The 55,103-nt window shown below is 35.4% G+C and overlaps 1 long non-coding RNA gene across 1 annotated transcript; it reads left to right on the top strand.

Moving 5' to 3' along the window:
• Positions 1-11,090: 11,090 nt before the first annotated feature.
• LOC115294039 lies at positions 11,091-30,856 on the top strand. The gene is made up of 3 exons (XR_003909710.1): positions 11,091-11,115; positions 30,567-30,676; positions 30,785-30,856. It is a non-coding gene; the product is annotated as an uncharacterized LOC115294039 (long non-coding RNA).
• Positions 30,857-55,103: the final 24,247 nt, after the last annotated feature.

The raw sequence follows: 55,103 nt of genomic DNA, 5'->3' as shown, positions 1-55,103 counted from the left end.
CATCACTCATCATCAGGGAAACACAAATCAAAGCCACACTGAGATACCATCTCTTGCCAATCAGAGTAGCTAAAATGAATAAATCAAGAGACTATGGATGCTGGCGAGGGTGTGGAGAGACGGGCACACTCCTCCACTGTTGGTGGCAATGTAAACTGGTGCAGCCGCTCTGGAGAACAGTGGGGAGGTTCCTCAAAAAACTATCCATAGAACTCACATATGCCCCAGCAATAGCACTGCTAGGGATTTACCCAAGAGATAGAGAAATGCTGATGCATAGGAGCACATGTACCCCAATGTTCATAGCAGCAATGTCAACAATAGCCAAAACATGAAAAAAGCCTAAATGTCCATCAGCTGATGAGTGGATCAGGAAGATGTGGTATATATACACAATGGAATACTACATGGCAATCTATAGGTTTGAGTCTTTTTATAAAAGAAAAGAAAACAAAAAAATAAATAAAAGCTTTAATTGCATGCTTTCAGCCACTGGTGACCAGACAAATGATTTCCCTTTGTCTAGAAGGCGAAAAGTGGAATGAAGAAAACAGGCACCTCAAGCACCAAAATTTCAATATACTAACCTATGGATTCCAGTCAGAGATCCAGCCTGACCCCAATGTGAACAAGTAGCAGTTGGAGAGAGTGGTATTAATGCCTTAACTCTAAGTGGTGTTTAATACTTTCACTCTCAATATAACTGAGAGTATTGATTAAAAGGAGGTAACTGATAAATTTAAATAATGAGCAGAACATCTGAATAATTTATCTCAATAATTGCTAAACGATTGCTTTTCCACTAGGCCTATACCCATCTGTTCTTTGTGGTGCATAGAAGTTCTTGCAGTTTTAAGTCTGCACTAATGACACATTTTGTCAAATATCTGCCAATCAAACTGTATTATTATTTAGAAGGCCAAATGGGTAAAATGGATTGAAGGTACACCATGAAATATTCAATGGTTGAAGGAATGGTTTAGAGATAAAGCAACATTGGTGTATATCCATAAGATGGTGAATATTGAAAAAATTACAATAAAGAGGTATATGATACAGTGCTACTTTTGCAAACACTACTTTTGCAGAAAATAGTTATGCCAATTTTGCACAAAAAGGCATTCATACAATGCATTAAATACCTCCCTATGTGAGTTCAGAATAGGAGACCGGTATAGAGAAACAGATTCAAAAGTTCTTCCATGTATAATGCTATTAAGCATTAAGTACTGGCATTTTTGTTTTTTACTGCATTCAGACCAGGTCTTTTCCAGTAAAAAGACAACTGAAGCTTTTCACAACAATGACGCTCTCTCCCAAGTTTCCTCTCTCTGCCCACAGATTAATACATTATTTAATGACATTTTGAATTAAAAAGTTTTACATTATGTTCCAGGTGTTATTCTAATGACTTTGAGAATGTTGACTCAATTAATTCTCATCACAACACTTGGGATAGGTTTTGTCATTATCCTGGTTATATAGATGAAGAAATCTACTCACAGAGAGACTGAGTAACTTGCCTGATGTCCTGATATTTTTCATCAGAGGTGCTTAAATAAAAGCCTAAGCAGTCTGGCCACAGAATTTGCATGTTGACCATCATGACCATCTACTTTTCACGTGTCATATTTCTTAGCCATATAAAAAACTATTTCATAATGATTCTATTAAATGTCAGGGAACCAGGATTCAGCAACTCTCTTAAAGAGCCATTGGTACAGTCAAGCACTATTTTCAGGGTATGGTCAGGAAGTAATCTATGAGTCTTATACAACATAGTTACTACAGGTTTGAAGACTCAACTCTGGAAACCCAGGTCAGTTTGAGCATTGATTTGTTTTTGTTTATTTTGGTGGATCATTCTGTAAGCAACTCCAACATCTCATCTACAGTTACTCTCATCCCTCATTAGATGTGTGATGCATCAGGGTGAAGGGACCAGTATTCACCTACTTTCATCTCTGAAAATCCTCCTCCTTACATAGGATTCAAAAGAATAAAGGTCTCATGCAATTCCTCTCCTTCTTTGCCATTTATTCACATAATACAGATTTTGTTCTTCATCAGACCTAGACCATCTTTGCTCTCTGTATGCAGAATATACATCCAAAAGCCCATTTTTTACAAATAGGCATTTTTGTTTTGCTAATGAATGCCTGCTCATTCAGGGCATGGGCTCTTTTAACAATGTTGGTGGCTAACTGCTTCTTTCATCTTTCTGTTGTTTTCTCTATGGTCTAAGCAAAGCAAATCAGTTTAGATCAGTATTTTTGTTTTGTTTTTGCTTATTGCTTTAATTTCCCACCATTTTGAAGGACTCCTGTTACACAGACAAATCCAATAGTTTTTGTGACCTTCAGCTTACAAAATTTGGTGGAGTCATTTAAGATATATAACACAAATACAATTTCAAGATAAGATACAATGTAGATATTTATGTAAATTAAATCATATACATTTATATTTATATAAATGATTGAAAGTTGACAAATAAATAGTTCAAGCCTTCATCAGGCATGATCTATGGGCATTAGTTTTTACTATTGATAATTTAGAAAAGTTTCTTTTAGATTCACAACTTTTTTATTGGCAATGCTATTTCCTTTTTAGATTTGTCAAATATGCTGAAAACTTTATCAGATTTCTTTCATTTTTAAGCTCTATGTTTTAGAGGAATCTACTACAAACCTAATTCTGAAAACTCCACTCATTCAAATATTTCCATTACTAGGCTCCATAGAATCTGTTCAAATTAGAAAATAAGTTTTGCTGGCATTTTCCTCTCAGATGCCCAGTGCATTAAAGGCAGTAGGAATATTCTTGCAAATATTCAAGTTAGCCAGCAGTAAGTCAGCCCTACAAGAAAAATGACTTTGACTCTCATAAATACAAATAGCTAAGACAAATATGGTAATACACTACTGTTACCTATTTGGATTTCACCAGTTTTTCTACTTTTGTTTTTCTTCAGTCCCAAGATCTAATCTAGGATATAGCATTACATATGGCACTACTTGAATTTTATCGGGAAAAATTATAGTAAAGGAGTCAAAATTTTATATTCATGACCATGGTGCCATTTTTTAACTTCTTCATTTATACAGTTTTTTTACATGCTTAACTGCAACACGTGGTTCAGTTTATATGTCATTCGTCTGGCAGTGTTCCCCCTGTTCAGGAACAGTTAGTTAAATTCATATTTGTGTTCTCATGGTAGTGTTTCTGTGCTGTTAGCATATCACTCACTGTCTTGCCCAAACACTTTTACTCATGTTGTACTAATTTTTATACTGAACTCCTTGGATGGGCAAAATACCTCCTTTTTTCAACTTTAATTTCTAAGTGTCTAGTGCAGAGGAAGACAAACTATTTAATAAAATATTTAAATTGATATAAATGGACTTTTTAGAGATACAGCTATTGTTTATATCTGCATATTCAGTTCCAAAACAACAACAAAAAATTCACTATTATTCATAGAAATATACTTTTTGGTTTAGTTGGCTCCCTTTCTCTCCAATCATTATGGCTCATTCCAGCTCATAGATATTTATTTTGCCTGTGTCTATATATAGTTGGGATGGTGAAAAGCACATTTAGATCGGGCATTTCCACCCCTATGTACAGCCAGTAAGTTTTCTTTGAGGTCTGAAAACTGGAGATTCATTACAGTAATACTTACGACATCATAGCACATGTATAACTGCCTTTAGATATGAAGGAGGTATTTGCCATCATATTAGATGATCAATAAACAATAAATTAAGAAAAAAAGAATCCTATCCTTATCAAATAAGCCAACATTTAAAAAATAAGATAAAATGCAAATATTTTGCTCCCAGAATTAGTTTTATGTTAGAAATGTCATGCTTATGTGATTTAACTATTGATGCATATGATACATATTAACTAAGGGAAATTCTTTCTTGTACTCAAAGCTCTGGGTTTAACTAGTTTTATCCATTTAACTGGACATACTCTTCTTATTAATATTTAAGTAATAACAGCATTTTCTGCTTCACAATATTTTGAAAATAAACACAGTTAGGGGTGCCTGCATAGCTCAGTTTGTTGAGCAGTAGACTTCGGCAAAGGGCATGATCTTAGGGTACGTGAGTTCGAGCCCCACGTCGTGTTCTGTGCTCACAGCTCAGAGTCTGGAGCCTCCTTCAAACTCTGTCTCCCTCTCTCTCTGCCCCTTCCCTGCTTATGCTCTGTCTCTCAAAGATAAATAAATGTGAAAAAAAATAAAAGAAACACATCTGATATTTCTATTTCAAAAATCACATTTGAACAGAAAAATCTTAATGATATTGATATAATGCAAAAGAAAATTTAAAGTTGACAAAGAATATCCATTAAGTTAATAAACTTTAAAACTTATCTTTCTTCCTAATTAGTAAGATTCAAAGTTATTTTCCATTTCAGAATTATTAACCAAGCTGGAATCTTCAAGCAAGCTCCAGTATATATGTTTGGGTGTGAGTTATGTTCCTATTTTTGTTTCCAATGTGGTAACTCCTTTACATGGTTATTGATGAGTCTTTGTGAACCTGACTTCGATGTGATGGATCATTGTGATCTATAACGCAAAGTAAATATTTCTCATTGTCATTATTTCCCATTGTCCCAAATTATTCAGGGACTATACATACACTATAGACTGTACTTCTATTTATGAACATTTTAGATAAAATATAGAAATATTTTCACTGAAAATTGGAGAAACATTTGAGATGGTTTGAGAATTTTGTGACACATTAAGACTTGAGCTTTAGAGGGTACCTGGCTGGTTCAGTTGGTAGAGCAATGAGACTCTTGATCTTGGAGTTTTAAGTTTGAGCCCCATGTTGGGTATAGAGATTACTTTAAAAAAATGCAAAGAAAACAAAGATTTGGGCTTCAGATTTGTGGATAATTCTGTAGAATTTTTACTGACTTCATAATGATTACTCTGAGGACAGAAGATTGGTGGTAGACTAAAAATGGAACTTATGGGACACCTGGGTGGCTCAGTTGGTTAAGTGGCCAACTTCAGCTCAGGTCATAATCTCGTGGTTTGTGAGTTCAAGCCCACGTCGGACTCTGTGATGATAACTCAGAGCCTGGAGCCTGCTTTGGATCCTGTGTCTCCTTCTCTTTCTGCCCTTCCCCTCCTCTTGCTCTGCCTGTCCCTCAAAAATAAATAGACACTAAAGAAAAATGGAAAATTGTGAATAGGTAGAGACTATTAGTTAACTGCCTGTGGGGAATAAGTTTAGGAATTCCCTGAACTTGTAAGGATAAGTTAACAATACATAAAGAATTAGAAAGCCATAGGATGAACACACCCAAGATTAAGTAAACAAGATTATATAAACAGGGCAGAGGCCCCCCAGTATGGGATAAAGCTGTAAGAATACGAAATCTCAGGATGAAAATATCCAAGATTAGGTAAACAAGATTAGATACTCAGGGCAGAAGCCCTCACAACTTAGTACAATAGCAGAGAGCTATTCCTTCAGAGAAAGGACCAAAATAAGTAAACAGGTAAACAGGGCTATAGACCATTGCAGGGTGAAGTTGCCCAGAACAGAGCTATTTAGCTAAAGAAAGGTTCCTTGCTGACCCTGAGGTAGCATGCTTTGTCTGTCTTGTCCCCTAGGCAAGTCTAGGTAAACAGAGGTGGCACCTCATGCCTATAATAAACAACCATCCATCTGGTGCAAGGATTTTGTTTTATATTGATCCAAACTCCTAACACTGCATATCTTCAAAACCCCTTTTCCCCCACGCCCTTGATTTAATGTTCATGTTTCATTGTCTCTTTGTGTACATCCATCGCTCTCACAAGCCTTCTGGTCCTAATAAAAATGGAGCAAAGACCCTTACTTGGGACTCTTGTCTCCTCTCAGACATTACATTCTCTTGAATTTCAATCCTGCATCTGCTTTCTTGCTGGACAAGAGAGATCTCCAGACCTAGAGTCTACTTCAACTGCCTACTACATATTTATGATCCCTATGTTTTGGGGACACGTGTCTATGTGTTTATATGTGTGTGTGTGCGCGCATGTGTTTGTGTGTGTTTGCATCCCTGGTGGTCCAAAAACAGGAATCGTTTGTCTACAATCTACCTCTTTGAATCTGGTTTCTCCCATACCTCCATGTCTTCCCATTCTTTGATCTTAATTTTTAAAAAAGAACTAATGATGTTGTTGGGAAAGGTGGATATCCAGTTTGATGTGAAAGCCTTAAAATGAGTCAATGTTTTTTATTTCTATATTTAATAAGATTCACTTTTATAACTTTTTTAAATATTTATTTTTGAGAGAGACAGAGAGACAGAACCTGAGCAGGGGTAGAGCAAAGAAAGAGGGAGACACAGAATCCAGAGTAGTCTCTAGGGTTTGAGCTGTCAGAACAGAGCCTGATGAGGGGGTCGAACTCACAAACTGTGAGATCATGACCTGAGCTGAAGTTGGACTCTTAACTGACTGAGCCACCCAGGCACCCCAATAACATTCACTTTTAAAATAGCTTATCTTGGAATATGTTTTTAAATAGTATAAGAAAACACATTCAATGTAAATTTTCTTGCATGACAATGATTCATTCTCAAATGGGTTTGCATTTCAGTCCAGTTTAATTTTGAAGCTACACAAATCTATGGGGCTTGTGTCAGCCCATAAACCACTTTTAACCTGTCTTCAAAGTACAAAAATTGGGTTGTCCCCCTACAGGTATGGTTAATTGCAGAATGGGTTACCCAATGGAATAGAGAAACATCTAAATATGGGTACAATGGACAAGACATACGGAAGTTGGATTTCATAGTGTGAAAGGAAGAGAGGGTGAGGACTTTTTTTTTTAATGTTTATTTTTGAGAAAGACAGAGAGAAAGAGATAGTGCGATCTGAGGAGGGGCAGAGAGAGAGAGGGAGACCCAGAATATGAAGCAGGCTCTAGGCTCTCTGAGCTGTCAGCACAGAGAGATGCAGACCTTGAACTCATGAACTGTGAGATCATGACCTGAGCCACAGTCAATGCTTAACTGACTGAGCCACCCAGGTACCCCAGGACCATAACAGTTTTATAGGATGCATTATATAGTTAAGTATTCCAAACACCCATAATATTTTTTTTTTCCAAAAGCAAAGGGCTTTATTACGGGCTTAGGCTCACCAAGGCCTAAACTCGGGCTCACAGACTTTACTGGCGTGGTGGATCCATGCCGATAGCCCCAAACAAAGGCGGGGTAGGGCTTTTATGAGTTTGGGAAGGGGGAGTTACAGGAAATTGTGACATAGGTACAGTGATCCAATTATTATTATACAATATTATTGACAGCAGGTTTAACCATTCACATTGCCTAGAGTATTTATTACTTTTGGCGGGACCCAATCACAACATTTCAGAGTGGGCCCAGGACCCTCATGTAGGGAGTGACTAGCCTTCTAGGCCTGCCCTTAGAAATGTTAAAGGTGTTAGCTGGCCTTTCCTGATTAGGCGTTACAAAGGTGGTCCCTCTTGCCTTGGGTGATGTGTGCCCTTCTATTGTCTGATGGAGTCAGTTTCAGACCTGCGTCCTTACATTCCCCCCTCTGTCTTGTAACTGACCCAATCCTGGGTCAGCTGAGTTACCATTGTTCCCCTAAAGCCTGGCATAGTCCTCCTTGGTATAAGGGCAATTTCTTACCCTGTAAAGGGCATAGGGAAGGAGAGTTTATCCAATTTCCACCAGTCTCCATGGTTAATTTGGTAAGGGTCTGTTTTAGGGTTTCTAATATCTGGCACTGCCTGGCCTACCAAAGTAAGAATGACAGCCAATTTGTTCAGGATCCTTGGGCGTGTAAGTGAAATACACCTTTTATGATTCTTTCTACATTACTAACCTTAGCCAAATTGTTGGGCCATCTAGCGGCCACTCATGGACCCCCATGAGTCTGGCAGTAGAGGTGTAGGCTCTCCTTACCTTTTGCCGTGTTGAAATCCCAGATTCAAGGCAATTAAACAAGAGAACATCCTATCCATAAGAGGAAGGTTAGCACAATCAGGAACTTTTGCTGTTTCCCCAGCTTTCTGCGGCAACATCTGCCAGTCAAATGGCAAAGAGACAGGACAGTTTATTTTACTGACCCGATTATTCCTCAGGCTTCTGCCGTGCTAGACCAGCCAGCTTCCAGGGTGTGGCTGGAGCAGGGCTGGAGATCTCTGCAGTCAGTCTTTTTGACTGTCAGTTCAAGCTGATTGACTAGATCTGGATCACCTCACCAAGCTTTCCCTCATTCATTTCCCAAGTTAACAAACACCCATAATCTAACTGAAGACAAACCCTACACATGTTTTGTCAGTCTCACATTTGGAAATAATAGGATTCATATCCATGTCAGTGAATACAGAAAAGGTTATCTATCCACTTCTAGTTGCTGTAGGTGGTCTCTCATACCCTATAATTTTCCCCTTAAACCAGTCCAATAACACTGGGTAAAAATATCAAGATGTATATTGATAAGGCTATATTTTTCCTTCTAGCAAATAGTAGTGATAATGATAATAGCTGATTTTTAAGTAATTTTATTTTCTAGTAGATAGCTAAGCATGATATAACTGAACAAATAGATGAGCTAGATATTATTATTACTGCTATTTTATCTTATTTTTAAGTAACCTTCACACTGAGTGCAGAGACCAGTAGGAGGCTTGAACTCACGACCATGAGGTCAAACCTGAGCTGAGTTCAAGTGTCAGATACTTAACCAGTTGACCCATCCAGGCACCCCATTATTGCTATTTTAAAGGTGAGAAAAATGAGTGTTAAACAAGTTAACTAATTTGCCCAATGTCATAGAGCAACTGTGATGCCAGGATTGGAATAAAGACCTTCTGATTCAGATGTCTATATTCTTTAATGTTTAATTTTGAGAGACAGAGACAAAGAGAGTGCGAGCAGGGAAGAAGCAGAGAGATAGGAGACACAGAATCTGAAGCAGGCTCCAGGCTCTGAATTGTCAGGACAGAGCCAGACACAGGGCTTGAACTCAGGAGCTGTGAGATCATGACCTGAGCCAAAGTCAGACATTTAACCGACTGAGCCACCCTGGCACCTAAAAATGTCTACATTCTTAAACCGTGTTTTTTAACTTCACATATAAACAGATGGCTACTGATATGTTAGATTGAGTCATTTATTAAATTTCTGCTTTATTTCAAATAGAACTAGGAACTCTTGGGTACTTCTTAATTTTTTGGTAAATTGAATATAAGAAACCAATATGCATTATATTTATGCATACTTGATCCATTTTCCAGGAAACATAAGTTGTGTAGTAACTCATGATTTATTTTTCAGCTGACTATGCTTTTATAGATGAGATGGTGACTAACTGGAAGTTAGAATTTTATCATTTTAAAAGGCTTCATCAGTCATTTGACTAATAGACTCTACTGTTATAATTTATTATACTGTTATTTATTATACAATAGGTTAATAAGGTATTTTAAACATCCTATTCAGAAACAAAGAAAAATGGTTGAATTAAACTTGTCTGCTTCCATTATTTTCTTTAAAATTGTAAGAGAATGATCAATGTTTTTTCTATATTAAGTCAAATTTTAAAAGCATTATTTAAAAGCACTCATTTGCAAATTAAAGGTAATTCACTACATTCATTAAAGCTTCACTTACCTAAAATGATTTTCACTTGATTACGAATATTATGATTAAATGAGTCTTAGTATGCAAATATCACTTAAATTCATTTACATGTTAACTTAAATCATCAGCTCTTATAATCATAGTGGAGTTACTCAAAATACAAAGACTTCTACCAAATAAAGGTTAGAAATTACCATACTCCAAACTGTATGGATAAAAGTAATTTTTAAGCAGCTGATTTGTCCTCCTTATTTTAAAATATGAAAGTCTGGGGTGCCCAGGTCACTCATTTGGTTAAGTGTCTGACTCTTGATAAAGGCTTAGGTCATGATCTCACAGTTCACAATGTCAAGGTGGAGCCTGCTTGAGACTTGCTTTCTCCCTCTCCCTCTGCCCCTCCCCCATTCATGAGCTTGTGTACTCTCTCTCTCTCAAAATAAATAAAATCAAAAAATATGAAAATGTAATAATTTATGACAGTTCTTTTCTCAAAAAAGTAGGCATGGCATGTAAAATGTATGTATGTGTGTAATGAAAAATGCATGTGTATCTATGTAATGATAACATTAAAATTTAATACTGTTAATAACCAAAATGATGATATTAATACTAATAACTGTCAAGAGTCATGAGTTCTTCAAATTCAAAGTGGTTATTATAATTTCTTCATGAGATGGTTTATGGGGGCACCTGTGTGGCTCAGTCAGTTGAGCATCTGACTTTGGCTCAGGTCATGATCTGACAGTCTGTGAGTTCAAGCCCTACATCCGACTCTAGGCTGACCGTTCAGAGCTTGGAGCCTGCTTCAGATTCTTTGTCTCCTTCTCTCTCTGCCCCTTCCCTGCTTGTACTCTGTTTCTCTCTCTCTCAAATATTAATAAAAATCAAAAAAAATTTTAATAATAAAAAGAAGTTTTGTGTTAAACATATACCAGGCTTGCTGGAAAGTACCCTACATGAATTATGTCATTATATGGTCACTAAAGCTCTTTGTGTCTAATGCTATTATAGTCCCCCATTAATCAGATTAGCGAACTCTGCTTTGAAAATAAGCAACTTTTACAGGATTACATGATTAGTAAGTGGCTAAGTAGGAGCTAAAGTCTATGGTCATGTGGTACCTGGCTGGCTGAATTGGTAGAGCATGCAACTCTTGATCTCAAGGTTGTAAATTCAATCCCCACACTGGAAGTACAGCTTGCTTAAGAAATATAATAAAGTCTGCACTCATAATTTCTGTGCTTTGTTTCCATAACAGAACAGTAAATGAAAAATTCAGAAATAGACTTCTCTGTGCATGCTTATTTGTTAAAGTTCTTTATGTGAAAATTCTAGAATATGCTTATTCTGATGCCCATTTTGGAACTGCGGGGATTCTGGTAGCTAAGTGTACTTATCAATATGAAAATAAAAATTTTAGTAATAGAATCTCCCTTTTTCGCTTGAGTTCTTTTGCTCAACAGAACACTATTAACAGTGAGTATCACCATACGAGACATCAATTATCTGTTTAATTTTATTAGTGATGTAATCACAACAAAATTTTAACTAATATGTGGCTTTAAGGCTATCTCATACTTACTAGATGTTCTCCAACTATATAAAATAAAGTAACTTTGTGAATGTTCAAATTTACAAAAAAGGCGAAGTTAGGGTTGTGATTATATGGAATAGGAATACTCACTAACGTATCTGTCAGTTTGTTTCCTAAGAAAAGTTTGAAGTATACTGTTATAGAAAATAATCACTTTTCAACCATCTTTGCAAGCATTTATGTATTGGGTAAACCTCATTTCTAAAGAAGAAGAAATGGCACTGTTTCCCAGAAGACCCAACCCTGCCCATCACAGCACTTAACTTCTTAGATGAGCACTAAATGCATTTAAGTGTGTTTGATGCATTCACCACTTATTTTCGAAAACAAGAAAATTGCAAGTTTTGAAATGGTGCTATTTAAACAGTTTTGCAATTGCTTTTCAAGCATTTCCCACTACCTATACCCTCCTCCTATCTATAACAGACGTCTATTTAAAAATGAGATATAACTTTGAAAGTGTCATTTTATAGGTGCAGTGTAAATCTTTGATTTCTTTGGTTCATGCTCTTTTGTGTCTTCTCAAACGAGGAAAGAAAAACCTGTTGTTTTTATATCATCAAAAAATAGAAAAATATTGTTGAACTCCAACTAGACTTAATAGCCACTGAATATTATGTCTTTCAGAAGCAAAGCAAATCCCTCTTGAATTCAATCCTAGGGAAAACAGTTAATGATATTTCTTATACTAAAGAGTCAAAATTTGGAGAATACTTCACCTTGAATATTTGGAGGCCCTTATTATGATTAAGGACAGTAATAATTGTAATGACAGTGAATGCAAAAGAATGGTAACTTTCTTGTGATTTGTCATTCCCTTAACAAGTAGGCTGTGGAAACAAAAGCAAACTTGCATTTAAAAAATAATACTACCTTGCTTGGTATTGTGCAAAGCTTTTACACAAACTCTTTTAAACTTTACCAAATCCCTGTAAATAGATATTGTCGTGCTAACTTAAATAATAAAACTTAGTCTACCAAGAACCCAGCAATCTAGCTCCTTCTTAGAGATGTACTGTTCAACACCTGCAATTATTTGTTCACCTCTATGGCAGTAAGTTCAACAGCAAGAACTCTGTAACAGAGATTTCATTCTAGCTGGGGACACATGCACACACACACACACACACACACACACACACACACACTTTAGCAGATTAAAACTACAAAAAAGCCAGTGAAATTTTAATTTCAGATAAACAAATAGATTTTAATGTAAAAAGGTTCCAGATGTTTCACGGTTAAAGGAAGGTACCATATCCTGTATTTTAATTATATGCATATCCCACATATTGCATATTAAAATGTACCATTAAATGTGAATTTCTAGTAAATAACAAATAATATTTTTATTATAAATATATTCCAGGCAGTATTTAGAAACACTTATAGTTGAAATTTATATTTAATTGAAATCCTGCTTTTTATCTGGTGACTCCAACACTCACACATGTACAGACAAACTATACTGTATAGTGGATCAAGACAAATGTTATAGAGAAAAATATATCGGGGAATCAGAATAGAAACTATCAGAGAAGAGGTAGTTTCAATGTTTAAAAAGTTAAGGACTACTTTACTGTGAAGGTAACATTTGAGCAAAGATCTGAAGAAAATGATGGAGCAAGCCAAAATAGGTCTAGAAAAAAAGAAATTTTTAGGCAGAGGAAATGACGAATGTAAAACACTAAGCCATGACCAGCATTTTACATGAAGAGGAGTGACATAGAAAGCAGCATGGTATCAGGCTACAAGAACAGTAACTACCACTTGGGACTCAAGTGGCTGTTTGCGGATTTCTCAACCCTAACTGTTGGCAGATACATAATGCAAGTCCCTATCCACTTGTTCCATCAAACATTCTAAGAGCTATGTGCAAGCCATGTTGATATCAGGAGGTACAGGTAATGGCTTATGTAGGTAGATAACTGATGAACAATCCATGTGGCTTGCCTATATGCCATCAGGCTTTAGTGTGAGATCTAAGCATACAACTTAATATTCTAAACCTTCATTACAAAGATGAACAGAGAAATAACATCCATAAATCCTCTACTTCCAAAAAAAATTAAAAATTTCCACAGCACCCTTACATTGTATAGTAACTCCTCACCCTACCTTCAAGCATAAATGGGATTATGACACTATGCACTTTTATTAAAGTTTTCCTTTTTCCATTTCAAGAACCTTCTTGTTTCGAGAACCAATCTGCTGTTTTCAGCAACACAGAAAAATAAATCTTTGAGTACACCATAAGCTTGTGTGCCCATTAAAAACAAACAAACCAACAGAAAACAAAAAACTTCTAATTTAGCATAGCAAATGTCTTCATGGGAAAATTAATCCTCTCACTAAACTGTACGGTGTACCACCAGCACAAAAATTTACAAAATGAACTATGAAATTTATAATTATCTGGCAACATGTTATAAAGATCTTCTGAAGTCCAAAATGAAAAACGTAATGGGATATGAATGAAAGGTCTTCCATGACTTCCACAATCCATGGTCAAATAAAAAGCAAGATGTAAAACAGAGAGGAAGAAGATCCTGCTATAGTAGAAGAGGAAGACAGCAATGATTTGTTCATAATAGAAATATACTAATCCTTATAATATTCTATTGAGTAGAAAGCAATCCTGTAATGGCCTCAAAGAACTAGGGGACTGATTTAAGTGACTTATTCTATGCTCTAATTTACCTTTGGTAAAATTTACCTAATTAGTTCATTAAAATTTTGTCTAAGTTTTAGTGATGTTAATGTGTTGATGGATTAGTTTCCCACTACAGTTTTTCATATGGAACTTTCTAAGTAAGAAAATTAGTTTACTTATTACAGACATATATAACTTTGATAAACTATGTAAATTATAGGCAGTCCCTAAAAATATCCTATTGCTTTCATGAATATACAGAGAATAAAAGTTATTTACCATAGATATGAAACTATTTAATGATATCCTGAAATATTTCTCACTTCCTGTATACAGTTTAATATGATTGGACTTATGCCAAGTACCAAACTAGTAATTTCTCATCTTGAGGATACATAGCATGGGAATAGTAGCTCGAGGACAGATTTAGAAATGGCCATTTATCGTGAGTGCCAGACATGAATCTTAAGCATTCAGGTTTGATTAAAATCATAACAATATTATCATCCTGAAAAATGACAAAGAAGGAAAGGGTAAGAGTTGGGAAATTGTGAAGTTTTTATCACAATTTGGTTAATAGAAGTATTTTAAAGGGACATAATGCCTATGACAATTATAAGTCAATGTTGTAAATAAGTAACAAAAATATACACTAATTTATTCATTTTTTGATGTTTATTTTTGAGAGAGAGAGAGAGAGAGAGAGCACATGCACAAACAGGCGAGAGGCAGCCAGAGAAGGAGACAGAGGATCTGAAGTGGGCTCTGTACTGACAGCAGACAGCCTGATGTGAGGCTTGAACCTATGAACCATGAGATCATGGCCTGAGCTGAAATCAAGAGTGCCCAAAATATACACTAATTTAAAATTGTTTTGATGCCCTCTTACCCTCAAAAAATTTCAAATAACTTAGTGAATCCAGTAACCTTTTTATTTTGGGGGCAGAAATATTAACATATTCCAGATAAGTGCAGCAAATGGATATTTGCTAAATATTTGAAGTCGTTTGATTTAAAGTAGTCAACAAGCTCCACCAAAAAATTGCTAGAAGCGATATATGAATTCATCAAAGTTTCAGGATATAAAAGCAGCATACAGAAATCCACTGCATTTATATCTACCGATAGTGGAGTAGCAGAAAGAGAAATCCAGGTATCGATCACATTTACAACTGCATCAAAAGCCAAGATACCTAGGAATAAACCTAACCAAAGATATAAAAGATCTGTACTCTGAAAACTATAGAAAACTTAATGAAAGAAATCAAAGATGACACAAAGAAATGGAAATATATTAAAATATTCCATGCTCATGGACTGGAAGAACAATATTGTTAAAATATCTACACTACCCAAAGCAATCTATACATTTAATGCAATCCCTATCAAAATACCCACCAGCATTTTTCACAGAGCTAGAACAAAGAATTCTAAAATTTGTATGGAAACCAATAAAGACCCTCAACAGCCAAGGCCATCTTGAAAAACAAAAGCAGAGCTAGAGGCATCACTATTCCAGACTTAAAGCTATGTCACAAAGCTGTCGTCATCAAGACTGTGTGGTACTAGCACAAAAACAGTCACATATATCAAAGCAACACAATAGAAAGCCCAGAAATGAACTTGCAACTATATGGTCAACTCATCTTTGACAAAGCAGGAAAGAATATCTAATAGAAAAAGGATAGTCTCTTCAACAAATGGTACTGGGAAAACTGGACAGGCACATGCAGAATGAACCAGAATCACTTCCTTCCAGCATACACAAAATCCAAAATGGATTGAAGACCTAAATGCGAGATAGGAAACCATCAAAATCCTAGAGGACAACGTAGGCATCAACCTCTTTGACCCTGGTCACAGCAACTTCTTACTAGATATGTAGTATACCTTAGAGGGCAAAATGAACTACTGGGAACTATTGGGACTTCATCACGACAAAAAGTTTCTGCACAGTGAAGGAAACAATAACAAAATTAAAAGGTAGCCTATGGAATTAGAAGATATTTGCAAATGACATTTCCATTAAAGGGTTAGTAGCCAAAATCTACTAAGAACTTACCAAACTCACCCCTCCCCCAAAATAATCCAGTTAAGAAATGGGCAGCAGGGGGGTGCCTGGGTGGCTCAATTAGTTAAACTTCCAACTTCAGCTCAGGTCATGATTTCACAACTCATGGCTTTGAACCCATCATCAGGGTTTGTGCTGACAGCTCAAAGCCTGGAGCCTCCTTCCAATTCTGTGTCTCCCTCTCTCTTCTCTCTCTGCCCTTCTCCCATTCACAATCTCTCTCTCTCTCTCTCTCTCTCTCTCTCTCTCTCTCTCTCTCTCTCTCAAAAATATATAAATATCACATCTCCAAAGTCAAGGGAATCCAAAGCAAAAATGAACTACTGGGACCTCATCAAGATAAAAAGCTTCTGCACAGCAAATGAAACAACTAACAAAACTAATAGACAACCGACAGGATGGGAAAAGATATCAGATAAAGGGCTAGTATCCAAAATCTATAAGGAACTCCCCAAACTCCACACCTGAAAAACAAATAATCCAGTGATGAAGTAGGCAGAAGACATAAACAGACACTTCTCCAAAGAGGACATCCAGATGGCCTACAGGCACATGAAATGATGCTCAACATCACTCATCATCAGGGAAATACAAATCAAAACCACACTAAGATACCACCTCACACCGGTCTGAGTGGCTAAAATGAACAAATCAGGAGACTATACATGCTGGTGAGGATGTGGAGAAATGGCCACCCTCCTACACTGTTGGTGGGAATGTAAACTGGTGCAGCCACTCTGGAAAACAGTGTGGAGGTTCTTCAAAAAAATTAACAATAGAACTCCCTTATGACCCAGTAAGGCACTGCTAGGACTTTACCCAAGGGATACAGGAGTGCTGATACATAGGGGCACATATACCCCAATGTACAAAGCAGCACTTTCAACAATAGCCAAATCATGGAAACAGCCTAAATGTCCATCAACGGATGAATGAGTCAAGAAGATGTGGTTTATATATACAATGGAATATTATATGGCAATGAGAAAGAATGAAATCTGGCCATTTGTAGCAAGAAGGATGGAACTCGAGGGTATTTTGCTAAGTGAAATAAGTCAGGCAGAGAAAGACAGATACCATATATTTTCACTCATATGTGGAATAGGAGAATCATATGAGGATCAATAGGGTAAGGGAATAGGAAAATCAAAATGAGGATCATAGGGTAAGGGAAGGGAAAAATAGCTAAGGAAAGGGAAGGGAGGCAAACCATAAGAGACTCATAAATACTAAACAAACTGAAGGTTATGGGGGGTGGGGAAGAGGGGAAGGGGGATGATGGGCATGGAGGAGGGCACTTCTTGGGATAAGCACTCGGTGTTATATGGAAACCAACTTGACAATAAACTATAATAAAAAATAAACATTAAAAATTTTAAAAAAAGAAATGGGCAGAATACATGAATAGACACTTCTCCAAGGAAGACATTCCAACGGCCAACAGACAAGTGAAAAGATGCTTAACATCACTCATCATCAGGGAAATATAAATCAAAACCACAATGAGATACCACCTGACAACTATCAAGATGACTAAAAGTAATAACACAGGAAACAAATATTGGTGAGGATGTAGAGACAGGGAGTCCTCTTACACTGTTGGTGGGAAATCAAAATGGTGCAGTCACTGTGGCAAACAGTATGGAGGTTCGTCAAAAAGGTAAAAATAAAACAACCCTATGACCCAGCAATTGCACCACTATGTATATACCTAAAGGATAAAAAATACTAATTTGAAGGGCCACACGCACTCTAATGTTTATAGCAGCAGCATCAACAATACCCAAACTATGGAAAGAACCCAAATGTCCTTCAACTGATTAATGGATACAGAAAATATATAGACATATATATACACACACACACACACACACACACACACACACACAGTGGAATATTACTCATCAATCAAAAAGAATGAAATCTTCCTATTTGCTATGATGTGAATGGAGCAGGAGAGGGTATTATGCTAAGCAAAACAAGTCAGTCAGAGAAAGACAAATATCAAATTATTTCACTCATGCAGGATTCAAGAAACAAAACAGGTGAGCATAGGGGAAGGGAAACAAAAAAGAGAGGGAAGCAAACCATAAAGACTCTAAACTATAGAGAAGTGGGGGAGGGTGGGCTAGATGGATGAGGGGCGTTACGGGAGGACACATGTTGTGTTGAACACTGGGTATTGTATGTAACTGATGAGTCACTAAATTCTACTCCTGAAACCAATATTATCCTAAAATTGGTTTAACTAAAATTTAAAGAAAATTTTGAAAGAAAAAGTTAGTTCCTAAGCACATAAAATCACAAGAGGTAATAAACATATACATTTTTGAAACACATTGGAATTCAACAGCAGTTTTCTTCTAGGCACTCTAAGTTTGCCCATGTAGTTTTCAGACTGGGGGGAAAAAGGGCTTTCTTTTTCTAATAAGAAGAAATTTACTTTAAAAATATATATATATACAGTATTATGGAAGATGAACAAGAAAAGAACAAACATATAGGGCATTTTTACTCTTTTGACTCCATCAATATGTTCAATTATTAGGAAAATTAAGTAATTAATGAGAGTCTACAACTTTTTTTCTGCAATTGTGGTATTTTTGTCATGGCAATTAGAAGATAGCTTCAATTATACAACACAGTTTCATGGCCCACTACGTATTCTTCCCACAGATACTTGTTGGGTATTTCTATGGAGATAAAAAGAGAAAGAGGAATTTCTAATTTCTTGAAAGTATCCAATTAAACTGATGCCTAACTTTAGACTGATGCTAATATCAGACAAGATATTTGCTCTAAAGCTATGAGAATCCATTAGTATGCCTTTGCATGTAGATGGTATTCCTGGAACAAAGGAGACAAAGAATGCTATGAATTTATTAGAGGGGGGAAAACTGGTATTCTTCAACTTAAACAAGTGCCAAGGATTACTCTCATTTGGCAAGTTTCACTGAAACATGTTGTATGAAATGACAGCTCTGGCAGTCTGGGTCTAATGAAGAAACAAATCACACAGTAGCCTCCCAGGGAAAGTTTCATATAAAGATACATATTCATATATATCAATTATGGTTTAATACAAATGAGACAGTCTGTTAAAGGACAAATTCTAGAGTAAGGTGTTTGAAAATCATGGTTTAGAACAACATTCTGCTGAGATTATTTTCAAGAACTATTTCAAGTGCCCTAGTGCTGCATATTGTGAGAGACAAAGTAAGGATATGAAAATAGTATTCAGAGACAAGTCAAAAGAACCGGATTCAAGCTTTACTTCTGTTATATTTCCTTGAAAGCCTACCAAATCTCTAAATGCCTCACTTTTATTCAACTTTAAAATAAATTCCTCCTCTCATTCTGCAGGGATGTGATAAAGAGCAAATGAAAAATGTGGGTAAAAGTACTTGCAAAGCATAAAATGTTAATACAATTAAGATTTCATTGACAGTGGTGATTGAAGTGGTCACTTAAATACTCCACCAAAATAAGTAAATGCCCCAAATCCTTCTGCTTGTCAATTAACAAGAAGAGGGATACTGAAATTAACAATTTCAAAAGATGTGTTGCCTATGAATCAGGTGAGTGTTCTCCCAGCAGTACTGTACGGCAGTTTCATGGAAGAATGACAGATCCAACCGTGCTCATGGGAATAAAGAATAAATGGCAGCAAACAGAAACTTGTGAAAGGGCTCAATTGTACTTGTCCATCTTGCTCCAGTCTACTGAAGTATGTATGTGAACTTGAACAAACTAGCCTACATACTTTTTATTCTGCTTAAATGGAAAAGAGAAAAATAAATTGTAGTTCCAGGGTACATTAAGTATTGATATAGCATTATATGATTAATTTACTATTTAGATCTGGTAGTGTTCAACTTATGCCAGTAAAAATAAGGACTCATAATCATAATGATTTTTTTCAGTTACTACACAACCTATTAGAAGCACTCGATGGGTCGTCCAAGTCACACATCTAATCAGTCACTTCATTGCAGCAGGTCATGTTCTTCTGACAGGCTAGATTTCCAGGTGGTGTTAAAATTTAATTTTATCAGTTGCTCTTCAGTTTATCATCCCAAGCAAAGCTTTATCTTTATTTTTTTCATATTTGTTATTTTGAAGTATTTGACATTTATCTCTGTGTCTTTGTATTTAGAACTTAAACTTCTTTTGTTAATGTTATCATATTACCTGGGTTTTTGTTACATTAGAATTCAGTTTAATTTATTTTAATTCATTTTAACCAATGTCCATAATTGTTATAGAGAAAAATCAGGCTCAGTTCCTTGGATAAATTGTCAGGATTGTTTACACGTTTTGATGGTTTTAAACTTCAGGAAACTTATCTCCAAAATGATAATTATTAGTTTACCAATGCCATATACTAATGTCATATTTGAAATGTTACTTTAAGAAAAATTAAAATAGAGAATATGTGAGACAGCAAAGTATTATCTGTTAGTATTTTTCAGATACTCTCCAGACTTTAAAGTATAATATACAGAATACTACAGATAAGTGCAAGGTCCTCCTTGAAGTTACTCTCCTCTCTACCATACCACTCTCCTCTTTCTATTTCCCTCCATTCTTTACTCAGAGTTAATTATTACTACAACAAGCCTCATATCACCTAAAACTCCAATGTAGTATGCAACAAGATTATCCACAATTATCTGAAAAATGTATTAAAACACTTTTTCTTCCAACTACAAATCTAACTCAGGCTGGGTTTTCGTTGTGTATTTAAAATTAAGTTATTCAAATTTAAAAATGAATTTAAAGTCTTAGGAGAGTACTGTGTCCTTTAGTAAGCCAGGCAAAATATAAAGGGTACTGTTCTCAAGGTTTTATTTTGTTTTGGAAAAGGTTTTCAATTTTTTAGAAGTGGTTTTTTAAATGTTGACAAATGATGAGTGAATTATATTATTTTAAAAGCCTTAGTATTTGGCAATTCTGATATTAGGATATCTTTTCATGTAGTGAATGACTACTCAATCATCCTGTGCCTTCCTATCATTCCATGGAGGCGGACATTACACATATTTTTTTCTTTTTTATCTCAGCAACTCAAGTTTTCCCTGGACACTTGACTTTCAGATGATAGAAACATTTGATTAAAATAACATTTAGTCTTTAAAGGAGATGTGCCTATTTTACAGGTATTTTATTAGTCTATATACTATTCCTCTGAATATCATTGATAGGAATTTATATTATTTATGACCTACAGACTTTGTTTTTGAAGTTTAATAAAATGAAAAGGCAAACAAAAACAAAGGAAAATTATTGCAAAAAGAATATGTTGTCAGAGGACTAGGGCTCTGAACATAAGAACTCTTATGATTCATTAAGATAAGTAGCCTGCTCTGCTGTCAGCATGGAGCCTGCTTTAGATCCTCTGTCCTTTCTCTCTGCCCCTCCAACCCCACTCTTTTTCTCAAAAATAAACAATCATTTTTTTAAAAATTCTTTAAAAGAAGATTAATAGCCTAATTTAAAAATGTACAAAGGATTTAGCGTTGCCTGGGTGGCTCAGTGGTTGGGCGTCTGACTTCAGCTCAGGCCATGATCTCATGGTTTGTATTTTCCGGCCCCACATCAGGCTTTATGCCGACAGCTCAGAGCCTGAAGCCTGCTTAGGATTCTGTGTCACCCTCTCTCTGCCCCTATCCTGCTCATGATCGATCTCTCTCTCTCTCAAAAATAATAAACTTAAAAAATGTACAAAGGATTTGAACAAATCTAATAAGGTGTACAATTGGCCAATAAGCATATACAAAGGTGCTCATCATCAGTTGTCATCAGGGAAATGAAATTAAAACTGTCTGAAATCACTACAAGCTCCTTAAAATGATTAAAATGTAATAGGCTAAAATATCAAAGTTGGTGATATAATGCAAGTCGAATCCTCAGACCCTGCTAGTTTTAATGTAAATGTTAAACACTTTGAAAACTACGCAGAATTTTGAAAAGAAACATGTACCATACCAGCCATTCCTTTATTAGGTATTTGTAACCAAAGTAGGGACACATTTGAGAAAATGACTCATATACAATTACTGTTAGTGGCTTTGTTCATAATAGCCCCAAAATATAAACAACCAAATGCCCAACAAAAAATACAAAAAGACTATGTGATGTATACCACAGTTGAATACCATTCAACAAAAAAAGAAGAGACTACTGATAGAATATGGATGAGTCTAAAATACATTATGCTCAGTGAAATAATCCAGACAAGAAGAATACATAAAATAGGATTCCATTTATCTAACTTCTAGGAAATAAAATTCACCTATTGTGAGAAAAGTAGATTACGGCTTGGTTGGGGACAGGAGGAGAGGAAATGATTAACTATAACATTGCTTGAGCAAACTCTTATGGTTGCTGGCATTGGTCTTCTCCTGAGCCTGTCAAGGGATCCCTGAGGACGTAGGTCTCCCAAAGCTCCCTCAATTGTAAACGAAAAAGAGTTGTAGTTTCTTGTACATAAATTATACAATACAACTGAAAAAAATAACAAAAAGAGCACTAATGAAAAACCATTTTTTTATATACTAAAGTATATAAATTTTTCTGTTCTTAGTTCTGGCAAATTGTTGTTTTCCAGGAATTTCCCTATTTCATCTAAATTAGCAAATTTATTGGTACCAAGTTAGGATAATATTATTCTATTATTGTTTTCAGACATGTATGATTTGTAGCAAAATCCATTTTATTCATTACTAACGTTAGTAAGTTGTGTTCTCTTTCTTCTTGAGCAGTCCTGCTAGGAGTTTGGCAGTTTTATAAATATTTCCAAAGAATTAACTTTAACCTTTGAGGAGTTTTATCTATTACACATATTTTTTTCATTTTAATAATCTGTTATTATTCTCCTTTGTAAATTGATTTCTTTTTCATTTATATACTTTACTTTCATGCTTATTTTTAGCCTTTCTTCTTTTTTTTATTCAAATTAGTTAACAACAGTGAAGTCTTGGCTTCAGGAGTAGTACCCAGTGATTCACCTCTTACATAGGACACCCAGTGCTCATCCCAACAAGTGCCCTTCTTAGTGCCCATCACCCATTTAACCTATCCCCCACCCATTTCCCCTCTAACAACCCTGTTTGTTCTCTGTATTTAAGAGTTTCTTATGGTCTGCCTTCCTCACTGTTTTATCTTATTTTTCCTACCATTCTCCTATGTTCATCTGTTATGTTTCTCAAATTCCACAAGTGAAGTCACAGTTTATCTGTCAAAGACTGATAGCCTTTCTTCATATCTAATATTTAAAGTCAAATACTTCCTTTATTATTTTAGTTGCATTCCATATGTTTTTTTTTGTCATATATTATCTACCAGTACCATATATTTTCTCATTTCCCTGGAGATTTCCTCCTGGAATCATGTATAGAAGTTACTTTATTACATTAAGGTATTTACATATTCAACTTTTTGTTATTTGATGTTTTTGTCACGGATTCCTATTCATTTATAATTTTAAAATTCTGTTGTTTAGATGAAAATATAGTTACTAATTGTAAAAAATTTTATGTGTGCTTGAAAAATGTATAATGTGCCATTTGCAAATACAGTTTTATGTATGCTGATTACTTCAAATCTCTTACAGCTATTTTCATTATCTTCTATATTCTTATACTGCCTTTTCCTATTTATTATTTTTTGAAAAAGGGCTAAAATCTTCTATTTGTGTACTTTTCCTTTTTCTTCCTTTCAATTCTGTTAAGCTTTGATTTAAATATTTTGAATCAACATTAATTTTAATATAAGATTTTTATTTTCTAACAGTCATCCAATAAACACATTATTGGGATCACTTGTAGGTATGTTTCTAATGTTTATTTCTATTGATTCATTAATGTTTCTATCCTATATTGTTGCTAGTTCAGAGAAAACATAGTAGGGAATCAAATAACATACAAGTCAATTGTAAGTTAAATCTATTTAAAAATCCAATGACCCTAAAGAAAATTTAAAATATGCACATGATTTCTGAGCCCTACCCCCACAAACACTGATGTAACAAACTATAAAAGCTTTATTTCTAGAGGACTTCTCAGTAATTTGAGGACCATTTGTTTGACTTCTCAGTCAAATCTGAGTCAAAATCATACTGTGTGACAAGAAAATTGATAAGGACTATCTAAAAGTCAATAGTGTGGCATAACCTATTATGTTTTAGAATTTCATATGTAAACAATAAAAAATTTCTTCTCAATAATTTGTATCTCAGAATTCTCAATAAAAATACTCAATTATCTCAGTATATCCACAAATTCATTTCAAGAAGAGAACAAAACAAGAATTGTATTTTATATTCAGCTAAAATAACTTTCAAGAAGAGCTGCTATGGAAAACATAGTCTTGAAATAAGGAGAATACTTTTCCTAATCTCCAATTAAGAGAACGATGTAGGATGGACATCCCAAGTCGAAAGACGATGGCACAACCACAGCAAATGGAAGGAAAATACTCCATTTCTTTTCATGAAATACTTCTAGAATGAGAGCAAAGTCTGACAAAAACAAGGCGCCATTGGAATCATTACAGAGATTTTATAATGCCCCATGCCTCACAGGGAAGAACTGAAACAAAACTATGGGTACAATATCTTGTTTATATTGTTATTAGAGCAAAGAAGCAGGAATTCCAAGACAGGAAGTAGGACTACAGAAAAAATCCTAACTACTTCTCTCTACAAACTCCCAATTCAGATGGATGGAATGGAGATCATGAAAGATACCTCACTTGAGTGCCACAAACAACATAAGCTTATCCTCATTATAAAGCTTCCCTGCTGTTTTTGGGTTGAGTTGATAATTTCAACAGGATTTCAAATACATTTTCTTTAATACGACCTTTTACCTTGTGAGTTTACTTCTTTCAGTTTTTCTTCCAAGGTTCAGTAACTCTGATTTAAATCTCTGAACAAAAATAATTTAAAAGAACTGCAGAGGACAAAAATATTATCATTTATTCATGCAACACATATTTATTGACCATCTATTCTGCATGAGATTCTGGATTTGTTTCAATGGGCCAAAAAGACCAAAAGGACTGCTGTCATAAAGCTTATATTCTAGAAGTAGAATACAAATAAAAATATTGGCATAACAAAATCAATAATATGGTAAAAGATTTTTTTAGTCCCGCGCCCAGAGTTTATTTATTTAGAGAGAGAGTTAGAGACAGCACAAGCAGGGAGGAGCCATAAGGAGAGGGAAGGAAAGAATCCCAAGCAGGCTCCACACTATCAGTAATGAGTTCAGTGCAGAGCTCAAGTTCACAAACTGTGAGATCATGACCCAAGTGGAAATGAAGAGCAAAAATGTTTAATCAACTGAGCCACCTGGATGACCAATGGTAAAAGATATTAAGTGCCATGGAAAAGAGGATTGAGAATACAAGCTGGTGAGTTGGAGTTCCAAAATTAATGAGATGAGCATAGATCTCACTCTCAAAATAGTATTTCAGGACTTGAGGTGAAAAAGGTTATTTGGACATATAGATAAAGTTTGTTCTATGCAGAAAAATACAGCTCCAAAAGGACGCTCAGGTAGAAGCATACCCAGTGAATTTAAGCGTGATGTTCAATATGCAAAGAACCAAAGGAGAGAGATGGAGGGTAATATTGTAAAGCAGGGTATTCTTCACTGAACTAATTAAGGACTAGTGTCCAATAGGCCTTCTAGGCTTTTGGTCTCCATTCTGAGAGAAGCAAATAGCCATAAGATGGTTTCAGGTAGAGATATAAAATGACTGAATATTTTAGTAAGATTGCTCTGGCCGCTATATTGAAAATAGATTGTAGGAAGGCAAACATAGAAGTCAAGAGACAAGTTAGAAGGCTATGACAGTAATTCATTTGAAAGGCGATTTTGACTTGACAAGGAAGTAGCATTAGAATTATGATTTCTTAGCCAATACTTTCTATAGTATACAATGTATCTAATCTATCATGCTTACTCATAAATAATTTTAAAGTTGTTGATCAGTTGCTTTTGCAATAATTGAGTGGAGTTTTCTTTTAAAACTAAGTTGCTCATTGATTTTTCTTCTCTTTCTTGTATTGTAGAGCATTTATTATTTTGTTTTAAAGGGCTTATCAGTGTTTGTTCTAGCATATTTTCCTGAGATTTTGTCTTATGCAGTAATTGTTATCTGTTAAATTTATAAAGAAAAAAACCCCTCAATCTTTTCTTAACTTTTCTTTTAGATAGGGCATTCTAATTCTGACTGTCTTGTATCATTTTAAATACTATTACTGATATATACTAGCACTTTAGTTAATACCATCAATATTGGATAGTCAATTCAAATAGTGTATTTATCACAGAAGCCCACCATCAAAGGTAAGGATAAAACATACTTTCCATAGTAGCACAGTATTGCTATAAGTAGCTGATGGTTAATGAAATCATGTTTTTAAAACTGAAAATTTAACATTGAAATGTAACACTTTCTCTTTCAGTATTAAGAATATTATCAAAATTATACATCACTGCTTTTTAGTATTTAACATTGTTTAAGTCACTGTGAGAATCCCATGTGATAAAATTTTCATCCTTGTAATTCATGGTACTTTGGCCTCTCAATTTTCCAGAGTTAACATCTTATTGATATGCTTTATTATTATATTAGCAAATAACCTATACTGTACAAATAATTGTGGAATCAGAAATGGCCATAACTCCACTACAATGTCACCTTTTCACAATAGCCTAATTTTAAGACTTGTAAATGGTAATTCCCTGTATGTGAATGGTTTTTAAACATGTTTAAGGTCTTTTATGTAACTTTAAATATCATCCTGTGTTGGGAAATAGGACATTGGACCTTAGTTCCCAAATAGTGTCCTTGTGTATGAAACATCCGTATCAGACTTCTGCTCCCAGAATGCTGGGAACAAGGGACTTGATGAAGTCCCAGGAGGACGTGCAGGACAGAGCCTTCCTGGTCATCAGCCAAGAGTGACAAGAAGCTACAAAATATATCCACGCACAGTTGCACGCTGCTCCTGCCCTGCCCCTCTGTGACTGTCTCTATTGTTCTAGTTAAACATTTACTGCTGACTAAATGTTAACCGTGCTCTCCAGGCTTGCAAGGAGGGTATAAAATAAGATGCTGTTCCTAATAAGGTTTGCCATTAGCCCTCAGCTCTTGGTCCATCTCCATCGGGGATGTCCATGGGGCCCAGCCTCCCTGGGACCGTCCCTTTTCACAGTGCCCGGTCTTTCTGGGACCGTTCAGCCGTCACGGTGCCCAGCCTCTCTGGGAGTGTTCACCCTTCCATTAAGGAGTGAGGGGCATGGTCATGTTCCCCGGGTTTGGGAACGTCCCTGTTTGCACTAGCTGCTGGCAGCCTCTGGAAATGTCGTTGCATCTCCCTCGTCGTTTCAGGAACCTCCCACAATCCTGACAAGGTTTTTCATTTTTGTTTTCATTTCCTGCTGTCCATTCCCTTTTCAGATTTCCTTAGTTTTTACCTCACATCTTTTTACTGTTCTAGGATCCCATCCAGGACAGCACATTTACCTGTCACATGTCCTTGGGCTCCTCCTGGTTGTGAAACGTCCTCATACTTTTGATTTGGATGTTCTTGAATCCTAAGGAAGAATGCTTATCATGTATTTTGTAGCATGTCCCCCAGTTGGAGTTTGCCTGATGTTTTCCTCATGATTAAACCGTAATTATGGGTTTTTGGAATAACACAAAGGTAAAATGCCATTCTTAGCAAATTTTATCAAGGTTATGCACTAACAACATAATTTACCACTGATGATATTGACCTAGATTCTCTGACTTAATATTTATAAGATTTAAAAGATTTCTCTTTTCCCCATTCCACACTGTATTCTTGGGAAGGAAGTCACTAGGCAGAGTCCATACTCCAAGGATGAGGAGTTCTGCTCTACCCCCTTGAATACAGACTATCTATGTAATTTATTCGGCATTCTTCTGCACCAGGCAATCTGTCTGTTCTCCCTCATTTACTTAAGAATTTCTGTCAGAATGGATTCATACAGCTTAAGTTTTTTTTTTTTAACTGAGTATAAATAAGCTCCTATGGAAACAGTCATTTTCTGGAGAAATTTAGTCCAAATTCTCACTGATCCATAAATTCTATAATTGCTTATCTAGAGTAAATACAACTTGCTATCTTGAGGAACCACATAAATTGAAATTTTAGGTTGACTTTGTCACTGGACCATTTGTCCATAGAATCAAAGATGGCCACAATTGGATCTGCTACCATTCAGAAGCTTATCCTCAGCCTGGGTCTTGATAGATGTCATAAGTGGAATTTTATTCCATTTTCTCAAGGTTTTTAATTCTCCACGACTCAGGAGAAAATCATTTCTCCTGTTTACTGTCATTGACTACTTACTCTAAATGATTTCTAGGGACTTTACTGATAGTATATTGATCACTCTTTTTTCTTTTAATCATCTTTTAATATAAATTCTGGCTACTATATCTAGATGGATTTTATTGCTATTTCTCAGTAATCTCCTCTGCCACTTTGAAAGTTTTTGATTTGATGGTGGCTATTTTTATTCCCTTAATTTTCTAACAGTAATTACAAGGTTTAAATTTTTATCTCTCTGATCCCCTCCAGCAGCTGTTTCAAGATTGACCTTCTTTGACTTTTTTATGCTTATGAGACCTTTGAATTCCTTTTCTTTCTAATTCTTTCTGAATATCATTGAGCTTATGTGTTATAAGTGAACTGCTTATTGTGATAGTCACCTTGATTTCTCCTTTGAACTTCCAAAGCTCTGTATTTCTAGTCTTTTCACTGATAAATTTAGGTGATTTTTTTATTCCTATTACCACATAACTTATTCAAGCATATTAATGTATTTTCTTAGCACAAAAGATGGCTTTTGCTATTACTCTGTTGTCTTCATCAAGATTACAAATCTCCATTGGTCATACTGAATTTATTGCTTTGAGAGTCTATACATCATAGTATGGTATGTGATATATATAGCCATACCTCTATAAGATGTAAAGGTTATATTTTAATCAGAATATATATTTCATATGTTATTTGTGTATATTTATAATGGGGAAAATCCTTTCATATGATTTTAATATATGAAATATTTTAGAAGACCACATTTTCTATGGAGAGATGTACTTTTTTCCGCTTTGCTAACCAGGTATACACTCATTGTGTGACCAATTGTCTTTGCTTTCTGCTCTAATAATCGTTATTTTTTATCCTGCATCTTTTGTATTCAAATATACAGAATAGTGGAAACATTAAATAAAACTGACTGGCCAGGTGTAATTTCCAACACAAAATAGCAATAGTAATATGCATTCTGGATTGTTTCACATTTTAATATTGGAAATTAAATTAATACTTTTGTTTACTTATTGTATTATCTTGTATATATTCATATCATTTTTAACATTTTCATATTATCCTGCAACAATATATGCAACAATTAAAGCAACAAAGAATTCCATTTCATATCTATCTCTCCAGATTATGATCAGTAGTGCTATTTTTTCACGGAGTAGTATGCTTAATAAGCAATATTGTACCATTTTAATGGTACAGAAACTTCAAATATGTCTTTAAAGGCAAAAGATGTTATTTTTGCCTTTCCATCATGTTTTAAAGAATCAAGTTGCTATCTAAGTATCTATTTCCAGATTGCTTTAGGAATTCCCATTAATGTTAACAATCCATTAATGGTCATAGGAATGCTGAGGATAGCCTAAAAATTATTCTATAGCAAAATCATTTTACCTATTAATTGTATAAACATTAAACATGAATTTTTACTTGAAAGATTCTTTATGAGAAAAACATTCCCAAGGATGCTATTGAAATAACTTACAAAGTTTTAACTATAATATTCTTTAAATGATTACTTATTTAACCAAATAATCATCTTTTATTATTTCATTACTAAAGCCCTCATATGTGCAAATCAATCTCCATAGTGCTATAAATGATAAAGATGTATGGGGGCACTGGGGTGGTTCTGACTCTGACTTTGGCTCAGGTCATGATCTAAAGGTTCATGGGTTAGAGCCCTGTTTGGGATCCCCTCTCTCTCTTCTTCCTCTCTCTCTGACCCTCCCCCACTTGATCTCTCTCACTCTCAAATAAACAAAGTTGGGGGAAAAAAGTTAAAAATAGGATATCTGGCTGGCTCAGTTGGTTAAGCAGCTGACTTCTGTTCAGGTCATGATCTCGCCTTTTGTGAGTTCAAGCCCCACATTGGCTCTGTCTGATAGCTCAGAACCTAGAGCCTGCTTCAGACTGTGTCTCCCCCTCTTTTTGCTTCTACCCTGCTCACACTGTTTCTCTTTCAAAAATAAACATTTAAAAAATTTAAGTTAAAAAAGCATATAAGAAGTCTTTTAAAATATTTGCTACTTTCTATGTATTAATGCCATGAGTTCACAAAAACTATAGTATTAAAATAAATTAAGAGCCTTATTATTGCGTGTCAGTAAACCAGGGTAAGTTAACTTACAGAAATCATGAAATTAATGAGAGAAACGAGAAATTTGAATCTATATATGCTATCAAGGAATATATAAATGTATTAACTATTATGTTTTACCTCCTATGTCAGGTATGCCAACTGCCTTGCATATGTCTCTTCATTTGCTACCTTCAAGAAATCTTAAACTTAAGGTCATTATGTCTGTATTATAGATGACACACTCAGGCCTCAAAAATCAGGTAAGTTATGAGATAAATTTGAGTTGAGACTTAAATTCTGATTTACCTGACACCAAACTATGTGCCATCAACTTTCATGATCACTAACTCAAATCTATTACCTTACAGAGTGGAGGAAATCCCATATTGGAGTTAGTTCTGTGCAGTTCAGAGGAGAGGCTTCTCTACTTGGGCTCAATAATAAGTGATATAATAAAGAAAGTATTTTGAAGATGCTAAAAGATAATGATTAAGATACAGAAAATGTAAAGTGGCCTGAACATAATGAAACTCTTCATAAGAGGGGTTACTCAAAGCAATTTCATATTATCAAATTATGAGAGATGATTTACAAACCTTAGATGCTTACCTAGAGAAGTTACCTGAAATTATCCTACTAAATTTCAATAGTGTAGTAGCATAAGGGGAATGGCTATCTTCAGAAAAAAAAAAGTATAATTGTGATTGAAAGTTTTTGGAACCCTCATATGATTTATGCAAGATGTTATGATAGATTGATTTTGTCACTTAATGTCTTATGAGTGCCTAGTTTATTTATTTTTTCAATTAATTTAGTGGATTAGGGAGTCTGACATCATGTTAAGGGCAAGTATGGTCTGAGTGCAATAAGGAAAGCTTTTCATTGGTTTTCATGATTAGATAGCCCATAAATTAGAAAAGTAAAATCTATTGCTATACTTCCTTGAGCCTCAACTTTCTCACCGTTCATATCCTACCTACATTTTCATGGCCACATTCATAAAAATCTCAGGATCAAGGAGTCAGTGCACATTATCTAAGTGTATCATTATTTATAACCCAATTTTTTAAAGATGGCTTGAGGAATTGAGATCTGAGGTAACAGTCTCTTAATTAATAGAGTTGGAGAGAAAGGATTGATAGATTTTAGATATTCCCTTCAGGAAGAATACACATTTTAATTAGGGTTACTATAGCATTCCCAGACTAATGTGGAAGGAAATTTGAAGTCATGTCACAAGACTTTATGAAGTAGGTTATTATGTAATTTAGATAATTTGGCTAATTGGGACAAAGTTCTTGTCAGACTAAAGTGAGATGTCCATCTTTAATGGACAGAAAATAGAACCCAGAAAACAGAGTAAGACCAAGCACTCCCAGGTACTTCAGATCTAAGAAGTCTCTCCAAAGCCAACCCACTGACAACCCAGGCCACAGATGGAGGGCAAAGGAGGCTAGATAACTTGAAGATATTGAAGTGTAGCCAAGATGCAAAACACTTAGATCCAAAAACATGCTAGACTGGCATTGTAGATCACTGGATAACTATGGTGGACTCCAGCTCCTCCTTTGTTATCTTTCACACCCTACCATTTCATCTATGTTTCTCTGCCTCAGAGGAGCTAAACTGGATGGAATGGGCCTTTCTCTTCAAAATTAGGGCTAATGTTAAGGTTTAGACATTTCATCAGAGACACTGAAGCCAGACTTACTGGCTGGCTATGCAGACGGAGCCATCAACAAAACTAATAAGACTCATTAAATAGCTCTCAAATTCTTGGTCCCTAATTTCTTTATTTGTGGTTATAAATTAATAATACCCAAACTTCCTATTTACTCAAATTTGTGGTCAGGCTTGAATTGACTTCTGCAGGTAAACCACTAAAATATAATTGGTATTAAAAATGATTCTATACATTAAAACATTGTGAACAAAGAAGCTCATAGGCATCTAAAAATCATTTCACATTTTGGTCATGGGAGATCAACTCATTCTTTCTTTGTTCAAAGAAAATCATTATTTTGTAAGGACTTTTAAATGTACTAAATTTAAGGTAACATTAGTACTCAATATTGTAGATGAGGTTAATATGGCTTGGGTTGTACAGCTGGTAAAATGGAAGGTATATTAGAAGTTCTACTATCAGGTAGAGACTAAGTTCTGAACAAAGGTGACTTCATCAATGAAAATGAGAAAGGAGGTCAGGGTTGGTTGTGTTGGGAGTGTAGGAATTGTTCTATGTGATAGTCACATAGAACCAAAATCTTTTACAACCATTTATTATACTGCCTTTGTCTAACATGCTGCAATTCAACCTTAGAGCCAGGGGGTTATCTCATCGGTATATGAGAAGTCTATCATTTTGAGGAAATAAATATATCTTGACTCTTTCTGGACTTGCTGTTTTCTCAGTAAACAGGAGGCACAGAGAGTAAGCTAAAATTTCTATAGGTCACAAATGATGGAAAGATAAAGGGATACATGTATAGGACAAATGTACTCTGCTAAATGTCTTCACATAAAGGATACTTTAAAAATCTATTGGAGTTCTAGAATAATGCTGCATGCAACATCGCAAACATGCATTCGAAGTAATATTTTCTTAAAAGAGGACATACAAAGTACTGCTTATTACCAAGTAACTTTTGGAAGAAATTTAGAATCTTCAATGGCAAAGGGAATTTGAAATTTGAAATTTCGTCTAAATAGAGGTTGTGATTTTCTCTGATTATGATTAATTTTAATAGTATTTTTTATGAGTAAATCCTCCTCTCCCCCAAGAAACTTTATCATTTCATTACTGGGAAGAAAAAACACATGGTGAATCTGGATTACAATGGCTGGCTTAGGGACCCAGGCTCAGCGATAGATCATTCAAAAACAAACAATGAGCAACAAAGGTGGTTGTTTAAAAAAAACCCATCCTGTACCTGGTTAGCAGAACCATCTGCTTTGATTTTCTGTCCACTTCAATCTCAAAATAAAGCTGAATTCATCATCTTTAAACAAAGACAATCTGTACCACATCAAATCATGGGGTCTTAAAATGTTTACATATTATACTTCTATATCTACTTTTTTCCTATAGAACTGATTGACCATAAAGCCTTTTATGTTTTTAATCTCTATCTAAAATATCCTTTTTATCTACACAGAAACCATTGTGGTACAGGCCCCATCACTTACATCCTAACCACCACAGCGGTTTCTTTGTTCATCCAAATCCATCCTGCATTTTGCAGCCAGATTAAACCAGAGTAAAACATCACTTCCTTCATGTTGTCGTCCTATACAGTCCCAGCCTCCACCAGGATAACGATGTATTGACAGGAAAGATGGTGTTACTTCACTGAGTAATCAAGAACACTTTGACTTGTTCTCGAATTTTCCAAATTTCATTTTCTGTTTCCTAATATGAACCCTTCAATCATTATACTCAGTATTTTTTTGCCTTTATATATACAAAATTCACCTTTACCTCTTAGGACTCCTCATATACAATGTGGCTCACCTGGCAATGTGATTCCCCTGCTTTCTACTTGCACATATCTTAAACTCATAATTTAGTTTACTGCCATGGCCACGGTCACCTTCCCCCCTCCAAGCCCTCACATCTTCCTTGGCTCTCTTCCTCTGCTCTTTCTGCTATTGTTTCTAAATCGAGTTTCACATATATATTTATTTCCAAGTGTATGCATCGATGTATTATCTTCTTAAGCAGAGTGTATACTCCTTCCCTGAAGAAACAGTATCTTTATTTTGTGCACTCAATTATTTCTACATCTAATACATCCTTCATTGATATTCTGACTGTATATCAAATTAAAAAAACTATATTAATTTAAGGAAGTTCATTTTGAACTACTGATCATGGGAAAAATGTTACCCAATACTCTGAGTATTTAAATTCTTCCAGGATCTTCCATATCTTTTACACATCAGTGTTGTTAAAGGAATCAAATATATGTTTGAATCAAATACCAGCATTCAAATAATGGAAGCTGTCAATCATTACTCAGATATGGCCAATAATTAATAACTCACAAAATTATACTGCTCCAAAAACTCTTGAATTATATATGACATTTAAAGTAACTTATTAAAAGTACCTATGATAGGATTTTTTTGTTATCACGTGAAAAAAAATTACCTTGAAATATGGATATAAATACTTGTACTACAAAAAGTTGCCATATATTATATATTTTAAAGTAACTATGATTGGAAAGAATTTACATATATACCTACTCCATAGAACTTTCTAGGATATGAATTAGACTGGACAAATGATGAGCACATTATTGCTTTAAATCATTACTCTAAATGAGAAGCCAGGTGCGAATGTCAGAGGCTTTTTGTTTAGTCTTAATGACTAAATATATACATTAAAAAATAAGAATAAAGATTGGTAAAACTTTGAAAAGCTCCTTGGTATGCACACTGTATTCTTTTTCCAGCCACATGATCAAAGGTGACTAGACATAGCTTTTCTAGACAAGTTTGCTTCAAGTACCCATTCACACCTAGCCCTTTATCAATGCTCACCTCTGTCAATTCTATTCAAGTTTTTTACACAGATGTCTTAGTGGTGCCACATGATTGTCTCCTCAAACTATGTAAAAGCAATAATCATAGAATATTCATAGAGATTCAAACAATGAGGGCTGTGTTGGAAATAAGGGATAATGTTCCATAGATGCAATATATCTATTTTATGTCCATTGATGCCAGGTTCCTAAAGTCTATTTTTAAGTGTCTTCTTTGTCATTGCCCTCATGCTCAACATACCTATTTCCAAGAAGCAGAAATAGAACAGTCAGTAAACTATGCAGTGGTCTGACCTGTTTTTAGAAAGGATAGTATTTTACTAATAAATAACGCCCACCCTACTGCCTCAACACAAAGCCTTCAAGGGCACCACCATGTAATTGGAAGCCATCTATTGTGACTACTCTCCAGCCACCTGAATCTTATTGCTGTTATTGTTCAAAAGAAAATGGTTCTAAAATGTTAGAACATTCATTAGGGTCACAATTAAATGTTCAGCAGCAATAGTCCAGAGGGTAAATGGTGGTTTAGGATATATAGAATCACTTTTTCAGTGTCTAAAATTTGAAGAATTTTATCATTTGAAATTGAAGTTTTTATTTTTATTTTGCAACACTAGCAGGAAAAAGGAAGTTATTTTGATAATGGTTTGGTGCATTATTTGTTCTGATTTGAGAGTAGACACTGAGAACTGAATTATTTTTAAGAGGTAAGAAGTTGAATTTTGAAAGTTACCAAAGATAATAGAGACCTAAATAAATAAAGACAATTATTTCTATTTAAAGAAATATCCTAGGGATGCCAGGGTGGCTCAGTCAGTTAAGCATCCAACATCAGCTCAGGTCATGATCTCACGGTTTGTGAGTTTGAGCCCTAAATCAGGCTATGTGCTGACAGCTTGGAGCCTGGACTCTGGAACCTGCCTGTCTGTCTCTCTCTTTCTCTTTCTGCCCCTGCTCCTGCCCCTGCCCTTGCCCTCCTTGCCCTCCTTGCCCTCCCTCCCTCTCCCTCCCTCTCCCTCTGTCCTTTCCCTTCTCACACTGTCTCTCTCTCCCAAAAATGATTAAACATTTTTAAAAATTTAAAAATAAATAAGTAAACATTTGAAAATGTTTAAGGAAAGAGCCTAAATCTTTTGTGCTATCCGCATTAAAAAAAAATAGTAGGAGATCTCAGTAATAAGATCTCCCTCTTTGACTTTTAGGATCCATTGAGCTTCATAAAATTGTATCCTTGCTAAATGCTCTTCAAAATGGGAAATGCAACTTGGAATATATAAAAATCACTTGAGATAAAGTATCATTTAATCCTTCAAAAGACATTTTATTCATCATTCATTTCTTAATCTTTGACTTTTTTCTATGATGTCTAAAATGATGTAATTTCATTGAAAGTGGGCTCCCCTTAACAGCAATGGATTTGTTTAGAGCCACATTTTATGAAATGTACTCTTTACCTGATGACTTAATCACAACAATCTTAATATATAAAGTAGAATTCATGCCATCCAAATATTTATGTGTAAAAATAAATAGACCAAGTATATTACATTAGTTAAGATCTGGGTTCAAGGAACCTGGGTCTGAGTCTAGCACTGCAGCTTTCTAACACTGAATTTGGGCCAGTTACTTGGTCTCTCAGAGTTTTAGATTTCTTATCTGTTAAATGGTTGTTGTAAGACTATGCATAGTCTATTTAATATATATTAATATTAATATATAAACTATATATAGCTTATATAGTTATATTATAATCTATATAAAGCATTTTGTTAAAATTACATTTTCTGTAGCCAAATTAGCTAAAATGTGTGAGGTGTTGCAATCCATCCTTCAGAATATGGAATTAGTAATGAATTATTCTTGTTTTGGTCATTCCGTTATTGTTTCTTTCATGGGTGAAGGGATCCTCAATCTTGTTTATCGTAGTATCCATAAGGATCAGGTGCTCAATATTTATGGAATAAATAAGTAAACTAAAAATATACTCCAAATATAAAATCACTATAATAAAATGTCTGTTACATGGAAAAAAATTTTGAGTCCTAATATATAGAGATAAACTTAAAGATGGAGACTTCTCCTTAAACACAATCATATACAATTAAGGGGAAAAATGACCTATAGAATGAATAAACAGTGAGTAACTTCTAAGATATGTTTGCTTTGTAATCTAACACAGAAGTAGAGACAGAAAAAATATAGACTTCCTGCCTTATATCCCTTTAGCCTTCATAATGCAACTAATTAAGTTCCATCAGCCAGTATCTCCTTACTGGGGTGGGAGACCACATTTGAACTTAGGCTGAAACCATCTGAGAAGCCCTAGATTGTCTTATAAAACTTGAAAGGTCACTCCTGATTTGACCATAGCACCCCGTTTTCCCCCATATAAATTACATTTACAGATTTGACTACTGGAGGAATAAGAGAGATGATAGACATATGAGAACAAATAGATCAAGAAGATGGTCTCATGGTAAGAATTTCATTTTAGGGAAAATGGGTCAGTAAGGAAAAAAACAGTATTTTATTCAAGACTGTACACAATACATATAATCAAGGAAGGATGTGTATGTTTTCTTGAAACCTCTCATGACCTCCATTCCATTTCCCATCTTGAGGCTTGCTTCTTATACAAAGAATTGCATTTAGATGATCCTGAAACTCATTATCTATAAGCTGTAAGCAGTCTCTCAACAGCCTGTTCTTTGGATGTGTACCACCTGTGTTAACTTTACTCTGGGATTCGATTTTCCATTTACTGAAGTATAATGAACAGGGTTCTATAGTCTCAGTTGTAAAACAAAATGATTCAATAATTCTATACATTACTTAGTACTTACACCAATAAGTACAGTCATCATCTGTTTATCATTACTGCAAATTTTATGACCAGAAGTTTATATTTCTTAATCCTCTTTATGTCACCCATCCCTCCATACTACCCAAAACAATCTATAGATTGGATGTTTTGGTAGCATTGCATCCTAAGCATATTTCACATAACTGAACAACACTAAATTTTTAATGGAATCACAAAAGACCCCAAAGCCAAAGCAATCTTGAGAAAGAACAAAACGGGAGGTATCAAAATTCTGTATTTTTGATACATTACAAAGCTGTCATAATCAAAACACTGTGGGACTGGTACAAAAACGGGCATTTAGATCAATGGAACAGAAAAGATCACCCAGAAATAAATCCACACTTTTATGGTCAACTGATCTGTACTGAAGAGAAGCAAGAATGGGGAAAACAGTCTCTTTAACAGACAGCACTGGGAGAACCGGACAACTATATGCAAAAGAATGAAGCTGGACTACTATCTTACATCAGACACACACATAAACCAAAATAAAGACTTAGGTGTGATACATGTGATACTTGTGGTCTTGTGATAAAAACCACAAGATATGTTCACATCTAACTTTGGATTTATAATCTGGAGTATCTGCTCTCAGAATAATCAAGTCAGCATCACTTCTGTTGTCAGACATCCACCTTTTATAGATCTTATTAGCGTATTTTGATTTTGCATCCAGAATAAGCTCATTAGGAGAAAAATATTTTTAAAGGATTTAAAAATAAAGACAAATATGTAAGATACAGTTCAAGAAAAAGCTTTTAAAATGTGACCACTAAATTGCATACGGGAGCCCAAATAACTATCATATCAAATATATTAGAAATCAACATCCAATTATTTGAAGTAAGGCAGTATTAGAAGTAGGAAAGCAGAAATCTGACTTTTGTCTCAAATTATCATGTGACTTACATATTTTTTTACTTAAATAATACAGATAACTTACTGTGTCTGAAGTACTGTAGAAATGGGCAAAACCAAATAGAGACTACCCTGCCTTTGAGGGGAGGCTTACCTGTTGCTGCAATCCTTTCTGTGGAAAGAAGGCTCCTTCACTTTGTTTCCAAGACAATACAGTATGGAAATGATTGTTTTTCTTCCTTCTCCATCCTCTCATTTGTCCCTTTCTGTAAAAGAAGCCATAATTTTCTAAGGAGAGAAATGGCTGAGAGCCAGACATCTATTAGACCCTGTTAATCAATAAAAGATGTCTTTTTACATATACGCAACTTCAAAAACCAAATACACACAGAACAACAGGAACTTCTCTGCTAATCTGTTCTTCTAGTTAGGACTGAATTATCTATAAGGCACTGTAGATGCATTGGCCAGGGTTTACAATACTTCTGGAGTCCCACAAAAAAAAATATTTTCATTTCTTTTAAAATCAGAATAAGATTTTAAATTTAAGAAGATGATTTAACCTACAATATACTGATATTGTTATATCCAGAGCCCAAGGAAGTTGGAATGCAGTTCTGATACCAGGTTTGTGAGGCAAGCCAAGATTTTTCACACGGCCACGTGGGTAAACTCCAACAACTGGATACCATAAATTAAACAGAACTTCTAAAAGTTTTGATTTGGGAATAATAGACAATTTTACTTTGCCCTCAAGTTCTAGCCACTACTCCTAACAGAACATTTCAAAATCATCGTAATTGCAAGTTAATAAGCATGGTATGATTGTTAATAAGACCCATACTTTTCTTTGACCCTTGTCTAGCTTGTTGTGGACCTAAGCCTGAAGAGGGACTTGATAAATTATTCAGTTCTGTAGAAAGTGGAGAAGGGTCAGTAATGTATCCTCCAGACTCAGAAGGCATTTTAATAGTTTAATATAAAAAAAAATCCTCAGCAAGCACACACACAAACACACACAACACAAACAAAATATTAAGCCACTTCAGGTTTTACACAGAGATTTAGTCAGGGTAACTTACTAAGAGAGGCTACTATGTTGACAGGCAACCCAAGACAATACACAGCAAAGCAGAAAGCTACGCAAAACTCAGCACCACCCCCAACGTCAATCCACAGCTTTTATAGAGTAAGGGGGCTGGTGGTTTACCACAGGATAGTTATCTAAAGTAAAGCCATCTGTGCGCCAGATGATCTCCACAATTATGTCAAGTGGAGCCTTCTGTGAACCAGTGATCCCTACCAGTTATCTAAAGTGGTACCACCTGTGCACCAGAGGCGAGAACAAGATGGAGGGAGGGTCAAAGATGGAGTCAGTGTGGTCAGCACTCCTGCACTCCAACCACATCTTTATGACTAGTACAATCTTTCCATAGCATTCTTTTGGGATGACTCTAGAGGCAAAGATTGGGAGGTGACTTGCATCTCTATGCCACAGCAGTAATAGAAACATCAATATGAGATTCCCCAAAATACCCCAGTAAAGGGGTCTTTTCCTCAGCTGTAACAGTCGAGCAATTGTGAACTTCACATAAGTGATGGCCCATAATAGGAAGACATTTCCTGATGCAACTGGAACATCAGGAATGGGAGGTGAGGGGTGATAAGACAAATGTTTTGCAGGCAATAGATACGGTAAATCTTACTTTAGCAGCAACACAGTAGCTATTCAGTCCCCATGAATCAAAATATCAGTTCTGGCTTTTTACCATTCCTCATTCTTTTTTTTAATGTTTTATTTATTTTTCAGAGAGAGAGGGAGAGAGAGAGAGAGAGAGAGAGAGAGAGAGAGAGAGAGAGAGAGAGAGAGAGAGAGAGACAGCATGAGCAGTGGAGGGGCAAGGAGAGAGGGAAACACAGACTCTGAAGACAGGCTCCAGGCACTGAGCTAGATGTCAGCACAGAGCTCGACGGGGGGCTTGAACCCATGAACTGTGAGATCATGACCTGAGCTGAAGTCGGACACTTAATTTGCTGAGCCACCCAGGCGCCCCTACCATTCCTTATTCTTGAGAGGAACAACCACGCTACCTACTTCCCAGTGAAAAGGGACACAGATCAAGATTAGGGAAATGAACTTGCCTTCTATCTGATTGCAGGTATTCCCTAGCCCTAGGTTGAACCCCCACCATTCATGGAACTATTATTTTGGAACTTTAGTGTATAGTCTTAGATATCGTCTTATTCCACATTTTTTTAATGAGGTCAATTAATGCAGCTAAACAGTGGTCTCCTGTCAGGAGGTGGTCCTGCAAATGGGCTCTCACAGTCAGGCCTCTAGTATATAATCACTAAAGAGAAAATTAACCAGATATACAAGGAAACTACAAAAATTCAGGATCCAGCCTAGTTTTACAGGTAAACAATAAATATTCAAGGGCAATCAGAACGAGAATCTAACATCTGCATAGGTGTGCTACTGAAACATAATTACTTTTTCCTAAAATCATCCTCATTACCAGCAAAGGTAAACAAATTAAGACTGAGTGGTTTGAACAAGTTCAGTTTTAACAAACTTGGTCTAGTTATTTACCTAAGTATAGCATGGATAGTGAGTGGTCATTTAGTTTCTTTGAAATCTACTTTGCTGGAGCTTCTCTCCCTCTTTTTTTTTTTTTAAAGATTTTAATTTTAAGTAATCTTTACAGGCAACACGAGGCTTGAACTCACAACCCCAATACCAAGAGTCATATGCTCTACTAACTGAGCCAGCCAGGTGTCCTAAGATCTGTGCATTTTTACTGTACCTAAATAATACCTCAATAAATACTATTTTAAAGGAAAACAAATCATAAATGAATATTAACCATGCATCATCACCATCCTTCCAGGTACTTGTGGAAACAGGCCTCAGAAATCATCAGATAAGCCTGTTTTACTGATAACAGAGCTGAGGCCAAAAGTGGTCTACTGATTTCCAAAGCCAATAAGACATTATGGAGTACAGCTGGAATGAGAACCTCAAAGGTCAAAAGCCTGCAGATCATAATGGTCAGCTTTGGTGACCTGGGCCTTGTCTGTACTGAGGAACCCAAACACCCAGGCCCAGTGTAACCCACAGGGCTCTCACAGTGGGGTATCAGACAGATGCAAAACCAGAATTCTAGGCCAGCCCAAGAAACAGCCTGGAAGAGTTGTGTGCTGGAGCTTCTCTTAAGAAATTTCAGATTGTGTCTTTAAAAGTCTTTCAAGGCTAAGAGCCAAGCCAAATACTTTGAATCAGGTTCATAGGTAATACCTACCTATTTGGATTAATTCCTCTTTTCTTGAGGTCCTCAAAATATCTTGAGGTTTCTGAGCCTGCTCAAAGATATCTACTCACATCTGAGCCTATGCATGTTTCTCTCAAATAGGATATTCCAGCCAAAGCCTTGGTAATATAACTGATGTGTCCAATGGTATCACTTTATAAGGAGAACAGATTTTTATTGAATTTATGCAAATAACTATAATTGATTTCACATTGTGTCACTGCCACACCCCCTGTCAAACCCTTCTGGATATCAATTTACATGTAATTCACAACTCATACCTGTACTCTAGAGCCCATACTATCATTTCTATCTCTAAGAAAGCCCCTTATTGATTAGCACCCCTACCCCACTGGCTTCCCTTAACCAAAGTGCATATAGGTCTTAATATCTTTCACTAGATGGAAATAAAAGGTCTCATAGTGCAACAAATAAGCAAAACCTTTAATTCCTTTACTGTTTTAGGACTGGGAAAGTTTGTATTTTATCAATGACTATCTCTGATATTACCCAACCTGATGATACCTTAGAATTTTACTGACTGACCTGGCTTTGGATCTTGTCCATATTTCCCTCCTATTTTGATGACTTTAAGTATGCTTGTAATGACTCAGCTTTTTCTGACAGGGAGGATAAATCATCACAAGTTATGCAGTCTGAATTCACCAGAAAGTGGGGATGATGCCTGCCGATCTGTGGATAGAAACTATAATCTGTCTCCGATAACCATCAGTAGGCTTTACCCAAATTTTGAGGGGTTTCCACAGATGTCTGCATTCAGCTCCAATGTCTGTTGGAGCTAGTAGAGTCTGTTAGTATAAAACCAAGAAATTATTAATTCAACATAGTGCCTTTAGTTGCCCCTTATTATACACACTAGAGGGCAATGTTGGACTAACCTTTACTCTCCAAGGGTTCCTCCATTAGTACAGCTGCACTCCTTTTTTTGAGCCTTCCTTCAAGGGAGTAAACTGGTGTGCCTTAGGCAACGCCTTCCACAGGCTTAGCAAGACTGATTTTGGTTGTTGCTTCCTATTTTCTCTCAGGGTCCCAGACAACATTAAATCTTGCCACAGTTGTTTATGAAAAACCTTAATAGGTCCCTCTTCACTATCAGCAAGGCTGTTTTTCCTTGTTTTTTAACCTATTTCCCTTATGATGGATTCTTTTGGTTTCACTTAAGTCAGCCACCACAGTGGCTACTCTAGCAATGTGTCAATACTAAAGTCCTGTACTATGCCCCCAGAACTGGCTGTATGATGTCTTTCATTCCAGATGAAGGTAAATTTTTGCCAGGGCCTCTAAAATGCTGAACATAAATGGCATGTTTCATTCCTAGTTCATGTATAATTTCTTGTAGTATTCCACCGAGGTCCAGTGTACGACAGGGAAGAGAACATACCCTTTATTAGACCAAGTTACTTCAAAGTTAGCATTTACCCAGTCAATCAGATTAGCAAAGCACCTGCAATTCTAACCCATGCCTATGGTAAATAATCTTTGTCATAAGACAGGTTGAGCAGTGATTGAAGCCATTTTTGTCATCTCAAACCCATTTAATATATTCCGTGTGCCCCAGTATCCCACAGTTATAACACCCAAGCTGCCACCCCTTTTCTTAAAGTGACTCATTAGCTCCACCAATTCCGTGGACAGTTGGCTTTCCCTTGGCATGGTCTCTTTACTCATGCTTCTTTTGTTTTCAGTAACTTGCCAACTACTCCAAGTGTTAGAATGTGGAAGAGAGTCAGTAATGTATCCTCCAGACTGAGAAGGAACTTTAATACTGGAAAACAAAGCAAGCCACTGAAGAGTGTTTACAAAGAGGTTTATTCAGAGTGACTTACTTACAGGAGCAATCAGGCACATCAATGATCCAAGCAGTAGGCAGCCATTCTTGGCATCCATTCCTTGCTTCCTTGGCCAAGACTGGCTCTCCACCCACAGCTTTAATAAAATGAGAGACATGGTGGTAAGGTCACAGGGTAGTTATCTAAAGTGGTGTCATCAATGTGCCAAAGTTGAGAACAAGATGGAGAGCTGAAAATGGAATCAGTGTTGTCAGCATTCCTATACCTCCAGACACTTGTAATTACCATGATTTGGTAACAGTAAATTCCTGAACCAATGCAGCTAGTGATTAAATATATTAATGTTACATTTGAAGTATTATAGTCTTTTCATTTTTGACTAGATCAAGGATTTATAGTCAGCATGGATACATTCTAGATCAAATTTTACTTTCTTCTGGAAACTAAGACAAACCAAGCTAAGTCCATGATAAAACACTTCTCTCTCACATATCACATATGTGATATATAGCTCCTCACATATGTGTACAAACATAATATAGGAATGGAATAGAGAGACAAATCTCAGAAGCAACTAGAAGATACGACTGATGAAAGAGAAACAGAGAGCTACAGGTTAACCCAAAGACAAAGTATTTCTCACAATAGATAAGAAAGTGGCAGGTGTTCAACAAGGTGATGAAGAGAAGCAAAGCCATCTTTAAAATCAAATTGACAAAGGGGCATCTAGGTGGCTCCATCATTTAAGCAACTGACTTCAGCTCAAGTCATGATCGTGGGACTTGCATATTAGAGCCCTGAATTGGACTCTGCTGTCAGCACCAAGCCTGCTTTGGATCCTGTTCCTCTTGCTCTCTGTCCCTCCCCTGCTTGTGCTTTCTGTCTCTCTCTCTCTCTCTCAAAAATACAACTGGCAAAAAAAAAAAATCTAAGAATATGAAGTCTGAATGCATACAGGAATTTAAAAATAATGCTTTAACAAGTAATAATGGTCCTGCCAAAAATAATATTTTTGCTTAAACTTGTACGTAACAAGAACTCAGAACCTAAAGAAAAGACCTGGATGGCACAAGAAGAAAAATCTAGACCAGAGAGATAATATTCTTAACTGTATCTGGATAAATGCCTAGAAATATGAAATTAGAAATTAATGTAAAAACCTCTGAGGAATAAAGTATGTGATATAATTATTACTTATTTTATTATATCAGAAGATTCTTAATTTTATATTAATCATTGTAATATCCTTATAAAGTCCCAAATTAAAAATTTTAGAAGCCAAATTTGATTTTCAGAATGTTTCTGATATATGAGTGCAACTCCACCTTTCACATCTACTCATGGAAGATTTGTAGATTTTTAAGCCCGTAACAATAGCATGTTTTGAGCAAAGAAACTATTTTTCTAATAACAAAATCCATTTGTTTGGGGCAGATCTTCATAATTGGGTGTGTTTGATGTCTTTTAATTTTTTCCCTCAGCATTTTCTCTGTACTGTTTCATCATTTTATACTCTTTGACATATTCTTATTTGTGAACTTTTGATTTCCATTAATAAACTCAAGTTTGAATGTAGAGTCTATTTTACTTTCCTCTGCATTCTCTGAAACCTTGGTGACATGAATTTTAATATTGTAAGAGGAAAAAAGTATTGGATAAACATAAGTGAGTACTTTTGAATTGAAATTTAAATTGATAGAGAAAGCAGTGCATGCTATTAGCTAAGGCCAGACCATTTTCTTAGATCAGATTCATTTCCAAAGCTCTCTCATTATTTCTTTTTTCTAAAGAGCCCTTTGCAAGAGGAGCTAGCAGACTCTCATCAGTGAAAAAGACAAGCTTCACTGTCAAGAAGGATGATACTGCTTATTTACAGGGCAAGCTATGAGAACCAACTGCAGCCAACCCATCACCAATCTGTACACTAGAAATATCTTTGCACATTAACATAGAAGAAGAATTTGGACACTGGTGCCACAGGCACAAGCATCCCCATAATTATGAATTTCCATATCCTAGAAGCTTTTTCAGCAAAGCCTATGGTTTCACATATTTATTTATTTTCAAATTTATTTGGTGTCCAAAGCCTCAATATGTGTCATTGCTCCAACAGTGGCTGGTAGAGGAATTTTTAGATTGGGAATAAATGAGATATTCTGCAGGCATGAAAAAAAATTTGTTTTCATTTCAACAACTATGTATGTTGTGCTTGATTTCAGTCTGTTCAGACCAAAGTGTTTGTAAAGCTGAAGTGGGTTGTGTTCTTTTCAGCCTGACAAACAGCAGTTTGGTGCAGTTGGAACTTCTTATTAAACTGTGGCAGGTTGGAGAGTCCAGAGTGAACAGAATTCTCCTAAATGATTGGCTGGGGCATTGTGTTAGCTTAATTGTACATTTGCCCTTTGACTAAAATTAGAGATTAAGTCCCCTCCCTGGGAACGCATGGAAGTTAGTAAGAAGTTAAACTGCACATTCTAATTAGGTCTTTTCTAGTTTGTACTGCCATGGGGTTTCTACCTTGACAACAATGATCAGTTCCATTATGTTCTCTTTTAGAAAAAAGATGATCTCTTCACACTTTAGGCGAGGCTGTTTCTGTTTATATCAATATTAGCTCACCAATGGTGATGGTACAGTGTGTGAGAGGTCGGTAGAAACTGAGTTGTGGGCATCCTGCCTAGCACCTTTCACTTTCCCTTTTTCATCATGTCAGGTTTAGCACAGCATGGCTTTATCCTAACAAAGACACTTTTCGAGGATCTAGATGCTGGTCAGGTGGCTCATCAGTAAAGTGGCTCAGTGCTTGATCCAGCTCTGGGTAATAGTTCACAATTCTCAGCATCACTTGAGAACATCTTTAATTATAGTATTGATTTTTTTCAAATGCCATTTAAAAAAATTTTTCAACGTTTATTTATTTTTGAGACACAGAGAGACAGCATGAGCAGGGGAAAGGCCAAGACAGGAGACACAGAATCCAAAACAGGCTCAGGCTCTGAGGAGCTGTCAGCACAGATCCCAACATGGGGCTTGAACTCACGAACTGCAAGATTATGACCTGAGCCAAAGTTGGCCACTTAACCATTGAGGCTCCCCTCAAATATCATTTTTGAAACATAAATATTTATTACCACAGAAAAATCTAAGCCAAAAATTTCAAAGTAAAAATGGTTATGGCATTCAAATCCATAGAGAATATCAGCTTCCTCTGTTATACATAGTTTTCTTAGTGAACAATAGACTACTGATTATTGAGGATTATTTGTGGGGACATAACTTATTTCCTCTTTTTTTTTCACCCTCTGCATATTTTTCGTTGATGTTGTTTTTGTTCTTCTGGATCCTCTGTAACCTGCTCCCAGAAGAAAAAGGAGAAAAGCCCTATTGTGCATTGAGTTATGATCTCTGTATTTACTAGCCAGAATATTCTGTAGCTGATGCTTTCCTGTGCTTCATGACTGTACACCGAGAAAATGATGAAATCTTTTGAAGTTAGCCAAGACTCCCTGCATAATGGTTAGGTAGAAAAAGGGAATTACTACATTTTGAAGAAAAGATATCTTAAAAAATTTCTAATGTGGAGCTGAGAAGACTTAAGCTTTAAGATTCCTTCTGAAGCAAATATTCTATGAACCTATGATAATTTCTTTCCATAAAGTGATAATATCTCACTAAGCTTTACTTCTCCTAGGAAACAGGCAGCAGGCTGCAATCATAGAAGAAAATAAAAAGAATATCTACAATCTCTGCTTCTTTATTAATTAAAATGAATGCCTTTTAAAAACTTTTAGATTAGGCATATTTTTAAAAGCATGGATGGGATATATATATCTCACTTGCTTTCCACGGCTTTCTATGTCAGTTTCTCCTGCATGAGGAGGCAGGTTGAAATGCATCAATGCCATAGCACCCTCCAAACTTATTCCCAAATGTAGGGCTTATCTTCTAACCAGGCTATGGCATCATTTCCCTTTTGTATTATAATAATGTATATAGAAACTTTTATCTCTTTGAGTTTTAATAACTTGAGTTTATGACTTATATTCCAGGCTCTAAAACAGGATGCATTTTATGGCTTTCAGGCATAGTTATCATATAGCAAGATGAATAGCAAAATCAAATACTTGTAATACTTTAAAGTCAAACAGAGTTGAAAGTGCTTTCTATACTCAAAACTCATCAGAACTGACATTAGCGCAAAGTGGAAGTTAAAGTAGCATTCCTTTACATTATGTTTTGTCATCTGAGGTAGAGTCTATCTTTCCTGACCCTCCTATCCCTTTCTTATATGAAGTACATTGGAAATATGTTGCTAATAAATTGACGAAGGTCTCAAAAATTCCACCTGGTATAACGCACACGCAAGGTGATGGAGAATTGCAATCTTCTGACACAATTTTCTACAATGCCTTTGCAATCTATTCAAGAAACCCCCATAACAGGGTAACTGTGACTTATAGAATAAAAGTAACCCAACGTATTAAATATCTCCAATAACAGTACCCAATTTCTTTGACATTAGTATTTTTCCTTTTCAATTGTCAAATTAATACATAATCTCCTCCCATCTTTGCTAAATAATCTCAGTCCCAAATAAATAGAGTTATGAAAAGAAAAAAGGGCATTTAAAAATTTTGATTTTAGGGGTGCCTGGTTGGTTCAATCGCTTAAGTGTCCGACTTCAGCTCAGGTCATGATGTCGCAGTTCGTTGGTTTGGCCGGCATCAGGCTCTGTGCTGACAGCTGGCTCAGAGCCTGGAGCCTGTCTTCAGATTCTGTATCTCCCTCTCTCTCTAACCCTCCCCTGCTTGCACTGTCTCTCTGTCTCTCAAAAATAGATAAAAATCATTTAAAAAAAAAGAAATGTATTAAAAATTTGATTTTACTTCAAATGTATTTATAACTACTCAAATAATATATAAACACAATGTTCTAGTAAAAACATTAAGCCTTTTGATAAAGTGAAAGCCCTCTGACAATCATTTCTCCTTCTCAGAAATTACCACTGATAATGCACACTGTATACATGTACCAACTTTATTCTATTCATTTGCAAACACACACACCACATAAACAGTTCTTGTAGTTTTGTGTTTACTTAAGTTTTTATTTTAAATATGGAAGTTAGATCATATGTAATTTTTTGTGAATCACCATTGATGACAATATAATTTGGAAATCTTTTCATGTCAGTAAATTCCCTTCTCTTTTTTTTAAAGTTTATTTACTTATTTTGAGAGAAATAGATGATGTGGAGGGGCAGAGAGAGGGAGAGAGAGAGAATCCCAAGCAGGCTTTGTGCTGTCAGAGCAAAGACAAATGTGGGGCTCAATCTGACAAACTGTAAGATCACAACCTGAACTGAAATCCAGAGTTGGACACTTGACTGACTGAGCCATCCAGGCACCTCTCTTCTGTCTCCTTTCTTCTTAAATAGTAAACAGTATCTTGTATCTTGCAGTACATGTATACTTTGTTCAGCCATCCTCTTTTTGATGGCATTTAGTTTGGCTTCAAGTTTTTTAATTTAAAATGTCTTTTTTATTCTAGGGTTATAAAAAGTATTTCTTTGAAAATGTCATTTTTTCTTGTATTTATGACATTTCTTATTCACATCATTTTTTAAATTTTTGTATAAATGCAAAAATTTATTTTTTAAGTCAGCATATGAAAGATTTGTATCTTTTTTTAAAAAATAAATATTCCCTTTCCTCCACACCATTTGTTGACTAGCCCATTTTTGCTTTTTTTTTTTTTAATGTTTACTTATTTTTGAGAGACAGAGACAGAGCATGAGCATGGGAGGGGGAAAGAGAGGAGACACAGAATCCGCAGCAGGCTCCAGGCTCTGAGCTGTCAGCACAGATCCTGATGCGGGGCTCGAACTCACAGACTGCAAGATCATGACCTGAGCCGAAGTCGGACACCTAACCGACTGAGTCACCCAGGCACCCCAATTAGCCCACTTTTGAATCACAACTTTGAAACTCTACCTTTGTCCAACACTATATCCCAATATACACATGAGCCTGTTGCTGGACTTGCTGTAAATTATTAATTTAGTAACAAAAAGATTTCTGTAGTCCAAATTATCAGTAGCTGCTGTCAAAGCTCCATTAGAATGCTATGCATGGCTCTGTGTCTCATTCGCTGCCTAAAGAATCCACTGTCTCATAAGATGGGCTTTAAATTGATCTCTTTGTGATTCTGCTAACAAGTCTTCCCCTGCTCAATTCCCTCTGATATTTGAATAGAACAGAAGTATCTGAAGGTGGGAATAAGGATAGGGAAATTAGATGTCCAGGGGTCCTTTTCTTCAAAGCCTATACCTTCTCTCTTTTGAGTCCTCTTGATATCTTTTCCTCTCCCAGGATTTCGGTACTCTTACACTGCCCCAGCTATCTGGAAAAATGTGTCACAACTCATGGATACTTATCCGACAGGTACAGTCCTCTTGTTCATGTGTCCTTATTTTAAACATTTGTTATTCTCATTTTATGTCTAAGATATTCCAAAATTATGAATGTTACATGTCATGTTGGTGGTGTATTGCCCCACCGATGAGGAGAGAGCTAGAAGCAGAGGAGGAAGATGAGAAGGGATTGAAGCATTCATGGGGTTAGCAGCATATCTAATCTTTGATTGTTAAGGTCAACTCTGCAAAAGAGCTCAGAAATTTAAATGTCCTTCTAGGAGAAACAAAACAACAACAACATATTTTAGAAGGGAGGGAAAACACATTAATAAAATAAAACCCTCTAAAAATAATGTTCCCTTTTGAGTATTAGAGAGAGCTCCTGTTAATTACTTATTACTAGGAATGGTAGTTGCCCCTTTAAATCTCATGGTCACTATAAAGATGAAATCTAAATGTTAATATGTACCAATTTAGAGGGAGAAGATTGGTTTCATTAAAACCTGTTAGAAAAACTTGTTAATTGATATGCTATAAAATAACTCAGAAGAAGTTTAGTGAGATAAAATCGAGAGTCCCTATCTGTGGGGGCCCTTAAACTCATTCTATTAAAATTTTAAAGGAGTGTACACCCCATGAATATCTTATGATTTTCTATAACTGTTTTTATATATGTTTTTGATTTTTAATGTTTATTTATTTTTGAGAGAGAAAGAGGAATGGGGGAAGAGCCAAGAAAGAGATTAAAACAGAATCCAAAGTGGACTCCAGGCTCCGAGCTATAAGCACAGAGCCCATTGTGCGACTCAAACTCCCTAACTGTGAGATCATGACCTGAGCCGAAGTCTGATGCTTAACCAAACTGAGCCACTCAGGAATCCCTATAACTGTTTTTTAAATTATTATTTTTGCCTTTAAATATTTAGTAAAATTCTTTATGATCACTCCCAATATCTTGCTGACAAGGGGAAAGTGAGATATGAGAAAAAAGTTGGAAAAATGTGGAAAGGCAGAGAAATGAGATTTCAACAATCTGATTCCCTCTGACCGGAGGCATTATCTTTTACAGACACAATTTATGTATGTGTTTCCACATACTGTGTCCTTATGTATACACACACAAACACAAAGTCATTTTGTCTTTTTCATTTTTTCTTGAAGATTTCTGTGCTAGGAGGAATTTAAAGCTCTAAGTTTTGCTAATATTGGAATGGGTACAGAGTTATGCTTTATTTCCCATTTTTACTTGCCCACCTGTATTTGGATTTTTTGTTTTTGTATAGAACTTTGAAAGACTCCTTAATATTTTGATACAAGTTCTTTATAATATACGTGATTTGCAAATATTTTCTTCTAGTCTATAACTTGTTGTCTCAATCTATTCAGGAGAGTATAACAAAATACCATGGGTTGAGTGGCTTATGAGCAACAAAAATTTATTTGTCAGAACTCTTAAGAGCTGAAAAGTCTAAGATCAAGGTGCCAACAGGTTCAGTGACCAATGAGGGCTCACTTCCTTTTTCATAGATAATCCATCTTTCACTATGTCTTCCCATGGTGGAAGAAAGGGAGCTCCCTGGGTCTGTTGTAAACGCACCAGTCCCATTCATGAGGGTTCTTTCCTCATGAGCTAGTCACTTCCCAAGGCTCCACCTCCAATACTATCACACTGGGGACTAGATTTCAAGAAGTGAGTTCTGGGAGGACATAAACATTTAGTCTTTGGCACTTATGTCTTTTTTTTTTTTTTTCTCAACAGTGCCTTTGACAAGAATTCTTCACTTTGCTGAAATCCAGTGAATCAATTTTTCTTCTATTCAATACATTTGATTTGTACTATAGACATGTATTCAATTTAAGTCAATTATGGAATTGAGCTAACGATGTCTTATCTAAGGTGTCTATACAAAGCTGAAGGTCACAAATTTTTCCCTACATTTTATTCTAAAAGTTGTGGATATTTCATTTTTGTATTTAAGTATGTAATGCATTTTGAATTAATTTGTGTGTATGTTGCAATTTTGGGGACCTACTTAATTTTTTATTGTACATATCCTATTGTCTGGCAACAAATTTTTTAACTATCTTTATTCAACTAAATTGCATTTGCCACTTAGTCAAAAATCAACTGATATGGCTGTAGCTATTCACAGACATTCTATTTTGTTCCTTTGACTTATTTGTTCAACTAAACACCAATACCATCCTCTTTTTTTTGAGTAGCTTTACAATAAGTAGTGAATTGAGTAGTATACTTCCCTCAAGTTTGTTTTCCTTTTCAAAATTGCTCTATTTGATTTCCTGTTAATTTCCACATAAATTTTTAGATCAGATTTAATTTTTCAAATACATGGCAAAATGTGATTAGAATTCCATTTAATTTATGAATTAATTTGGGGATAATTGATATCTAAATAATATGTACTCATCCAATCTTTATACAGGTATGTATTCATATATATGTCTTATTATTTTTCTTTCAATTTCTCTATGCAATGTTTTGTGGTTTTTAGTGTACAGATCTTCTGTCAGATTTGTTTCTTAATATATTGGGTTTTGATGGCTGCTATTGTCAATAATAGTTATGTATTGAAATTTCAATTTCCAGTTGTTCATTACTAGTATATAGAAATATACTTGATTTTCATATGATACATGTATTTAAATTCATAATAGATCAGGATTATACTTTAAACAATTAATTATTTTGAGAGTTTATATAATATGAAAAACATCTTTATATTCACCAATGTAGTTTTAATTTCTGGTGCTTTTTATTCTTTTCTATAGATATAAAACTCTATCTGGCATCACTTTCATCTGTCTGGATCCCTTTGACAATTCTGGTAGCACAGATGTGCCTAATGAATTCTTTCAGCTTTTGTATATCTGAGAAAGCCTTTATTTTGCCTTAAATTTCAAAATGTACTTTTGTTGGACATATAATGACCTAGTTGACCTGCTTTTTTTCTTCAGTAGTTTAAAGATGTTAGTCCATTTTGTCCAACAAGAAACCTGTTGTTGTTGTTGTTGTTGTTGTTATTTTAGCTGCTAATTTTTTAATCATCATTTTAGGAAATTTATTTTTGAGGTACCTAGACATGGGTTTTTTTTTCATATTTCTTGTGTTTCAGGTATTTTGAGTTTCTTGGAAATGTGAGTTTGTAGTTTTTGCCAAATTAAAAAAAAAACCTGCCATTCTTTATTTGAAATCTCTTCAAAATCTAATTTCACATATATTTGGTTACATGAAGTTGACTACAGCTCACTGATGCTCTTTATATTTTCAGTCTTTTTTCTCTGTAATTTGAATTTGATAGTTTCAGCTGCTATGTATAAAAAGTCACTAATATTTTCTTCTATCAGTATATATTCTATATGGAATCTTATGTTGTGTGTTCTAAATTTTATCCATTCTTTTAGCCACTTCTAGACTTTCCTTTGATTCTTTTTTTCTGAATCAGTCATATTAATTTAAAAAGAAAAAATGTGCTCCTAATCAATAGTCTTTTAAATGAAACAATCTGATATTTAGCTAAGAGTAAGTATAGAGAGCAACTGGTCTTCAATACAGGGACTCTGTGTTCAGCCTTGTTCTTGCTTCCTTTTAGGTGGGATGGATCCAGTGAGATGAGATACAAACTTATGCTTCAGGAGATGATTTTATTTTGATCTTCATTTTCTTCCCATTGGGTCAAGCATAGAACATGCCTACTGAGACTCTTGGATTGCAAATCTTTTGCCACAGCTAGCAGAGTCACACATACATAGGTGTTTTCTCTATAAAAAGAGAGAATGAGGCTATGGAAATTCAACATAGTTGTGTAGGTTCTATCACAGCCTTCTGGGCATTAACATGCATTCCCTTTATGGGGCAGGAAAACGTGTGGCTTAAGATAGTCTTTTTGCATTTGAATGTTTTTCAGCAGACTCCCAATGTTATTTCCTCTTTGGGTTTCTCTTATATGTTTTAGATGCTACTGGTCTGGGTCCTGAATTTATTTATTTTAACTTTTTATTTGTTCAATGCTTGCATCCTGCAAACTGATAAAAAAATTTTTGTAGTTCTCATAGATCTTTTTTGTAGATTCTGTAAGATTTTTTTTAAATGTAGACCATGATATCATCTACAAGTGAACTTCACTAAAGCCTATATATTTCTTCAGTTATTGTATGTCCTCCTATCTCTCCTCCCCTTCTGAGACCATTAAATACATACTAGATGACGTGATTGTCCCACTTATCCACAAGGCTGAATTCATTTTTTTTTAACTCTTATTTTCTCTGTGTGTTTCATTTTGGATATTTTCTGTTTGGTTTTTTTCCCCCAGTACTACTAGGGTCTTCTGTGGTGTCTAACTGTGGCTAATCCAAATCAGTGTACTTTTCATTTCCAAATGAAATCCAAACCTATGGAAGTTTATTGGAGTTTTTCCCATATATCTTCCATATATCTAATCATCATATTTATGTTTTCTCTAGTTTTTAAAAGTTTATTTATTTATTTTGAAGAAAACAGAGACAGAGAGTGGGGGAGTGGCAGAGAGACAAAGACAGTGAGAGAGAGAGAGAGAGAGAGAGAGAGAGAGAGAGAGAGAACGAACAAACCCCAAGCATGCTTGGCATTGTCAGCGTGGAGCCAGACCCAGGACATGAAATCATGTACTGTGAGATCATGACCTGAGCTGAAATCAAGAGTCTTCTGCTTAATCAGCTGAACCACACAGGTGCCCCTCTCTACTTTCTTTAATGTGTGGAACATATTTATAAATGCTTATTTTTTTCACATTTCTGTTTGGTAACTCTATTATCTCTATTATTTTCAATTCTATTTCTAGTAATTGATTTTTCTCCCAGTTGAGTCTTACTTTTCTGT

The sequence above is a fragment of the Suricata suricatta genome, chromosome 6, assembly GCF_006229205.1.
Source record: "Suricata suricatta isolate VVHF042 chromosome 6, meerkat_22Aug2017_6uvM2_HiC, whole genome shotgun sequence".
Taxonomy (NCBI): Eukaryota; Metazoa; Chordata; class Mammalia; order Carnivora; family Herpestidae; genus Suricata; species Suricata suricatta.
This window is presented reverse-complemented; position numbering and strand designations above follow the sequence as displayed.